This window comes from Bos indicus x Bos taurus, chromosome 7 (genome assembly GCF_003369695.1).
Source record: "Bos indicus x Bos taurus breed Angus x Brahman F1 hybrid chromosome 7, Bos_hybrid_MaternalHap_v2.0, whole genome shotgun sequence".
NCBI classification, from domain to species: domain Eukaryota; kingdom Metazoa; phylum Chordata; class Mammalia; order Artiodactyla; family Bovidae; genus Bos; species Bos indicus x Bos taurus.
This window is the reverse complement of record NC_040082.1, coordinates 13,989,321-14,050,268: the sequence shown is the minus strand read 5'-3', so window position 1 is coordinate 14,050,268 and position 60,948 is coordinate 13,989,321. Positions and strand designations below refer to the sequence as shown.

Below are 60,948 nucleotides of genomic sequence, written 5' to 3'. Positions count from 1 at the left end.
AACTCTTAGGTAGACACCTCTTCTACCAACAACAGCAGTTACAGTAATCAGGGTGTTTTTTTTTTTTTGATTCATTTAAGTGGTTGAATTTTTTTCTAAAAGGAAGCACACAATACTTGACAAATGTCCTAAACGTATTTATGAGGTATGCTCCTATTTATGAGATTAAACCAACAATGACTTGATTCCATGTTATACAGTTATAATGTCATCATTATAATATTAAGAGAAAAACCTAAGATCGTTAAATACATCAATATTAGTCTTTTGAGTATTGTTTCCCACTCCTGGTTATTATGCAACTGGGCAGCTCGAGACTATCCTGAACCTTACCAATCCCCAGCCTTATACAGTAGAGAAAGATGGTTCCAGTACTTCATAAAGCACGTCAAGGTCAAACTAAGATGGCCCCATGCTCTCTAGGGAGCCGTTCTGAGGAGGGACGAAGAACAAAGGTGGTGAACCTTAGCCCGCCCAGAGCACTCCATCTGCAGCATGAAACAGACCTACAGCTCAGGGGAATGCTCTCCCTGAGAACCTCAACTCGACCCTCTATCCTGTGGAAGCAGCTGATAAAACCTGTGAAGCAGCAGCTTTACCTCCTGCTTTACCTGGAGTTTTTAAATTAGGCAACTATGTGTTTCGTCAGGAAATTTACTGAGCACTTAACTAAGAGAATGATTATTTTGAGCTACACTAACCTTACAGTTAGTACCTTTTAAGATCTTTATGGTTCTGGAGAAAGCTCAGCCAGCTATCTGTGCGCCAAAGAGCAGACCAATGGCTACCAACACCACAAATTTAGCCCGAGTTACACAATTTGTTATTTTATAGGAAAAGCTTATTTCAAGGGAACACCAAGTAGACAACTTAAGGCTGCAAGCAAAGCATCTGTGCGCCTTGATAAAATCAGCTGAAACACCATGAAAAAAGATTCCTTTGGACTCTCCCTTTTGGTAACTTTAAGTCATTCGAGTAATACATATTTACTCAGCCCTCCATATCCTTAGAGGCAGAAACTGCTGAGAGGGAGTCCACGTGTTTGCATTTTTATGAGGGACTTGAACAAGAGAGGATTTTGATACCCACAGGTGGTCGTGGAACCAATCCCCAGAGGATACTAAAGGATGACTGTTGCTTCGTTTTGTCTTCAGAACAACCCTGACACAGGCACCATTACATGTCTTCATTTACAGATCAAAAAAGTGAGGTTAGAAAGGGTATGGGAGGTACCTGAGGGAAGTGGCAGAACCAGGATTTTTATCTCAAACTGCCAGGTTCAACAAGTGCTTTGAATCACAATACTTTCACTACATTAGTAGTAGTAGACTTAAAATTTTTCTTAGCATTCACTGAATGAATGAGTGAAGTCGCTCAGTCGTGTTTGACTCTTTGTGACCCCATGGACTGTAGCCTACCAGGCTTCTCCGTCCATCGGATTTTCCAGGCAAGGGTACTGGAGTGGGTTGCCATTTCCTTCTCCAGATCTTCCCGACCCAGGGATTGAACCCGGGTTTCCCACATTGTAGGCAGACTTTTTTACCGTCTGAGCCACCAAGGAAGATTCTATTGTTCACTATGGATGCTTTAAAATGTGAGGGTTACATCTTGTCTGATAAGGCAAAGTCTCTAAATTCTAAATAAGGGTCACTTAAAAACATCTTTTAAGAATCATTATTGTGATTGGATCCAGAATTAAATTTGTCTATTTGACTAACGGGAAATCTTAGGCTGTTAAAAATAAGAACTATGTTTATTTGCCTTCTAAGTTCCTCAAATTGTAGATTGTTAGGTAACAGGCACCCAAAAGTAGACTGATCAAATAAATAAAATGAGTAGAGTGAAGTCATATAGTTTCATTCCCAATTTGTTTTTGAAACTTTTTAATATAAGAAAATATATTCCATAATAGTCTGTGGTTCTATTACATTGTCTTCAACTTTGTTATTAAAATGCTCTAAAGTAGATAGATTATAAAAAAAATGAATACCTCCATTTAAAGACATACCTAAAATTCAAAGCTATGTAAATACTTTCAAAATCAGTATAATTATCAAGGGACTTGGATTTGACATTTTCTTGCATCTATATTATTAAAGTGATTTTATCAGAAAGGTTTACTGGGAATGGACAGTAGACCTAGTTTTGCAAAAGTTAAAGGGAATCTGCTGTATTTATCAAGCTTGGGAAATAATCTGCTGTTATATCTCCTGGCCACTGGTAACTACAGATTCAAGTAATTCAAGGTCATCCTGGCTGGTGACTGCGGGGTCACACTGCCATCTAGTGGCCATCTCCACTGCCGATGACATCTCTTCCAGGCCATGTTGATGCTGAAGGGACTGGATTTCCATTAGTTACATGTATCTAAGAACCCATTTTCACATCTCACTGGATAATAAAGTATTTAAGGGAGAAACCATGCCTTATGTATTCTTTTTCTGGGGGAAACAACCCCCAAGGCAGCGAAATATCCACCTGTAACTTTAGTCAGCCCTCCTATACCTGCAGATTCAGCCAACCTCAGACCAAACAGGACTGTAGTATTTACTGGGGGGAAAAAAAAAAAAATCCATGTATAAGTGGACCCTTGCAGCTTAAACCCGTGTTGTTCAAGGGTCAACTACATTTGTTAACTTTGATGTGAAATATGTTCTCGACTCACCCAGCTAAGGATATCAGAATTTTTCACTTCTCATCCTTTGTACTCCTCCCTACCCTTAAGTCTACTTCTGCTTAGGCTGCATAAAATCTGGAAACAGTAAAAAATCATAGTGGGACTGTCTCAAGTTTCTGGTCCCATTATCATGTTTCCAATTTAAGAAATGGAAATAGATATTGCTGGCTTATCCTTAATACTAGAGACTAAAAAAAATAGATGGCAGTGAATTCTTCCAGTGGCTAAATGAAACACAACCAAGTCATTAGCAAATTTTCAGAAATATAAACATCATTATAATTATCATTCTGATGCCCAGGTACACTTTAAAGTGCTGGGCATTGTTCCAAGTGCTTTCCATGCGTTCTCATACAGTCCTCAAAACAATACTACAAAGTGGTTATAAACCCAGTTTCAACACTACGAAAACTGAGGCAGAGGAGGAGAAAAAAAGAGGGAGAAAGAAATGAGACTCGCTTAAAAGTTCCCACGGGTAAATGGAAAAGCTGGGATATGAAACCAAGCAATGTACTGGTAAAGAACAAAGGAACAACAAGCACAGTGATATTCAGATTTCAAAAAATACTCAAATATTCCTAACAAAAATAACTCGGAAAAGTGAGTTGCTTTAGCAGAGAATTACTCTCATCTATTTTTCAGAAAACATGTATTGAATGAGCCAAGTTTATCCATGAAAGAATGTTTATTTACCTATTTATATATCTGCCTTGGTCCAAAAAATACTAAAGGTGGCTTAAAAACGGATCATAGTCACTTTTTGCAATACAGTCAAGGTCTTAAATGTATTACTCTCCCCAAAAGCTAGCTGCTTCCAAACTTGATTTAATATTTTGCATGTTTTCTCGCCGTTGCTTGGTGAATGTATTTGCTTCTCCCTTCTGTAACCGTCGTCTCACAGCTGATTTTTGTTGTTTCGTCAACTGACGTTTCACCTTCTGTTTCACCAATTCCTGGAAAGATACTATGAATTAGTATCACTGAAAACTGATCATTTTGATAAGGAGTAAATGGTCAATAAAAGAAAGATTTACATTGCTAATATTTTAAAATTCTGTTAAAAGCATGAGTTTAAAAAGTTCCAAACACTGACAGTATACCAAATTAACCAGCAATAAAACAAAACACTGAACTGCTACAAAACAGGAGGAATTAAATTCTTAACCGAAATACAGATCACAGCAAAAAGCAGGGTATAGCAGTACAGTAGTGAACAGTCACAATTTTTTGAGTAACAAATCATCATAGTGCCACCTAGTGTCACTAGGAAAACTGGGAAAAACCAAACAACCGGCCAAACAAATCCCCCAAACCCAAACCCAACAAGATGGAAAACAAAACCACCACCAACAAAAAAACCAAAAAATCCCCAAGACAAAAAAACCTGCTGATTCCTTTGCTTTCTAAGTAAAAGTAGGCATGGTTCTGCAGCAGAAAACTATGTTTGAAAGCATTTAGTACTGGTCAAATACACGCAAGAGCGTTTTCATAACTTTAGGTGTAGAAACGACTCGATGGCAGGAGTTACTCATGGAAAAGTCCTCATACAGTTTCTGGGAGAAATTTATGTTTTCACATGATGAATGATCATAAATTCAAATTATTTCTTTATCACTTAAGACACAGGCTGCCAATGCCAAATGACATGCAAGATGAATATTTTTTTCACAGCAACCTTTTTTTCCCCCTCTGGAGTATTCAGCCTGTTATTTAATCATATATAATCTTACATCATCCAACCTCTCCTAAAAAAAGAAGTTGAACGGTGAAAGGATTAAAGCAAGGGGCTCTTCTTACTATGCCTCACTCTGTTAGGCACAAAGAAGCATTTATTAAAAATCTGTCATTAAAAAGTAAAGATTAATGGATGTGAGAGGTAAAAAAGAACTAGGGAAACCAGTCTTCCTAATGCAGTGTTTCTTGGACCGAATGTGTATTAGTGTAAAAATCTGGATGAGTCGAGTTAAATGCAGACTTTGGATTATTTCACATAGTTAGACAGACGGGCTTTAACAAGTTATCCCTCTTTATTTTAGTCTGATGATTCTCAATGGGAAGAAAAGTAAAAGAAGAGAAAGGGAAACAAGAATCAGAATGTAAGTTCCTACAGAGGCTGATACCCTATGAGATACAGTCTCAGGAAAGTCACAGTTTCAGAACCACCTGGTTGGTATTGCAGAAGTTTCATGACTGAAAGTGTTAGGACTGGCTGAAAGTTTAACATCGGAGTGACTTTTCTCTATCTCAGGAAACTAGGCAACTGTCACAGTTCCTCACCCCAAGAGACCAGAAACCTGAATCAGATCAGCATCATAAGCCTGGTGTCCTAACTTATCACCAAGACAACAGAGCAACACATTCAGACTTCTGAAGTCAGTTATTTCCAAATCACAACTCTAACACTTAAATTCTCAATCAGGTGGGAGAATAGGATATAAAGACATATCTAGTAATAAAAAGTCCTCTCCCCACCCACCCAAATAACTACCTAAGATCATTCTGTCCCATAAAAATGTAAGCTCAGTATGAACAGAGATAAAACTAGGAAAGAAAGCACTCAACAGATTGGAGACTGGGAAAACTGTAGAACGTGTACCACGTTTAAACCAGAGTTCAGACAGAGGCCTCCAGGATAGCTCTAAGAAAAATCAATTTGTTTTCTAAATATTCTGCTTGAACTTCCCCTTGGTGCTTTACTTCAGCGAGACCGTAAGATAATCATATCAAACAGCTAAAGAAAATAAGGAGATAATGAACTACTATGCATGCATGTCCTAATTTAGAACAATTTACAACTCTTACAAATTTAACTTTTATGTTAAAAACAAGTGGGAAAAAAAGCCACATTAGTATATTTAAAAAAGAATGATGAAAGGGAAAATAAAATAGTTGACCCTTGAACAGTTAGGCTGTGTTAGGGGCATGGACACACTTTACAGTCAAAAATCTGAGTACAACGTGAAGAACCAGCCGCCTGCATCAGAGGCGCCTCTGCAACTGCAGAGTCAACCAACTGCAGACCGTGGGGTTCTGCGCGTGCTCAGTTGCTCAGTCGTGTCCAGCTCTGTGACCCTGTGGACTGTAGCCCACCAGGCTCCTGTCCATGGGGATTCTGCAGGCAAGAACACCAGAGTGGGTTACCACTTATGTCTCCTGCACTGATAGGCAGGTTCTTTACCACTAGCACCCCCTGGGAAGCCCACAGGAGTGACCCAGTAAGCATCCTGGAAATGTTGAATAATAGTTACCGGAGGAATCGTTGAACAGCTTAAAACACTGCCCACAGAAGTAACACTCAGGGTTCTTGTTCTGTGTCGATTAGTATCTTCCATATTTTCTTCATCTCTAATAATAAAATAAAAATTTACCTAGTTAATCCTTAATAGTTAATTATGCTTGATTAATTTATAGAATATTACTATCAATATTCTGAAATAAAGCCATTTCATTAAACTACCCCAAATCTAAAAGTTAAATTTTAGATCTTTTGCTATCTAAGCTGAGGCTGATTCACAAATATGTGAAATTTGTCCAAAAAAAAATCTTACAAGAAAAATAATGTAATGGTAATTTTAATTGTACATTAACAAATAAGTACAGAAGTTTCAAAGTACCACAGAAAATTCATTTTAAGTATGTATACTAAGAGCACACTTACTACATTTTTATTAGACTATACATTAATCAAACATACATTAGATGAATAATTATTTAAAAATACAAACAATTCATACATCTAAAACCTCATCAATTTATTATTTGAAAGTAATCATTTGAATTTTAAGGCAAAACTGCTTAAAACTGAATACATGTGGTAGCATCAAGTCAACGGTAGACAGAGTTATTTGAATTTTAATAATAAAAGTGATATTTGCTTTTATTCTGTGCATGAAAGTGAAAGTCGCTCAGCTGTATCTGACTCTTTGCGACCCCATGGACTATACAGTCCATGGGATTCTCCAGGCCAGGATACTGGAGTGAGTAGCCTTTCCCTTCTCCGGGGGATCTTCCCAACCCAGGGATCAAACCCAGGTCTCCCACATTGCGGGCAGATTTGTACCAGCTGAGCCACGCCCAAGAACACTGGAGTGGGTAGCCTATCCCTTCTCCAGCGGATCTTCTCGATCCAGGAATTGAACTGGGGTCTCCTGCATTGCAGGCGGATTCTTTACCAGCTGAGCTACCAAGGAAGCCCTAAAGGAACGTTGCACCCGAACAGGAACTTGAACCCTGCACCCTTAGATTAAAAGGATGCTCTACTGACTGAGCTATCTGCACATACCGATGCAGAATACAGCTGGCATGCCATTTGAAAAAAGTACTCATTTACCAGAATCAAAGAATAGGTCTCCAGATTAAAGTGAAAATACAATCAACAAAAACCTATACCTGAAAGGCCTGAATTCTTTGCTCAACGATGACAAGGCAATCAGATGAGGACACTCATCTTCATCCTCCTCAGGGCCCACAAGGATTCCACCTTGACCTGTCTCACCATCTTGCCTGGCGTCACGTTCACGTCTGTTCTCCCCGGAAAATTCACTTACAGAACTGTTTTCAACAACCTGCCCTTCTATTTCTTCTAAAGCTTGACTGAATTCAGTCATTTCGAATCTGTGTGCATCAGCACTGTCCTCTGACAAACTCTCTTCCTTTATTTGCTCAAGGTTTTCAAATGACCTGCAACAGCAGTCAACTGATTCAGCTGCACAGTTCCGTCCACCTTCATTTTCTGATCTACAATCCCTGGCTCTTTCTGACATCTCTTCGTCAGAAAATGGGAAGTCAGATCTCTCCTCTGTTTCTGTATGTTTATCCTCTGGACCTGCTGGGTGAAGCAGTTCGTCGTCTGCCTGCATCTCCTTCGTGTAGCCGCTGGCAGAAACCTCTATGTCAAGAGAATCCTCCCTCCTAGGAAAAAAGAATGTTACGCATTTAGGAGAGAGAAAAAAATCCACCTGACATGGGCAAGTGTATTTAGTATTCGGATGAATCATGACTCTCAAATGAGTTTAACAGTTTATAGATTTTAAAGGTTTTTCTCTGGCTAAAAGGTAATACTTAAATCACTTAAGTACACAAATATAAAAGACATATGTTACTTGTCATTTAAGAATAAAAGGACTGCGAAGAGCAACAGATATTAGAAAAATTAGAGAAATTTCAGTGCATACTGACTTAATAAATTAACTTTCAGAGGGGGCTAACAATTTTAAGTTAGGTCAATCATCCCAAATCAGAAAACAGCATCTTAATTGAGCATATAAAATGAGAAAATTTGGCTGTGAGAATTATGTTCCATGAATCAATTAAAGATAGTTTCTATAGTGAATAAAGGAAAAACACATTTCTGATAAACACTTGACTATATTCCTTAAAAATGCGTTCTTCACAGAGCATCCACTATTGAATAAGAGTTCTTGAATTTATAAGAAACTATGTTCCTCTTCCAAATTCAGTAAGGTTAATGGACCACAGGGAAGCATAGTTTTTAAGTTTCATTTGTATATTACCAGCAGTGATACTGAACAATGATTATAATGTACCACAGGTCACTATTTGAAAAACTTTTAGATTAAAGCATTAACTTCTAAGTAAATAAATCAGGTATTTTAACAGAATTCTATCATTTTATCCAATACAGTGTACAAACCTTATATCACTAAAGGTTGGGAAAAGCTCACTTTCATAGCTGAAACGTTTCATGAAGAAATCTCTAATGCATTTCACATCTCTGTCAAAATACCTGCAAAAGCAAGAATCATTTTTTTTATACAGACTTTGTTGCTCATCTTTTTCCTTATTAGCCAATGACAACATCTCTGCTATTTGTTATAACACTCTTATCCTTACATGAAAGAGAAAAGGATGTTACTCAAAAGAAAAATAAATCAGTTGTCAGTATCTGAAAAACTAAAACTAAAAGCAGAGGAACTAACAAGGACTATAAGCTGTCAAGGGCACCCAGTTTCTACGGTTAGAATAAACCCAAGGTTCCCCCATACTGTGACAGATACACATACGAAACAAGGAAAAGATACAGGCCTGCAGTTTGGGGACCAATTTCTACTTTTCAGTCTGTCTAGTTATAGTTCCCATCAGCTATGTTCACTAGAACCTCTAGTCAACTGGGAAAGTTGAAGACAAAAACAGACTAGTGACTCAGAAGAAAAAGTTTGGGGACTAATGAATGTTATGGTTATATTATCTTTATTACCCATTAGCTAATATGCAGTAAACATCTATAAGAGATTAATAATGCTATGGCTTATAAATAATAATTTGAAGACACGTTACTCTGGGAGTAGAAGGACCTCTGAGTATCAGGGTGCTTTTTAGGTAACCATAAAATAGCAGGAACAGATTAAATTCTCTAGAAGGTGTCCAGAAAGGGAGAATTGAGAGACAGGATGACATGGAATTGACAGAACAGGAGAAAAAATACTCAACCTTAATTTGATTATGCTCAATTGCATCATGGAATACAAACACACAAAGGAAAATGTTCTGTCATATTTCACAATTGGGCTTGTTTAGATGGTCAAGTAATGTGAGAAATAAGATTACCACAGTATATAAATCGATTCTGCCCTGTGTCAGGATGAGGTTTTACGTGAATTCCTTTCTCTTAACAAAATAAAAGCTAAAAATGATAGGGGGTAGTATCATTATCTGTCTGGTAACTGAGGTTTAGTATAAAGCCACAACTTTCATTAAGGCCATAAAAAATTATTAAATTATGCTGGGTGAAATCCTCTTGGAGGCAACTATGCAACAGAGACAAAGCAGAAAAAGGCAGAAAGGATGGTGTCCAGGGTCCTCCCTTGTGTGTCCCTACTGCTGAACAGGCTTTTGTTTTAAAAGTTGGGGTTTTACCCCAAAGTTTGTTTGGATAGATAGTTCCATTGCTAAGAAAGCTCGACTTTTGCAAGTCTGTCAACTCACAAGAGTAATTCAAATTCTTTTGATGATTTATAAAAGTAAACAGTTTCTTCAGACTTCTAATAAACAATATTATTTTAATGAATAAATTAATTTTAAAACTGGATCAATGTGCATCCCCACCCCCCCCCTTAAAATACTGAGGAGTAAGAAAAGTTCTTAGGTGGAAAGATCCTAGCACTTTGATATCCTTATCAGCCACTTCAAAACAGTTATTAACCCAAATGGCAGTATGACAAGGCTGAAAAGTTAAGAATAAATTAAAAATGACTGCAGCACACATAAACACAGCCACGTCCAGAGTATACCATTCAGCATTGGGATGAGAAGTTGAAACCATCTGTGGAAAATCGATCATGGTAATGTGGTCATCTTCATCCAAAATGAGATTGAATTCATTGAAATCTCCATGAATCAGTCCGTGATTTGCAAGTTTAACAATTAGTTCCATAGCTTCATCATATACTGATGCAGGATCTTCAACATGGTGTATTTGACATCTGAAAGTATGGAAATGGTTCATTTGTCATCATTCATAATTTTAATTAAAGCAAGCATGGGTGTATTTACATATAAATATTATTTCCATTTCAAGCCTCTCTAGCCTCTCTTCATTCCTATCTGTATATAGACATAATACCTCTTATTTAAAAAAAAAAAAAAAGCTACAACCCACTCCAATCTACATCTTCTTTCCACTATTATACACATTCTTTGTTCCACATTCTTTATAACCAAACTCCTCTAGTTGTGCTTTACCCAATTTTTTCCCTCCCATTCTAATGAACCCATTTCAAACAGGCTTTCATCCATCCTGCTCCAATAAAATAGCTCCTGTCAAAACTACCAATGACTTCCAAATGACTTGCCATATCCAATGGTCAGTTCTTGACTGTCATCATAATCTGGTCTATTAGCTAATCCCTTCCCGGTCTATGAAGCATATCCTTTCACTTGACCCTTGGCCTACTAACTCTTAAGGCTGTCCTCTTTCTGCACTGATCATTCCTTCTTAGTCTTTTTAGCTAGTTTTTCAGCCTTTCCCTGATTTACAAATTTGGGAGCTCCTCAAAGTCTAATCCTAAAACCTACTGTCTTAACCATTCTTGATCTCATTCACAGACTTCAATCTAGACTTTCCCTGAGCTTCTAGGCATCTCTAACTTACCATGTCCCCAAGTGAACCTCTGATTCTGCCCCACTCTCTAACTCCCAACTGTCTTCCTGCAGCCTTTCCCATTTCTATAACTGGCAACTTTATCCCTCTAAGTAATTCACTATTCAGGCCCCAGATCTTTATTTGCCACTTCCTTCTTATCAACATCTAATCTCAAACAAATCATGTAGGCCCTAACTGTAAAACTCATCCAGAATCTGACAATGTTCCCTCACCTTCACATCTACCATTCTGATCTAGACTACCATCATCTCTTTCAAGGATGGTGATAATCTCCTAACTTTTCTTCCTAATCCTGTCCTAGTCTTCCTTTAGTCTATTTTCAATACAGCAGCCAGAGTGATCCCATTACAGTATTAATCACATCATATCCCTTCTCAATTCAAAACTCCTCCAATGGCTAGAGAATTCCCTGGCAGTCAGTGGTTAGTACTGTCATTGCCACCAAAATAATCCTCCAATTGTTTCCTGTCTCAAACAAAATAGTCCCTGTAATATTGTCTCAGTGGCAGTCATGTGAGGAAACAGAAGTGTATCAAAGCAACCTTAAAGTTACTCAATGTTGGGCTTCCCTGGTAGTCCTGGTAGATGGTAAAGAATCCACCTGCAATGCAGGAGATCTGGGTTCGATCCCTGTGTCAGGCAGATCCCCTGGAGAAGGGAATGGCAGCCCACTCCAGAATTCTTGCCTGGAGAATTCCACAGACAGAGGAGCCTGGCAAGCTATAGTCCATAGGGCTGCAAAGAGTCCGACATGACTGAGCAACTAACACTTCCTTTCTTTCATATTTAAATATATCCTATCTACCACAATAATCCGCTGCCTCTCCGATCTTATCACTCACAATTTTCTCCCTGACTCACTCAGCTCCAGCCACAGTGGCTCCTCACTGTTCCCTGAACATGAAGGTATGCTCCCATCTCAGGACTTTTGCTCTTTTCTCTGCCTAGAATGTACTTAGATATCTGCATCATTTCTTCTTTCGCTTCTTTCAGGATTCTGCTGAAAAGTCCCTTTACCAATGAGAACTCTTCTGATCATCCCAGCCTTCCACATCCATCTCAGTATTTCTTGTCCCACTTACCCTTACTTTATTTTTATCCATAGCATTCACCACTCTCTGATGTATCATATAATTCCTTGTTCACCTATTTATTGCAAGTTTCCTTTCATCAGAACGTAAGCTCTGTGAGGACAGGGACTTTGTTTATTGGGGTGCCTTGAACAGTGCTTGGCACACACTAGATTGTTAATAAAAATCCACATTGTCAGAATGAAACTGAATTTTCAATTTGTCTTTAAGTCTACTGCTTTTTGTTAATTTCTAACCTCCCCAAAGTCATACTGCATTTAATGAAAAAAACTTATTTAAAAAAAACTGAACCTTACAACTATTTATTAGAACTCACGGTTTTAAGAATAATAAATACTTACAGAGGATAGCCACTTATGAGTTCCATGACCACTGCATGGCGATTATAATCAATTGGCTTTGGAACTGGAAATTTCCTTTCATACAATGCCTAAAATATAGCAAAACAGGTAAAAAGTAATGAAGAGGTCATTAATTTTTAGGGAACAATAAAGTTAAGTGTACCTGTCCAAAACCAGGGGGGAAAAAAAATCATAACCTTCACAAAATTATAGTTAACACATGATTATGTATGGCTTATTCACAGCACAGGATGAGCTGTACATAAAAATAAAATTGGAAATCAGTTTTGCAATTCATTTTTTTTTAACCAAACATTCATTTATTGAACATTTACCAAATATACATTGTGCTATGGTTACAAAAGTGAGTGTGAAAATGTCTCTGCCTTCAAGAAGTTTAGTCTCTTAGGATATGTATGTCCTCTTCTATTTTGTAAGTTTCTGTCATTTACTGGAATGTGCTTAAAGAATTCAAATGGAAATAAATTGTGTTTTAGGAAATACTGTCTTCTGGTGTATCAAGAAATGAAATATTTCAGGACACTGGACATTTTACTTTATAGAGCACTGACTTTTCTCTTCAGACCACAGTATCAATCTATCGTGTGACAAAGAGTCACTGTGGTCACAGACACCGGTAGTGTGAGTCAAATGTTACTACCTACCATTCATAAATTCATTTTTCTCCCTATGCTTCACTTTTCCTATCCTACTGCTTTCAAAGTCGTGTTGTTATTACTTCCTTCAAAATATCTTGGTTTTCTGTATTCTGCCATTTGGAATGCTGCCATTTCTAACAGGGCTTTGTCATTGTTACCCCAACCACATCAACAATGGTTCTAGCTTTGCACACCAAACCTTTCTTCAGTGTACCAGTACCAACTAAGATGCGTGTGTCAATGCTCCATTTTAAAAAAACCTACAACGCTGTAAACATTGATTTCAGTCTGAATAATTTTTCCTAGTTTTCAAAACTCTTTAATCCACTTAATCCAGTCCTAGTTCTCTTCAATACTCTGTCCAATAAACACTCTAGAGTGCGGTCATACAGCCACCTCAGTGACTGTTACCATACACCCATGGCTCATGCTCACATCCATGTCTTGGTCATTCTGGCTTCTTTGGAAAAGTATACTGTCTTGTCTTTTCCTTATAGACAAATCATATGAACTCCCATTCAAGAAACCTCCTTCTACTCTATGTATTCTACTCTACAGAAGTTTCTCTAAACTCAACATGATTTGACATTTAAACTGTTTTTTACTCTATTTTTTAATTGAAGGGTAATTGCTTTACAGAATTTTGTTTTCTCTCAAACATCAAGAATCAGCCGTAGGTACACCCCTGTCCCCTTCCCTCCCTCCAATCTCCCTCGCCATCCCACCCTTCTGGATTGTTACAGAGCTCCTGTTTGAGTTCCTTGAGACACACAGCAAATTCCCACCTGGCTATTTACTTTACATATGGTAATGTAAGTTTCCAAGTTACTCCCTCCATGCATCTCACTCCCTCCTTCCTCCCCTTTCCCTAGTCTATAAGTCTGTTCTCTATGTCTGTTTCTCCATTGCTGCCCTGCAAATAAATTCATCAGCACCATCTTTCTAGAATCCATATATATGCATTAGTATATGACATTTGTATCTCTCTTTCTGACTTACTTCACTCTGTAATAGGCTCCAGGTGTGTGTTTATGTTACCTTCCTAATTTTAAGACAGACTGTTACTCCTTTGGTATTCACTGTTCACTTCCACCCTCCTTCTCCTACGCTGCAAAATCCTCAACAGACAGGCAGGCACATAGCCAACACTCAGCGTATGCTTAACAGGGTTACTTTTATGAGGCTGTCTACTCTTTCCTATCCTCCTCAGACAGGAACTGAACTACTTCCCACTCCCCAGTGACTGTCTGCTTGGTTGTATATTTTTTATTTTTAAATCCAAATGGTTTTGGATTTGAGCCTTGGCGGCTCACAAGTATATAACAACTTTAACTAATGTCACAGTGGTTTAGCCCTGTGCCATAACCCTTAAGTTAAAGCTCAATTTTATTTTTATTTGGGAAAAGAGGGAATAAACTTACGAAACATATTTATGTACAACCAGATTCTATTCCTGTATCTTCCTATAAACATACCAAGAAAACATTTAATATAGTTTGGGGGAAATGTGTAACAATTCCTACCAAACTGCTTACTCACATTACTGATGAGTAATGGTTTGTGGTCACAGGACATAAACCATTGGTATAAGACAAAAAACAGAGTATGTATGATATTAGTAGCACTTCTTTATACTGCCTTGAGGATTCTTCCCTCATGATACAGGTCATACAACTCTTAATAATTCAAAAATTTTTTAAAGTTATAACAAATAAATCCTACTGGAGAGAATAATAAAAATGCAGTTACTTTTTAATTTACTAGTGAAGACAATTAACTTGGTTATTTTTAAAGATATTTAATAAATCTATATGAACTTATTTTGAAAGGTTAAAGGTTAAAAACTAAGATTTTTACCATTTCTAATATACATACAAATTCATAAATTAACATTTATTCCATTGTGGGGAAAAAATAGTAGTCAACTATCTGAGACACTAAGGTCTCCAAAGAAGGTAACTATCTGATGTTTTTAACTAGAGACAGACATACATATATACACTGAACAGATATACATTCACACACACACATTTATATCATTAATTATTTTAGGCTACTCTACCTTGTTAACATTGCTGCATAAAAATTGCCTTTATGCATTTATAACAGCTAAAAACACCTTTGCATAGAAGGAAACCACCAGAAAAACAAATAACAGAAATAGTCAAAACAGTTAAAAGTGACTGTAAGGACTGTGACAGGCAGTAGGGAGATACGGAGGCCACGGACTGATGCGTGTCACTACAACCTTTTAACTACACATACTGTTTGGTTAATAATTTAAAATTAATTAAAAGTACCTTCATATAAGCAAATTCTTTCATTGCAGAGAGACGAGATAAATAAAGCCAAGACATGTTATGCCTATGTTTATGGTAATCACGCTTGTTTTTCAGATTTCGAAAGGAGGTTCTTCCCAGTCTGTGAAGCTTTAATGCAAACTGCTGCCCTTCTTCATTTGCAACGATGTAAATATCTAAAATCAAAATTTTAAAAGGATAATTATTATATTTTTATTCCAGTAAGTTTAATCAATTCTAATTTTCTAACTTTGATTTTAGTTGTACCAAATTTTATCTTTCTTAATAACTCGAAATACTTATTCAGCAAAATATTTTTATTTTATTTTAGTTTAGTTACAATTCAAAGTGATGACATGTATTAATACCTACTACAAAGAAAACAGGGGAGCAAAGTTATTGCTTCCAAAGCAAAAGTTATTGCTTCCAAAGGTATTTAATGCTCAATTCAATTTAGTGGGAATACATCTAATTGTTCTTTAGTGTCCTACATGTATGAGAACGTTGACGTTCACTCTTGCCATCTTGTTTGACCACATCCAATTTGCCTTGATTCATGGACCTAACATTCCAGGTTCCTATGCAATATTGCTCTTTACAGCACCGGCCTTGCTTCTATCACCAGTCACATCCACAGCTGGGTATGGTTTTTGCTTTGGCTCCATCCCTTCATTCTTTCTGGAGTTATTTCTCCACTGATCTCCCGTAGCATATTGGGCACCTGCTGACCTGGGGAGTTCCTCTTTCAGTATACTATCATTTTGCCTTTTCATACTGCTCATGGGGTTCTCAAGGCAAGAATACTGAAGTGGTTTGCCATTCCCTTCTCCAGTGGACCACATTCTGACCATGCCATCAAGGTCAACAAGAGTTTGAAATGCAGTACTTGGATGCAATCTCAAAAATGACAGAATGATCTCTGTTCATTTCCAAGGCAAACCATTCAATATCACAGTAATCCAAGTCTATGCCCCAACCAGTAACGCTGAAGAAGCTGAAGTTGAACGGTTCTATGAAGACCTACAAGACCTTTTAGAACTAACACCCAAAAAAGATGTCCTTTTCATTATAGGGGACTGGAATGCAAAAGTAGGAAGTCAAGAAACACCTGGAGTAGCAGGCAAATTTGGCCTTGGAATACGGAATGAAGCAGGGCAAAGACTAATAGAGTTTGGCCAAGAAAATGCACTGGTCATAGCAAACGCCCTCTTCCAACAACACAAGAGAAGACTCTACACATGGACATCACCAGATGGTCAACACCGAAATCAGATTGATTATATTCTTTGCAGCCAAAGATGGAGAAGCTCTATACAGTCAACAAAAACAAGACCAGGAGCTGACTGTGGCTCAGATCATGAACTCCTTATTACCACATTCAGACTTAAATTGAAGAAAGTAGGGAAAACCACTAGACCATTCAGGTATGACCTAAATCAAATCCCTTATGATTATACAGTGGAAGTGAGAAATAGATTTAAGGGCCTAGATCTGATAGATAGAGTGCCTGATGAACTATGGACTGAGGTTCGTGACATTGTACAGGAGACAGGGATCAAGATCATCCCCATGGCAAAGAAATGCAAAAAAGCAAAATGGCTGTCTGGGGAGGCCTTACAAATAGCTGTGAAAAGAAGAGAAGTGAAAAGCAAAGGAGAAAAGGAAAGATATAAGCATGTGAATGCAGAGTTCCAAAGAATAGCAAGAAGAGATAAGAAAGCCTTTCTCAGCGATCAATGCAAACAAATAGAGGAAAAAAACAGAATGGGAAAGACTAGAGATCTCTTCAAGAAAATTAGAGATATCAAGGGAACATTTCATGCAAAGATGGGCTCGATAAAGGACAGAAATGGTATGGACCTAATAGAAGCAGAAGATATTAAGAAGAGGTGGTAAGAATATACAGAAGAACTGTATAAAAAAGATCTTCATGACCCAGATAATCACGATAGTGTGATCACTCACCTAGAGCCAGATATCCTGGAATGTGAAGTCAAGTGGACCTTAGAAAGCATGACTACAAACAAAGCTAGTGGAGGTGATGGAATTCCAGTTGAGCTATTTCAAATCCTGAAAGATGATGCTGTGAAAGCGCTGCACTCAGTATGCCAGCAAATTTGGAAAACTCAGCAGTGGCCACAGGACTGGAAAAGGTCAGTTTTCATTCCAATCCCAAAGAAAGGCAATGCCAAAGAATGCTCAAACTACTGCACAGTTGTACTCATCTCACATGCTAGTAAAGTAATGCTCAAAATTCTCCAACCAGGCTTCAGCAATACGTGAACCGTGAACTTCCAGATGTTCAAGCTGGTTTTAGAAAAGGCAGAGGAACCAGAGATCAAATTGCCAACATCCGCTGGATCATCGAAAAAGCAAGAGAGTTCCAGAAAAACATCTATTTCTGCTTTATTGACTATACTAAAGCCTTTGACTGTGTGGATCACAATAAACTGTGGAAAATTCTGAAAGAGATGGGAATACCAGACCATCTGATCTGCCTCTTGAGAAATGTGTATGCAGGTCAGGAAGCAACAGTTAGAACTGGACATGGAACAACAGACTGGTTCCAAATAGGAAAAGGAGTATGTCAAGGCTGTATATTGTCACCCTGCTTATTTAAGTTATATGCAGAGTACATCATGAGAAACGCTGGACTGGAAGAAGCACAAGCTGGAATCAAGATTGCCGGGAGAAATATCAATAACTTCAGATATTCAGATGACACCACCCTTATGGCAGAAAGTGAGGAGGAACTAAAAAGCCTGTTGATGAAAGTGAAAGAGGAGAAAAGTTGGCTTAAAGCTCAACATTCAGAAAACGAAGATCATGCCATCTGGTCCCATCACTTCATAGGAAATAGATGGGGAAACAGTGGAAACAGGGTCAGACTTTATTTTTTTTGCTCCAAAATCACTGCAGATGGTGACTGCTTCCATGAAATTAAAAGATACTTACTCCTTGGAAGAAAAGTTATGACCAACCTAGGTAGCATATTCAAAAGCAGAGACATTACTTTGCCAACAAAGGTTCGTCTAGTCAAGGCTATGGTTTTTCCTGTGATCATGTATGGATGTGAGAGTTGTTGGACTGTGAAGAAAGCTGAGTATCGAAGAATTGATGCTTTTGAACTGTGGTGTTGGAGAAGACTCTTGAGAGTCCCTTGGACTGCAAGGAGATCCAACCAGTCCACTCTGAAGGAGATCAGCCCTGGGATTTCTTTGGAAGGAATGATGCTAAGGCTGAAACTCCAGTACTTTGGCCACCTTATGCGAAGAGTTGACTCATTGGAAAAGACTCTGATGCTGGTTGGGATTGGGGGCAGGAGGAGAAGGGGACGACACAGGATGAGATGGCTGGATGGCATCACTAACTCGATGGACATGAGTCTGAGTGAACTCCGGGAGTTGGTGAGGGACAGGGAGGCCTGGCATGCTGTGATTCATGGGGTTGCAAAGAGTCGGACACGACTGAGCGACTGAACTGAACTGTATGAGAAGGGATTAATAACATCTTCCTTTACAACATGGGACTTCCCCAGTGGTCCAGTGGTTAAGACTCTACACTTTGACTGGCTGTGAGCTAGTCCTACATGCTGTGAGGTGAGGCCAAAAAAAAAAAAAAAATTAGAAAACCAAAAAACCCTTCCTTTTCAGCAATGTGAAGTTCAATTCTTAAACTGTTTCAGTGAATAAATACTGAGTGTCAGAATATAATCCTAAAGTAATCAGAATGGAGCAGATCTTGTCATAAATATTCTATTACTAACATTTAGAACATGTCCTAATTACTCATGAGACAAACAGCCTCTCTCTCATGTTGGTGAGATTATAAATTGACACAAATTGGAGGAAATTTGGTAATACCAAAATTCTTAATGTACCCAAGTTTAGCTCTAATATTTCTAAGAATGTAATACTTGACAATTATGAGGAAGACATCTATGCTGATATGAAATGTCATGGATGCACTAAATGGAAAAAAATCAAGGTGTAGAATTGTTAAGGACTGCTTGCTTTCACCTATGATTATAAAAGATACATACATCCTCAGAACATTATATACTTGTATTCATACAGAATATTTCTATGACATATAGGATATTAAATAAACAGTAATAGCTGAAACTTCAGTACTTTGGCCACCTCATGTGAAGAGTTGACTCACTGGAAAAGACTCTGATACTGGGAGGGATTGGGGGCAGGAGGAGAAGGGGACAACAGAGGAGGAGATGGCTGGATGGCATCACTGACTCGATGGACGTGAGTCTGAGTGAACTCCGGGAATTGGTGATGGACAGGGAGGCCTGGAGTGCTGCGATTCATGGGGTCGCAGAGTCGGACATGACTGAGTGACTGAACTGAACTGAAGTGAACTGAATAGCTTTGGGAAGTAATAACAGGAGATGGAGACCTGGGTTAAGAGTTAAGATTCACTTTTCATTGTACTCTCTTCTGTACTTCATCATTTTGCAAGTAATGAAGTTCTTAAAAAAAAAAAAAAAAGCCATTTTTTTGGATTGAAAAAACTGGACATAAAAAACATTTAAGAGCAAGTGTATCTCAAAAAAAGTGTTTCATTACAGCATTTTATACACATCTACATACCTTCTCACATTTAGGAATCTAGTATTAACTTGATTGTGTGTGTGCTCAGTCACCTCTGACTCTTTGTAACCCAATGGACTGCAGCCCACCAGGCTCCTCTTTCCACAGAATTTTCCAGGTAAAAATACTGGAGTGGGTTGCCATTTCCTATGAGAGGGTATCTTCCTGGCCCAGGAATTGAACCTGAATCTCTTGCATTGACAGGCAGATTCTTTACTGCTGAGCCACCAGGGAAGTTCATACCACCTGGGAAGCCTTATTAAATATAAATACTTTGGATAATAATATACTAGACATGCAAACCACATGAAGTAACCAAAACAACCTCCTTTGAATTAGGTTTTCTAATAGTTCTTTTGCTTCTAATTTTTTTGCTGTCTCAGTTTAAATTAGGTAACTATACAGGATAAACTATGTAGGACAAAAAGCAGTGTATAAGAGAGCATGTCATAAAGAAAACCATCCTCTGTTCTTTATTTTTATCATACATAAAAAACCAATACATAAGTATTTCTTTAATGCTATTTCAGAATTTTTTTCTGTGTTCTACACATACTTAACTTTGCCTTGTTGACCATACTGCTGTTATGAAAAAATGTGGTTTTTAGAACTTCCTTGTAGTATTTTTAAAAGTTATTACCAATGTCCAGTTTTTCAGATATTAAAGTAAGAACAGATAAAGTTTTTGCCAAAGATTTCAGTTAGTATAGGAAAACTAATTCTTGGTGTAACTGAACTTTCAGTGATAGACTTAGGGAAAAACAATTTACCGAACTAAGGGTAATTTCAAAATCCATATTGCTTCCAAACAACTTTTCGATTTACTGTTTAGTTAGAAAAATAGAAAATTAAAAAGATGAATCCTTTTCAAAGGGAAATATAAACTAAAGCAAATAATGCACTCAGTAGTACTATGAGCACTTACCAGATTCTTTGCCGACACCCATCTGGTTTCCAACAGACTCAACCACCTGTCTAGAAGACAGTGTTTTCAAAGCTAGGTAATCGTAGCCTGCGTTTGTCAACCGATAGCCCTGGACAGCTAGACAAAATCAAATGAGAAAGATCATATTTTAGTTATATCGTACCATCAAGTCACCTCATGTCAAGAGAAGAATTTAAACCTGGGAAGTCTTAGCTGGAAAAAGACTGGTTACCTAGTCTTATGAGTTTTGGCATTTCTTCTAATTTTTATTTCTTCTCTAGAGCAGTGTTACTCAAATGGTAATCTACAGACTGACACCAGTCTATAAATGCTTGTTACTAGTCTGTGACAAGTTATACACACTGAAATTAAGTGGTTAAGTTAAAAAAATTTTGTATCAGTTTGTCTCAGTTGTGTCTAACTTTTTGCGACCCCTTGGACTATACAGTCTATGGAATTCTCCAGGCCAGAATACTGGAGCGGGTAGCCTTCCCCTTCTCCAGGGCATCTTCCCCACCCAGGGATCAAACCCAGGTCTCCCACATTGCAGGCAGATTTTGTACCAGCTGAGCCACCAGGGAAGCCCAAGAATACCAGAGTGGGTAGCCTATCCCTTCTCCAGCACATCTTCCCAACCCATGAATTGAACTGGGGTCTCCTGCATTGCAGACAGATACTTTACCTAAACTGAGCTACCAGGGAAGCCCTATACAAACTGAAATTAAGTGTTTCAGTTAAAATATTTTTGTATCAATATTATAAAATTATTTTGTCTTTAAGTGTAACAAGAAGGAATATGCACCTGTATTCTGATCTTTCTAGTACTTATATTATTTTATAAAGCTATGGATCCTTTATAAAGGTAGAAAGGAGAACTCATCCCTCACCATGATGGTTTGAGAGGTAATGCTCTAGAGTCCTTTGGCAGACTGTACTTTCCCAAGACAGTAGCAACAGTATCTCTATCCTACTTGCTCTTCTGCACCTGGAACTTCCTGATCCCTTATCAGGAAGTAGAAGTTATTTCTCTAACTTCTTTGATCTGCGTGGGCCTGGTGATTGCTCTGAGCAGAACATGGTAAAAGTCTGCTGTGTCAGTTCTAGGTCTAGTGCTTTCTTATTTCTTAGCCTGACAACTTCTATCTGCCTTTTGGAATACCTGCTCTGGGGGAAGCCAATTACATGGAAAATCACAAATGGTGCCTCAAATACTTACTTTTGGTTCGCTCCCAAGCTATGAGTTTATGTTTTACTAGTTCTCTTAAGACTTTATTACAACCACCATGTTTAAGGCTAGCTATAGAAGCAACCAAACTGCAGGGAACAATTTCATGGTTCTTCATGCCCATTTCAACCTGAAATTGAAGAAATCAAAATGTAATCATAACCAATATAGAGTTGTTGTCTATCAAAACCTTGTTAAAAACTTAACTTTTTCAAACTTCTCTGACCACGCAGTTCCGGAACCAATTGTGAGACACAATTATTACCTTCCCTAGTCATATTTTATAATAATGAAAGCAGAAAACTCATGAAGATGTTTAGTCAAGGGAAATTCATGAAAAGTGTTGCTTTAAGGACATTAATTTAGCAGGAATATGCAAAGCAGTTTAGGGAAGGCAAAAACTAGAGGTGGTATACTGGAGAACAAAGACAACGGTCTAAGTCAGAGAAGACAGAAGCCAGAATAGGGAAGAGGTGATGGTAGTGAAGGGAAAGAATTAAAGAAATTAGTATGGGAGAGACTGGCACTTGATAGGGAATGGTAAAGTCAATGAAGAGTGAAAGTAAAAGAAGAGGAAGGACAAGTTTCAAGACATTAATAATCATTATTTTAATGAAGTTTGGGAAAGGAGTGAGGAGGTAGATAAAGCTACTTAATTCTATTTGAGCACACTGAGCTTGAGGTGTTGGAAGGTCCTTCATAGAAGATACTTCACATGAAGATGTTTTAAGGAAAACTGGAAAGGGTGACCTGCACTCGGGAATGAAGTAATAACTACAGGAAAAAAACTGTTTAATTATTTGATGAAGAGATACAGTCATGAAAGGGTGTGATCATTAAACAAGAATATAATGGGAGAAAAAGGAGGGATTAGGGACAGAACTTGGGTGGGAATTCACACCAAAAGGTTAAGGACAGCCAGTCAAAGTATGATTACTGACATAGGAGGTACCAGAGAAATAAAAGGAAGAAGGTCAAGGAAAGGTGGTCACCTATATCAAGACTGTAAGTCTCAAGTGAGACTGAAATATTTTAACAAGTAGGCCACTCCTTGCTGAGCTTCAAAAAGAACTTAAGAATTGCAAAAATTAATTTTTGGAAGAGAAATCTGGCATCGTTCTGATGTCCCAACCAAAACTCACACTTTAAACTTAATTCACCTTCCATGTTTTGTACTGTTTCTCTAAAATTCTCTTGACTCCCCTACTTCTGACAGAGGCATTAAGGGATGAGTTAACGCGCTGAGCAAGTAGAGAACAAAGGTATCTTTTGACAGTAGGTATTTAGAGAAGTCTAGCTGAATTTCAGAATCTATGGGAGGGCAGAAAATTGTCTTCCAAATTTTACAATGAATTTGCATTTCACAGTTTAGTCCTTAAGCAATGCCTATTTAAGCAAAAGATAACAGCTCCTAAATTAAAGTGTTTTATTCTGCAAATGCCTAATCTATGTGTTGATCTTTGTGCTGTAAGACTAAGACTATAAAATTCAGGGGCTCCCCTATACTTAGAATTTATTCCAAATTCTTTACCAAGCCTGTGTGGCTCTATATCTATAGCATATTATCTGGCTCCCACCTTCTCCACCTCTTCAGCTTCTTACTTACTATACTACAGCCACCCTGGCCTTTCTATTCCTCAAAAATTGTTCCTGCTTCCGGGTCTTCGCACTTAACCACTGCAGTTTCCTCTCCCTTCAATTCTTTGCAAGGACTTTACTCTGCCGGCTCCTTTCTATTGAGCTATTATGCCCGCCCCCCATTCTTTCTTTCACTTAGCAAATACTTATTCAGTACCTACCAAGTGCCAGAAACTTTTAAAAACCAGACAAGATTCTTGCACTCAGGCAGTCTTGTCTGACTGAACAGTTTAAAAACAGTATTCAGCCCCCTTGTCCCCATTATGCTGAGTTTCTATTTTATTATCCTCTTATCATCTTCATAGCACTTTTTACCTGATATCCCTCTTATTTATTCGTTTACTGGATGACTTGTCTCCTTCTTATCTGTCCTGTACCCTCTGCAATTCCCTAAAACCTTACTAAAAATCCGTTAAGTATGTGTTGATTGAATGAAACTGAAGGAATGTTATGTGACTGAGTTTGTGAGTAGGAAATGCAATTCAGTTCAGTCGCTCAGTCCTGTCCAAATCTTTGCGATCCCGTGCACTGCAGCATGCCAGGCCTCCCTGTCCATCACCAACTCCCGGAGTTTACTCAAACTCATGTCCATAGAGTCGGTGACGCTATCCAACCATCTCAACCTCTGTCCTCCCCTTCTCCTCCTGCCTTCAATCTTTCCCAGCATCAGGGTCTTTTCAAATGAGTCAGTTCTTCACATCAGATGGCCAAAGTACCGGAGCTTCAGCATCAGTCCTTCCAATGAACACCCAGGATTGATCTCCTTTAGAATGGACTGGTTGGATCTCCTTGCAGTTCAAGGGACTCTCAAGAGCCTTCTCCAACACACAGTTCAAAAGCATCAATCTTTCCGCGTTCAGCTTTCTTTATAGTCCAACTTTCACATCCATACGTGACTACTGGAAAAACCGTAGCTTTGACTAGTCGGACCTTTATTGGCAAAGTAATGTCTCTGCCTTTTAATATGCTGTCTCGGTTGGTCATAACTTTTCTTCAGCTACCAATTAATCCTCTTCAAGAGTCTTAAACCCTTCTCTGCCGGAAAAAGAAGCCCGGGGTCAGAGAAACTTCCCAGGCCACAGAGACTGGAATGTGATTCTGGAGAGGGGGAGCAGAAAAGAAGGACAAGAGAGGGCCTTTGCTTCAAGTAGGGGAAAATAAAAGATTATGGACAAAGGCTTTTGAAAAACCCGACTCTCCGATCTTCTTTTCTTCAGTCCCAGTGTCGGCTGCGTTCTGGGGGGGCCTAGGGCCCTGCTCAGCTCCTAGCAAACTTGGAGCAAGAGGAAGGGCACGCGCGGCGGAAAAGGGCAGAGAAGGGGGGAAAAACGGGGTACTTCTTACCGCTGTCAAGACCCTGAAGTCATCCCGGCTCATGTAACGCAACTTGGCCACATTCACCTTCCCCATGGCGGACCGGAACTCAGGCAAACCGGGGAGACCAGGAGCGCAGTTAACGCAGGTCTCACGCTCCTCACAGCGGCCGGGCGGCTCGCGCACGCGCAGTTTATCCTACAGGTCCTTGTCACTAAATGGATGTTCCGTTCTCACTGCCTTGGGGCAATGAAACATCTTCTGAGCCTGATGAAGTACACAGTATGGAACAAAGCAGAGTACTTTTTGTAAATTGATTTTGTTATGCAGCTGAATTGGCTGACTCTTTAAGTGTTCTCGAGATCATAGGACTTTTTTTTTTTTTTTTCGTATCTGTCAGGACCGGCTGTCGAAAGGCCCGTGACCTGCCTCTTAAGAGCAGAGTGGTAATTTAATGAGAAGACCAAGTTTTATCTCCAAACAGCAACTCCTTCTTTAGATGAAGTGAGTTACGTCAAGAAAGGGACAAAAAGAACTTGAGCTGGATTCAGGAAAACCAAGGCTGTTCAGTAAGAGTAATCGCAGGATCGGGTCCGTGTTTACCTGCGCATGCTCAGGACGGGCCGCCAAGGTGGAAGAGAACTCGGGCGTCACTTGGCGTACTTGGTCGAAGTTGCTCCCTGGACTCCCCAGCGCGCCTGCGCTGCCTGGGAGTGGGGTCTGGAGTGACAGGGGAGGACGGGTTTGCAGTCGGCGTCCCTCCCGCGCTTTTCCAGAGAAAGGGCGCACATGGACGGTTCCCTGTGGAGCTATCGAGGTTCCGAGGCTAGCTCCTAATGGCTTTCGGAGAACTGCGGATACAAGCCCAGGGACTTCTCCCTAGGAAAACAAAAATGTAACCTGAGCCGGATCGTTAACAGCTTGCACCCCGACAAAAAGGGTGCCTACTCAGTACTTTGGCCACCTCATGCGAAGAGTTGACTCATTGGAAAAGACTCTGATGCTGGGAGGGATTGGGGGCAGGAGGAGAAGGGGACGACAGAGGATGAGATGGCTGGATGGCATCACCGACTCGATGGACATGAGTTTGGGTAAACTCTGGGAGTTGGTGATGGACAGTGTGGTCTGGCGTGCTGCAGTTCATGGGGTTGCAAAGAATCGGACACGACTGAGCGACTGAACTGACTGACTGAACTGTTTTTTACAAGGATGACAAAACTTGTACGATAATGTTTGCATTTTTGTCTCATCTCAAGAACTATACTTTAAGCCTTTCAGTTCAGTTCAGCTGCTCAGTCGTGTGCATGGACTGCAGCACGCCAGGCTTCTCTGCCCATCACCAACTCCCAGAGCCTATTCAGACTCATGTCCATGGAGTTGGTGATGCCATCCAACCATCTCGTCCTCTGTCGCCCCCTTCTACTCTCACCTTCAATCTTGCCCAGCATTAGCATTTTTTCCAGTGAGTCAGTTCTTTCCATCAGGTGGCCACAGTATTGGGAGTTTCAGCTCCACCATCAGTCTCTCCAATGAATATTCAGGACTGATTTCCTTTAGGATCGACTGGTTTGATCCCCTTGCAGTCCAAGGGACTCTCAAGAGCATCAATTCTTCAGCACTCAGCTTTCGTCATAGTCCAACTCTCACATCCACACGTGACTACTGGAAAAACCCTAGCTTTGACTGGACGGACCTTTGTTAGCAAAGTAATTAATGTCTCTGCTTTTTAATATGTTGTCTAGGTTGGTCATAGCTTTTCTTCCAAGTAGCAAGTGTCTTTTAATTTCATGGCTGCAGTCACCATTTGCAGTGATTTTTGGAGCCCAAGAAAATGAAGTCTGTCACTGTTTCCATTGTTTCCCCATCTGTTTGCCATGAAGTGATGGAACCGGGTGCCATGATCTCAGTTTTTTGAATGTTTAGCTTTAAGCCAACTTTTTTACTCTCCTCTTTCAGTTTCATCAAGAGGCTCTTCAGTTCCTCTTCACTTTCTGCCATAAGGGTGGTGTCATCTGTGTATCTGAGATTATTGATTGATATTTCTCCCAGCAATCATGATTCCAGTTTGTGCTCCATCCAGCCCGGCATTTCACATAATGTACTCTGCAAAAAAGTTAAATAAGCAGGGTGACAATATACAGCCTTGAGGTACTTCTTTCCTAATTTGCAACCAGTCTGTTCCATATCTGGTTCTAACTTGCTTCTTGACCTGCATATAGATTTCTTAGGAGGCGGGTAAGGTGGTTTGGTATTCCCATCTCTTGAAGAATTTTCCACAGTTTGTCATGATCTACACAATCAAAGGCTTTGGTGTAATCAATAAAGCAGAAGTAGATATTTTAAACCTTTAAAAGTCAGTTATTTTGGTTCACCCCTCACGGGAGGTGAGGGCACTGCATGTGTTTGAGGAGAATTGTGGGCCATTCCTAGCTTGGCCACATTTCAAATCACTGCTGTTCAGCCTCTCCCTGGGTCCAGGCTCAAAACTTACAGTGTAAACTTTGGAACTCAGTATTTGCAGGTATTCTCACCTGCATCCCCGCCCCGCCCCCTCCAGTTTTCATTGACCCAAGTGTTGATTTTCCTCTTCTCCAAGGCGATCTGAGTTTGTTGCTGTGTTGAAACACAGAACTAGCCCTTTCGTAGAACATGCACTGGAATTCTAAGGCACATAGTCAAATCATCTGTATCTTTACAGCCAGAATAGTTAATATCCTGAAATCAGAAAATAAAGAAAGCAGAACAAGCCTCTATCCCTTTGACACACCTTTGCCTTCTTTTTCATTGCTGAGGGCAGGCTTTCCCTAGTTGCAGCCAGGGCTTCTCATCATAGTGACTTCTCTTGCTTAGATCTCTTCCAGATCTAAGGTGCAAGGCCTTCAGTAATCTCATTGTTTGGGCCCAGTAGTTGCAGCTCTGGGGCTCTAGAGCACTGGCTCAGTAGTTGTGCCACACAGGCTTAGTGGCTCCTTAGCATGTGAGATCGTCCCAGATTAGGGATAGAGACTGTGGTGTCCCCTGCATTGCAAGGTGGACTCAACCACTAAACCATCAGAGAAGCCCTGAATGCAGTAAATCTTTGATTAACTAAGCTCAACTAATGGAAACCTTTATTGAAATGGAATTTTTCTTTCTGTAATTCACAAAAGACATAAAATGAAAAGTTTTTAAAGAAACCAAATTACTAATTTATGGAGTAAGAATGGGATGGGAAACACGTCTTTTGAGTGTCTACTCCTAATCCAACACTTTAGCAGACATTGTTAATTTGTTGTGGCAAAAACCTTAGTTTACTTCTTAACTCTGCTCCAGACAGTAGCCATTAATTGATTGGATTTGGCTAGGTTTGCTGTGCTGATTCTGGAGTATTCCCTGGGGTTAATCAGGGAATACTTTCCAAATATCTTAAACTTTCAACATTAATATATATTTTTATAAAATTATCTTACTCAAACTCTTGAAAAGTAAAAGTGATTCAAGTACTGTTCAGTATTCTGCTCTATTCTACCATACCTTGCTTAGTAATGACTAAAATAAAAAAAATGCACGTCTTCTTCATTTAACTCATTTCAGTTCAGTTCAGTTCAGTTCAGTCGCTCAGTCGTGTCTGACTTTTTGCAACCCCATGAATCACAGCACACCTGGCATCCCTGGCATCCCAGCATCACCAACTCCCGGAGTTCACCCAGACTCATGTCCATTGAGTTGGTGATGCCATCCAGCCATCTAATCCTCTGTCATCCCCTTTTCCTCCTGCCCCCAATCCCTCCCAGCATCAGAGTCTTTTCCAATGAGTCAACTCTTCACATGAGGTGGCCAAAGTATTGGAGTTTCAGCTTTAGCATCATTCCTCCCAAAGAACACCCAGGGCTGATCTTCAGAATGGACTGGTTGGATCTCCTTGCAGTCCAAGGGACTCTCAAGAGTCTTCTCCAACGCCACAGTTCAAAAGCATCAATTCTTCGGTGCTCAGCCTTCTTCACAGTCCAACTCTCACATCCATACATGACCACTGGAAAAACCATAGCATTGACTAGACGGACCTTTGTTGACAAAGTAATGTCTCAGCTTTTGAATATGGTATCTAGGTTGGTCATAACTTTTCTTCCAAGGAGTAAGCGTCTTTTAATTTCATGGCTGCAGTCACCATCAACTCATTTACCCTTCATCAAACATATGTGTCACAATTTTTCTCAATCTTGGGGAAACTCAGTCCCAACAGTTAAGCCTTGTGGTGGAAGGATATGAGTACAAAGTTAGAGAATAGTATAATAAAGGTATGCAAAGGATTTATCACATCGCTATTTCTTCCTCCCAGACTATCTCCTATTCTTTTCCCCACCACACACAGAGCTTGTCCTCACAAGCTGTAGAGGATCTTGACTGTCCAGAAATTAAAGTTCAGACTTCTTAGACTGAAGTTCAAACTTCTTAGGCTGCCATTTAAGATCTTCAGGAATCTGTGTCATAAATTCTGAGTAGCATGTTCTCTTAGCTAATTGAATTACTTTGTTTTTTACATTGCACAGCTCCCTTGGATTTCTGTCTCACTGCTTTTTCCCTCTGTTTCTAATTCTCACCTTTCCTTCCCTTTTTGTTTTTTTCTTTATACTCATTGTGTATGTAGACCTTACCTGCCGTTCTTAAAATGTGGTGTATTCCATAAAGCTTTTGTTTAATATCCTTATGTTGGTTTCCTAGTGCTCCTTAACAAAGTACCACAAACTTGGTGAGTTAAAACAATCAAAATTCATTATTTTATGGTTCTGGACCATGCTCCATCTGCAGTCTCTAAGGGAGAATCTGTTTCTTGTCTCTTCCAGTTTCTGCCAGGGTTTGGTGACTATTTCTTTCCTTGTGGTTTCATCACAAGGACTTGTGTTTATATCACTCCAGTCTCTCTGCTTCTGTATAATGTTGACTTCCCCACTTCTGTGTGTGTCTCTCTGTCTGTATCTTATAAAAAATATACGCTATTGCATTTAGAGCCCTCTAAGATTCTTAACCACATCTGAAAAGTCTTGTTTTGTTTTGTTTTTTTTTGCCATAGATGGTAAATTCATAGGTTCCTTTATATTGTGAAAGGGTTGGACTTGGTGTTTCTAAACCTTTGGTTAATGTAAGTCCTAATAATTGGCCTCATAATCTCCATTCTGCTCTGGTTGAGAATCACTCTCTTCTGTGTATGCCTGGGAACCAAGAATATTTGATTAAGATTAATTTTATGGAAATACTATATATATTTTTCATATTGATGACTTGGATAGCACCGTTCTCCTTTGGAACTACTGGAGAGGTGGTCAGTCAGGCCACGTTCAGTCAGAGGAGAGAAACTGTATTCATTATTTAAGAAGAAAATTTAATATTAAGAATAATGAACTTGGCGTAAAACTAAATGGAAAACTGTAAGGGAAAAAAAGAACAGGAAGACACCACGACTACCAGGAGGATAAGATAAGGATTGGTTTAGCAGGTGTGGCAGAAACCGCAAACTAGATTCACATGTTGCTATGAAAGGGTGTTGCTGCTGGACTGAGGTATTGGGACAATGCCAACAAGAATGATGTACCTAAAAAGCCTGAAGGAAGCAAATGAGATGCACAAAGTTGATTTTTTATCCTTCTAGGATTGGTTTTCAGCAGAATCCAACGTGGAGACAGCTGGAAAAACAGAAATGTGGTTCACAGGATCTCAGCTCTACCATCAGAAAGTGTAATGTAGAAGTCTGGGTTTGGAGCTAAAAAACAATAGGTTAATAACTGACACAATCTCTGAGATGTTTTTGAGATTTAATATGCCATTTATCTGTCTCTTAGACCTGCACAGGGTAATACCTGAGTAGGAATCTTATGGTTTGTTTTTGTTTTCTAATGTACTTTGATTCAGAGAGTAAATAACTTGTTTCATATTCTTGATCTACTTCATTGCCTTATTTGACTTAATGAGTGTCCTTGCTTTGTTCCTGTTCTTTTGTTCTTGTTGTGTTTTTTTTGTCTATAAGAGTTAAAGATAATCCCATTATTCTAATAGAGATTTTTATTAAGTAAGGGCTTTTGGTTTACCTAAAATAGTGTAATTATCTTGATTCCAAATTAGAACACTTAATGTATTATTCCAAGTTACTCTTTCAAATGGTGGAATTTTAAATGTTTCCACACGTTAAATTTTACATAGTTTTATTACTTTTTCTTTGAATAATGAATCTTAGTTTTAAAAATATTCTTCAGACTATGGGGTATTTAATTGGCCCTCTGTTAGAACAGCTTTATTTTTAGTCTAAGCTACTGCCGAACTTCCAAGCTTGGTTAAACATTCTTATCATTCCTTTTTTAATATGGCTTAATATGCTAGTCTTTAACATGAAAACATTATTTGCTCACGAGGAGTTCTCATGAAAGTAGACTTTATATAAATTGTGATATTAAACTTTCAGTAGGAAATGGTCAAGTAGAGAGTATTAACAATGAAGTGTTCAAAAGAGCAATGGTGGTTTAATTACCTGAAAAGTACTTAAAAATGTCTGTTGACATAAAGTAACATGAAAATGTAATTATTTAGTCACTTGTGTTTATCAATTAAAACTTTATTATAAAGAATAATCTATGAAAAATTGTTGTTTTTACATTTTGTCTTTAAGTTGTTATATATCTAAAATTTTTATTTTGTTTAAAATTTGATGGTCCAAAAATGTACATTCTCTAAGATCCCAGTTGTGAAAATGGGTTCAAGTTAAGCTAATGAAAGGCAGTAACCATGCCAGACCTCCAAATGCTGCAAATTCTTTTCCATAGGTAGATTTATAAATACCTCAATATGCTTTCTCAAAGTCTAGCCTTAACAGGGCAGTTTATACACTGGATTCTTTCATCCTAGCTTTGGGAAAACCACTCTTCTTGAGACACGTTCAAATCATTCTACTTTTATTATTAAAGGTGTCCCTTTTCAAACAGGTTTCCCAAGGATAAGATTGTTTAGTTATCTTGGAATTCTCAACTATCTATAGTCAGAGGACATCTGGAAGCTTTGGAATTAGGTTTTTAAAAAGTGACTTGGGTTACCATAGTCACTAATACTCTGATAGTCCAAACTCATTTATTGACATATGAGGGATTTCCTGTCAAGGAAGTCAGAAGTTGGCTTTAATTGATCTGTGGTTGCCGCCTGAATATTAGTTCATGTTGAACAGATTTGTTTTTCTGAACACATCTTAACATATGTTAAGCCTGCATGGAATAAAGCTGACACAGTATAGTTTAGCCAAAAATAACCTGTTAGCTGGTAGTTTTTAGGACTTTCACTATTTCTATAAATATTAGAGGTGGTGCCTTGTAGTACTTAATACACGGTCTCTTTATAGTCACTGGAGGGATTGATTATTTAGTTTGTGAATGAACAGTACCCTTTTCTTGAGTTTTTCCTCATAGCTCCCACTCTAGGCATTTTCCTACCTGTTTAAGTAAGGGTAGGTAGATTGAAAAAATGAGGTGAAGTGAAAACTATGCTGTTTTTATTGTTTTAATTTTATTGGCTCTGGTAAAATGGTTCAGAGTTTGAAAACGTTGCACTAAAGGTCCTGGCTCATCTGAGGATCTTTTTTGTTGTTTTCAGGTGTAGATCTCAACATTATTTTCTTAAATATCAAGGTAGATTATAATTTATGCAGGTTTAAGATATTTTAGAACCAAATTTTTAAAGAAAACTTTTTAGTTCTAAAAGTATATTCTGAATGTAACATTTCATGTTAAAATTTTTCAGTAATTTCATTTTAGTATTATTTGAATTTTGAACTTATTTATAAGTGATCATTAGCAAAATCTGCTAATTATCCCAAATGTCTTTCCTGTCTAGCAATAGAATCTTCTCACTTCCAGCTGGGCACATGGCCCCCGCGCCAGAGATTACATGTCCAAGCCTTGTTAGAGCTAGATGTGATTACATGTCTAAGTTTTTCCTATGCCATGTGAGTGCAAATTATAAACATGCTGAGTCTTGCCTTTAAAATATTGGATACGCAGGTCCCCGTGTTTAATTCAGTTCTTCTGAAGGCTGTACTTTGACCATTACAATAGTGAGCCAACTTCAACTATGCAGGTGTGGGCAGTTCTCTGAGGGGATGTCTGAAAAAAAGAGGTGGAAGGGTCCTGGTCCTAGGTGACATCATGGAGCAAGCTCTTCTGCCATGAAGTAGAAGTCTATTCTTCCATAAGGTAGAAGTTTATTGCTCTCTTAACAAGAGAGAGCAGTAAAACTCAACCTTATTTGAGTTGCTGCATTTTGGGGTCTTTTGTTATAGAAGATTAATTTATACCCTAGCTAATACAGATAGGATTTTAAGTGAAAACTTTTCCTTATGACTTTAGGTTTCAGAGGAGGCTCTAGGGATCAAGGCTTATAAATGCTACAGATAAAAAGGCTGAGGAATATTGAAGATTGAAAGATGGAGGCCTGTATTGAATATTTCTTGAGAGAGAAATGTCAACGTTTAATGATAGTTCCTCTCTCATCTTTTCCACGGAGAGGGAAGTGGTACTGGCCTGTACCTCAAGTCAAGTGATGGGGCCTTGAAGAGACCCATTTAGAGAACTTCACATTTGGCACTGAAGATTTAGAGTATATAGGGCCTGGTGACTGTCTCACTTCTAAGAGTCTTAAGTCAAAAGATTGGTGGGAGAGGTCTTCATGAAAAACAAGAGAGGGTTCTTTTGAGGCCATTCTGTGCGCCAGCATTTAGTTGGGCATTACTCAAAGGGTTTACAGAATGTTGCCCATTTACAGCTGTATCATGCCAGGTGGGTCTCTTTGTGGTCACCACTTGCTGAACATGAACTTGGGGATAATGTCATATTCTGTAATGCCATGTTCATGGGCTATGCATCAGGTTTTACTGAAGACAGTGAAACTTATGAATCAGTCAGAATCTAGTCAGGAAGCAGGAAAAATGAAACCAATTATTTTTACAGGAGAATTTTATGTAAATAATTATTAACCAAGTATTAGAGAACAGATAACCTCTTTAAGTCAGGGGGTACAAAAGGGAAGAGGTTGGTATCTTAAAGTCTGAGAGAAGGGAACTTGAGCTGGGAGTCAGACTTCGGAGGTGGGGTCACTGTGGAACTTTAGGGATGTGGAGGTTGGACCAACACTTCCGGTGAGGGGCACTGGCCATCTGGTACTGACCTATCTGAGGGTACAAGGAAGGTGGTTTTGAGAGTGAAACTGCCACCCACTACTGCTTTAAGATCAACTGTTTCTGCTGAGAGTCAAGTGTCATCGCTGGAAGATTCTGACAGAAATAGGGCACACACAGGAAGAGGCCAATTTGCTTCCTCTCCTCCTTTCCTCTAGTTTTCGTCAGGTGATCCTATGGACAGAGTGCAATAGGGGGCCAAGTGTTGCTTTTGGATAGGATCTTGGTTTGAGTGATTCCAAGGCAACATCAGTTCAGTTCAGTTGCTCAGTCGTGTCCAACTCTTTGAGACCCCGTGAACCGCAGCAGGCCAGGCCTCCCTGTCCATCACCAACTCCCAGAGTCTACCCAAACTCATGTCCATCGAGTGGTGATGCCATCCAGCCATCTCATCCTCTGTCGTCCCCTTCTCCTCCTGCCCCCAATCCCTCCCAGCATCAGTGTCTTTTCCAGTGAGTCAACTCTTCGCATGAGGTGGCCAAAGTATTGGAGTTTCAGTTTTAACATCAGTCCTTCCAATGAGCACCCAGGACTGATCTCCTTCAGAATGGACTGGTTGGATCTCCTTGCAGTCCAAGGGACTCTCAAGAGTCTTCTCCAACACCACAGTTCAAAAGCATCCATTTTTCAGCGCTCAGCTTTCTTTATAATCCAACTCTTACACCTACTATGAATTCCGTATTTTGTTTTTAGGATGCACACATTTTGGTCATTCATTGGAGGGGAGTGCAGTTACTTCCCAGATGCAGCCCTGTCTATTCTGCTATCATAATCTGCTTTAGTTTTCTCAGGAACAAGTCATTCAATAGATTACTTTGTCCCCCGACTTCAGGGAATACCTGAGAAATTTCCAGTTTTTCTTTTTTTTTTTTTTCAAATCTCTCTGTCTAGGCTTGGGGTAAAGTGAGGATACACTCACATCTTCTCCAGAATGGGTCAGAATGACAACTTTCTTAGTGGAAATCCTCTTTTCAAATACTTCCATAATCCTCATCAACAAAATTCTTTATAAAGGTGAGTTGTCTATCCATTTCTCAGCTACCTATTCTGAAATCTTGTGGTAATAGTGAAGAAGCAGTTGTTGAACGTACATGTGAAGAGTTTGAATAAGGTTGTTTCATCAAACTCTAGGTGGAACAAAGCAATATCTCTAGATTACTATGTAATCTTATGTGTAATTTAATATATAACTAAATGAACTAATTTGATATTGTTAATAGATATATGGGGATTCCACCCACTTACATAAAAGTTTATGTATTTATTTTGGAAAAAATCTTTTTAATTGGATTTGCCATTGAAAAAATAGGAGATCACTTATCCTGACATATATGATGGCACATAAGTGTATCATAAATCACAATTTAATTAAGCAAGGAGCCATACATTAGTATTTCATTCTCCACTTGATATTTAAATATACCAAATAATACAGCATTGGTGTCTCTACCACCATTTTCATACCTCTGATGAGGAATGTATAACACAAATATATAGTTAACATTTCAACAGTTCTTACCCATTGCATTGCTTCCTACTGGTGAATTTCTAGTAGTTATTATGTATAGCATAACTATATCTGGTAGTTATGCTAGCCAGCATTTAAAATTTAATTTTGATAGGGTATTTTTTATTTTTGGATATTATATTTCTGATATTAGTTTGTTAGCTTTTAAAATGACCTTTGCATAATGACATTTATAATTTAATTTGCACTTAGACATTAGCATACTCATTTAAATCTGTCACTTTTGACTTTGATTTAATCTTTAAGAATTTTAACAATAATTTAAAAATATATTACAGTGTTTAATATTACAGCTATCTTACTGACTTAAATAACTCTGTGTATCTATATTTCTAGAACTTTTGGTTGAGTCTTTTTAAGAATAGTTTCCATTTCCCCACAGAACTTCCCCATCTGTTCACTTATTGTGTGTGTGTCTCTCTCTTTTTTTTAAAGTATTTGAGTATATTTATAAAGTATTTTCTGCTACTCTCAATATCTGGATATTTTCTGTTGATTCTTTTCTCTCTTGATATGGGCCAGATTTTCTTGCCTTTTTCAAATATAGTGTCTTTTTATTTGATAGTGGACATTGTCAATGGTAGGGTATAAGGATTCTGTATTATGTTTTTGTATTACATTATTATCCTTTGGGTGTCAAATTTGTTTTTCCTGATGCATTAAATTTGCTAGTTAAATTGCTATAAGATTACAAATAATAAAAACTGTAGAGGGTGTGGAGAAAAGGAACCCTCCTACACTGTTGGTGGGAATGTAAACTGGTATAGCTGCTATGCAGAATAGTATGAAAGTGAAAGTGAAGTCTCTAAGTCGTGTCCGACTCTTTGTGACCCCATGGGTTGTAGCCTACCAGGCTTCTCTTCCATGGGATTTTCCAGGCAAGAGTACTGGGGTGGGTTGCCATTTCCTTCTCCAGGAGATCTTCCTGACCCAGGGGTCGAACCCAGGTCTCCTGTATTGCAGGCAGACACTTTACCCTTTGAGCCACCAGGAAAGGAGAACAGTATAGAGGCACCTTAAAAAGAATTAAAAATAGAGCTGCCATATGATCCTACAAGGCCATTCCCAGACATATATTTGAAGAAAACCATAATTTGAAAAGACACATACACCCTAATGTTCATTTAAGCACTGTTTACAATATTTAAGACATGGAAGCAACCTAAATGTCTACTGACAGATGAATGGATAAAGAAGATGTGTGGTACATATATACAATGGACTATTACTGAGTCATTAAAAAGAACAAAATAATGCCATTTGCAGTAACATGGATGGACCTAGAGATAGTCCTACTGAGTGAAGTAAGTCAGACAGAGTATGACATCACTTATATGTGGAATCTGAAAATATGGCTACAAATTAACTTTATACATAACATAAATAGATGTAGAAAATATGATTACAGATATAGAAAATATGATTATGGATGTAGTAAATATGATTACCAACGGTAAGGGGGAGAGGAAAATTAGGAGTTTGGGGTTAACATAGACATACAACTATATGTAAAGTAAGTAAACAGCAAGGACCTACTGTATAGCACAGGGAACTCTACTCCGTGCTCTGTGATGTCCTATATGGGAAAAGAATCTAAAACAAGAGTGGGTATATGTATATGCATACAAGATTCACTTTGCTGTATACCCATAACACGACATTGTAAATCGACTGTATCCCAATAAAAAAAATAATAATAAAAGATGTGGTATACTTTTACAATGGAATATTACTTGGCCATGAAAAAGAACAAAATAATGCCATTCATAGCAATATGGATAGACTTAGAGACTGAGTGAAGTAAGTCAGACAGAGAAAGACAGATGTCATATGATATCACTTATAGGTGGAATCTAAAAAAGAAGGCTGCAGACGAACTTATCTACAAAATAGAAATAGACCCATACACATAGCAAACAAGCCTAAGGTTACCAAAGCCAAAGGAAGGGGTGGGAGGGTGGGGGCAGAAACTTAGGAGTTTGGAATTAACATATAGAAATACAACTACATATAAAATATAAAAAAATATATATATATAATAGATAAACAACAAGGATCTACTGTATAACACATGGAACTATACTCAATATTCTGTAATAACCTATAAGGCAAAGGAATCTGAAAAAAATAGATACATATGTATGCATAACTGAATCACTTTACTGTATACTGAAACTAACACAGCATTATAAATTATACTTCACCTAAAAAAAGAAAAAAAATGTTTTTCCCATTAAACAAATTGTTGGAAGATCCATTTGATCTGTCAGAATTAGAATAATGGTTTGTTAGTGTAGGTCCAATTTAGATATGTCTGTAGTCCTAAGGTTTGTCTCTTCTTTTGGGTTTTGAGTCTTACTGTTAGGGCAGATCCTGTTGGGAATTGCAACCGAGTACCTGAGAAACTTTACAAGATCTTTCCATTCCCTTTGCCCTAAACGTTTTCTAACTTTGTGTGACTTCTCTTTTTCCATTCGACTCTTGATAGCTACTGTCGGCTAGTTCTCAGGGAGTCTTAGCTTGAAATACACAGTTCTGGCTGTGGCCAGAGCCCTGAAGGACACCATGGTGCATGCTTCTCTGTTACCTCCTCACCACAGCTCCCCTCTCTGTGACTCCTGCTCCATAAATTCCAGTTGCTGCAATAAACACCCCAATCTCCAGTCTTCGCCATGTCAGCTCAGTGAGAATGATACTTTCTACTTGAGCTCCTCCTCACTGTGCCATGGTGCAGAAAGAGCCCCAGAGGCTCACCTGACTTATTTCTTTTTGTGCTACAGGCTGTCCATTTTACAAAAGAAGTAGTCATATATTTTGCCCAGTTTTATAATGGATATGTCCAATACTAGTTACTGTACAATGACCCAAAGCAGAAGTCTGTGCTCCTGCAAATCCTTTCTATAATTATCTTTTTATCTTTTTTCACTCAAAATCTGAATTCTTAATGAGTACATAAAATCTTACAAATCTTTTTTTTATTACTCTGCTCTTATAAAAACTAGAAAAGGAGGAAAAACTTCTCAAATCATTCTGTGAAATCAGTATTATTCTGATACCAAAACCAGATGAAGACATTACAAGAAAAGACAACTACTGACCAATATCTCTGTGAATGTAGAGCCCTGGATTTCACAACAAAATATTAAAAAACAGAAGCAAGAAAATTTTTGAAAAGGATTATATACTGTGATCAAGTGGGGTTTATCCTAAGAATGCAAAGTTGATTCAATATACAAAACCCAATCAATAAAATGTTGTTGTTCAGTCACTCAGTCGTGTCTGACTCTTTGCGACCCCATGGACTGCAGCACATCAGGCTTCCCTGTTCTTTACCATCTCCTGCAGCTTGCTCAAACTCCTGTCCATTGAGTCGGTGATGCCATCCAACCATCTCATCCTCTGTCGTCCCCTTCTCCTCCTGCCTTCAATCTTTCCCAGCATCAGGGTCTTTTCTAATGAGTCAGTTCTTCGCATCAGGTGGCCAAATTGTTGGAGCTTCAGCTTTAGCATCAGTCCTTCCAATGAGTATTCAGGACTGATTTCCTTGACGATTGACTGGTTGGATCTCTTTGCAGTCCAAGGGACTCTCAAGAGTCTTCTCCAACACCACAGTTCAAAAGTATCCATTCTTCAGGACTCAGCCTTCTTTATGGTCCAGCTCTCACATCCATCCATGATTACTGGAGAAACAATAGCTTTGACTAGATGGACCTTTGTTGTCAAAGTAATGTCTCTGCTTTTTAATATGCTTTCTAGGTTTGTCGTAGCTTTTCTTCCAAGGAGCATGAGTCTTCTAATTTCTTGGCTACAGTCACTATCTGCAGTGATTTTGGAGCCCAAGAAAATAGTCTGCTACCATTTCCATGGTTTTCCCATCTATTTGCCATGAAGTGATGGGACCAAATGGCATGATCTTAGTTTTTTGAATGTTGAATTTTAAGCCAGCTTTTTCACTCTCCTCTTTCACCTTCATCAAGACCCTCTTTAGTTCCTCTTCACTTTCTGCCATAAGAGTGGTGTCATCTGCATATCTGAGGTTATTGATATTTCTCTTGGCAATCTTGTTTCCAGCTTGTGCTTCAGCCAGCCTGGCATTTCACATGATGTACTCTGCATGTAAGTTAATAAGCAGAGTGACGATATACATTCTTGATGCACTCCTTTCCCAATTTGGAACCAGTCTGTTGTTCCTTGTCTGGTTCTAACTGTTGCTTCTTGACCTTCATACAGGTTTTTCAGGAAGCAGGTAAGGTGGTCTGGTATTCCCATCTCTCATGGAACCAATAAAATAGATTGTAACAATAGAATGGGCTTTGCCGGGTGGCTTGATGGTTAAGAATCTACTCACAATGCAGAAGACCTGAGTTTGATCCCCGGGTTGGGAAGATCTCCTGGAAAAGGGCCTGGCCACTCACTACAGTATTCTTGCATGGAGAATTCCATGGACAGAGGAGCCTGCACAATAGAATAAAATCCCATGGTCATCTCAAAACAGAAAAAACATTTGAAAAAAATCCATATATTTTTATGATAAAAGCATTCAGTGTATTAGGAATACAAGGAAGTTCCTAAACCTGATAAAGAGCATCTATAAAAAATTCAATGTTAACATCTCACTTAATGGTTAAAGACTGATAGCTTTACCCCAAATTAGGAACAAGTTGAAGATGTGTCCTCTAATCACATCTATTCAACATTATATTGAAGGATCAAGCTAGGGCAATTAGACAAGCAAAAGAAATATAAGGCATCCTCAAGTCCTATTTTTGGTGCAGTAAATTTTCAATTCTTAAAGAAATTATACTTTAAATTTTTAACAATTGGATGGCTGTTACATTGTACAACAACACCTCATTTAGCCATATCATAGGATAACTTAGGACTTTTAAAATAACTGAAGCTTAAATTTCAAAGCTTTTACTTTACTTATTTATAATGAAAGTATTTGCACAATGCTTGACTTCCTTGACTTAAATGGTATTTGAATCTCAAAAATTAAACCGTGATGCACTGACATGTTGTTGAATATGTTGTTTTATTATTCATTAAAACTGAATGCCCATAGGACTTCCCTGGTGCATAGTGGCAAGGATTCTGGGTTTTTACTGCAGTGGCTGTGGTTCCCTTCCTGGTCTGGGAAGATCCAGCAAGCTGTGTGATGTGGCCTCACAAAAAAAGGGGGAAAAAAATAACAACCAAAGTGAACACCTTTACATTGTATAGAAGAACCCCAAAAAAGACAAGATCTGGTCTATTCTTTCTAGGTTGTCTACTTGCTTTTACTTCTCACTGGCTATTATATCCATGTATCATTTATCATGATATGGTTTACTCCGTTGGTGTCTGCAATGTGTTAATAACTTTGCTTGTCCTGTGCTATAAAAGTTCCTGGGTCTCACAATAGGCCTTCCAGCTGTTTTTGTTTTTTTTTTTCTTTAAACCAACTTATATAGGAGGCTATAGATTGTCAGAGTTGTGACCTAAGTGGAGACATTATTGTATTTTTATATTTAAAATAATTTTTTTAAAATGTGACCAAACACTTGTGATCTAAAAATAAATTTCTTATATTTTTGGCAAGTCTCTTTTGCAGAAGGCTTTAGTTGAAGTATGTGCTGTGCTGTGCTTAATCGCTTAGGTGTGTCCGACTCTTTGTGACCCCATGGACTGTAGCCCACCAGGCTCCTCTGCAGAGGGGATTCTCCAGGCAAGGATATTAGAGTGGGTTGCCATGCCCTCCTCCAGGGGATCTTCCCAACCCAGGGATAGAACCCAGGTCTCCCACACTGCAGATGGATTCTTTACTGTCTGAGCCACCAGGGAAGCTCAAGAATACTGGAGTGGGTAGCCTATCCCTTCTCCAGGGGATTTTCCTGACCCAGGAATCGAACTGGCATCTCCTGCATTGCAGGTGGATTCTTTAACAGCTAAGCTACGAGAAGCACTTGTTGAGGTGTAGTACCTTTTATTAAGCACTGTACTTGGCTCTTCCATGGCAAGGCACTTACTCTCTTGTGCAGATGATAACTACGCCTATCCCACAAGGTTTTGAGGGGATTAAATGAAATGTGTATGTAAAATGCTTAACGCAGTGCCAGGGGCATTACAGGTGTACAATGTTTTTTTATCTGAGAGAGGAAGAGGAACTGAAAGAAGGTTAGTATGGATGGAGAAAGGTAGAATGCTGTACCACTGGAGGAGGAAAATTAGGCAAGGGCCAGGTTAGGATGTGTTAGGATTTTGGACTTTATTCTAGGGTAAGGTGAAATCACTGAAAGATTTTAAGCAAGTTGTGACATAAACAGATTTGTGTTTTGAAAAGAACTTAGAGGCCACTGTTTGGAGACTGGAAACTAGAGAAGCCAGGGTAGGTGTTCTTTCCTTTGGACAGTATGTTTGTAAGTTGAGTATCTTTAATTTAAATCTGTGGTTTTAAATCCTTCCCATAAGTATATAGCAGGAATCTTGGCTTCTTTTATTTTGACATAGTCGTGGTTCGCTTGCATGTCACGAAGCTCTTATGTTGTTGGTATTTTATGAACAAGCTTGTCTGTATAGGGCCACCCACATTTGGCAGAGAATAGGCAGAATGCCAAGGAGCCCGCCAGCTTTTCATTTGACTACAGGATAATGTATGCTACTTTTGACTTTCTTTTGGTCTCCTGGAGTCTCAGGTAATGCCTGCCATTTACATGGAAGCTAAGTTTCCTTTCCAGGTTTTATTACTTTGGCAACTCTGTGGCATAGGTGCTACCATTTCCCTATTCCTCACTGATCTTGGATTTTTTTTCCCCATCTTTTGATTGCCAAAATCTTTATAAGATCACTCCAGATAGCTATCAAATGATTAGAACTGGCAAGAACATTAGGACTTATCAACATTTCTGATACAGACCCTTGGCAACTATGTGACATCATCTCACTGCTGCCTTACTCTGCATGCAGGTCTAACTATTTTATCTATGTCTGGCGGCATCCACCATAAGTGCCTTTGTTTTTTCACTATCTTTTGGTGTGCAGCCCTTGGCTCACTTCTTATAGCCATGGAAGACTTGCCCTATCTTATCTGGATCTGGAATGTCTGTTCTGGTCCTTCCCATTAATTCCTTACTTTATTTAACTTATCTGATTATATTGTTGCCCATTTCCCAGATTGATCGTATCTGGTTCATCCTGAATATCTTTCTTCAGGGGTTAATTACATAGGAAGAAAGTGAAATATTAATTGGTCAAGCAATATGTTGTCTCAGATTTTCTTTTAAATATCCATGCAAAACTACTAAGCAGGAATGGTAGAACCAAAAATGAAAATGACAAAATTGAAATATGAAAGTCTGTTGACATTTGTTAAAGCTGGGTGATGATTATATTATTCTATTCAATTTTGTGTATGTATGGATTTTCCATAATAAAAAATGAAAAAGGAAGACACATGGAGAATTCAAACATATTAACTGTCAGCCAAATAGAGGTCCTGGACAGGTGGGACAGAGGCGTGAGGAACGACTGAGTGATGGCCACAAAGAAAGTACCCTGTGTTTTCTCAGCAAACTGGACAGGCCAATCATGTTGTCTTCTAATACATGGACCTTTTCTGAGGGATTCTTTCTAGGGATCACTATTCATTGTTCTGTTCGACTTTGCTCTTCGGCAGAGCTGACTGACCCAGGGAAGGGGTCTTAAACAAAGTCATTTATCTATATAGCAGAGTGTCTCAGTATGTGCATTATTGATATTTTCAGTTCAGTTCAGTCGCTCAGTCGTGTCCGACTCTTTGCGACCCCATGGACTGCAGCATGCCAGGCTTCCCTCTCCGTCACCAGCTCCTGGAGCTTGCTCAAACTCATGTCCATCAAGTCAGTGATACCATCCTACTATCTCATCCTCTGTCGTCCCCTTCTCCTGTTTTCAATCTTTCCCAGCATCAGGGTCTTTTCTAATGAGTCAGCTGTTCATATCAAGTGGCCAAAGTATTGGAGCTTCAGCTTCAACGTCAATCCTTCCAATGAATATTAATAGCTTAGACTGGGTAGTTTTTTGTATAGAGTTCTGTCCTGTACCTTGAAGATGTTCAGCAGCATTCCTGACTACCCACTAATACCAGTAGTGCCACCTTCCCTCCTTCTCTGTTGTAATAACCAAAAAATGTTCTAAGACATTGCCACAAGTCCCTGGGGGGCAAAACTGCCCCTAGTTGTGAACCACTGAAATATGTGAATAATGTGAATTTTTAGTTAGGCTCTGTCCTTGTGGGTGCTGGCTGACTTGATTTGGGTTTTTAGGTGTTAATAATTTTTCCATGCTGTATTAAAAGGCTGATTGTAAGTAGTATAAATAAATAATAATTTAAAATAGAAAATTTCAGGCTCTCCCAACATGTTTGTCTCCCTGTAATAATATAAACTTGTTTTAATCCCGAGCCCCCCTGGTTTTTCATCTTAACATATGCAGTCTTGATTTTTTTGCATAAAATGTTCTTAGGATCGATCATTATTTCCCCAATCTCTGTGTACGATACTTTGTTTTACAAAATCATTTGTACATTATTTTTCATCATTTACAGAATATTATTTTTCTTCTTTTATGATTTTTAGATATAATCATGTAATGCTAATTCTTACTTTTAAAAATATGAATCTTACAGTGTCTTTGGAAATGTAGCCTTTACTTGGATGGAAGAGTCTGAAAATTTATTTGATAAATTTTGTGGTTCTGGGCACAGTGTAAATGAAACATTTTCAGGTGCTACAGTATATAAATATATGAATGTTTTTCCTGGCTCAGTTTTGTACCATACCTAGCCAACAACTCTTGTATTAACTTCTTCAACTGAATGGAAATGTACTAGTACATACTTTTGATTTAATAAAATCCTCAAAATAGGTTTTTGTGCTAATATATTTATAACATGCAGGTGTTTGACACAAGGACATAAATTACATGTATATAAAATTGGTTCAGGGAAATACTGAAATGTGCTGGGAGGATATTAAAATATATACTTGAACATTTATTTTGTAATTTAGCTTGAACATTTTTCAGAACAGTTAGGGAGTTCATAGCTCAATTATATGGTTCATTTTTTTTTTCTGTTAAACATTTCTAATCTTGTATGTTTTTTAGCATTTCTCTGTTTTCTTAAGTGATTTTATTTCATTAGTCTGATTATATAATTTCTTCTTTTTTGGAGCATACACAGAGATATGAGAGCTAAAAAATTCATGTAGTTATTTCCAAGAATCTTATTTCTCAACTCTTTTTATTATGCTTTCCTGTAGAAATTTGCATAGTTTATAGTTATCTTGCTTCTCAAGAAACACAAATCTGCTGGTCTACTTAGAATGGCAGTCATATTTTTATGTTGTGCTAAAAAATATTGGTCACCTACTTGAGAATTTAGAGAAACAATGCATTTAATAAAATGAATTATTTTAAAAAGATATTTAAGGATCATCTCTGAAATTTAAAAGTGGTAATTTAATTTAATTTGCCTCTTAAATTGTATTTATTAAAAATATGTTTATGTATGCTCACTAAATGACAGTGTTCTTTTTGATCAGCAGAATTTTTTGAGTAAGAAGAAATAAGAAAAATTTGATAATGATTAACAAGAGAATTACAGAGAATTAGAATTGAGAATCAGTAATTGACAACTTAAGAAAATTATTGATTACGCATCCATTTTTAGAATGATATTCACATAGCCAAGTTTCCACTCTACTTCAAATCCTGCCCTAAATATTCTCTTTCCAATGGGACCTACTCTGACCAACCTATTTGAAATTATAATCGTATCCCCACCAACTCTGTACTCGCAATCTTCCCATAGTCTGCTCTCTCTGTCTCTTTTTTAATATTTGTAATTTGCTCACAGTTTATAAAGCACTTCTCTTTGGCTGTGCCAGGTCTTAGTCGTGATACACTGGATCTTTGATCTTCTTTGCAGCATGCAGGATTTTTAGTTGCAGCATGTGAACTCTTAGTTGCAACATGTGGAATTTAGTTCCCTGACCAGGGATCAAACCCAAGTCCCTTGAATTGGAGGTGTGGAGTCTTAGCTACTGGACCACCAGGGAAGTCCCTGCGGGCAGGCTACAGTCCATAGGGTCTCAAAGAGTCAGGTGGGACTGAAGCGACTTAACACATACACACTAATGCAGGAGGGTTAGAGCAGTTACAGGTCCCATTCAGCCATTGGTCAGCACCGTGGTGGGCCCCGCCCCCAGCAAAACAGCGGCCGTTAGTGGTCCTTCTTAGCCATTGGTCAGCTCTGCTCCCGGTGGGTTCCTCCCACCAGCGACCAAGGGTCAAGGAACAACCGTTAGAGGTCCCATTCAGGTCCCAGTCAGTGGAGTGGCGGTCGTCAGGCGGAGAGTGAGGAAAGAGGTGGATCCCAGCCTTCTCCCCAGGGGCTTCCAACTCATGCAGCCTCAGGCCCAGCGGGTGAGCTGGGGGAGCCCAAGGAGCAGACTGGGGGCTGTGTCCTGCAGGGCTCCAGAGCCCTCACCAATGCCGCCTACTGGCTGAGCCCCGGCCTTGAAGCGAGGGGGTTAAACTTCTCCCCCATCCCGTCTCTACGACCTAATGGTAGTGGCAGTCTGCATGGGATGCAGTCTGAGGGAATTGGCTCCCACAGTTTGGGTGGCCTGAGGAACCTGAAGACCAGTTGGGTGCTGGGTGCCTGGTTCCTTCAGAGATGACAGTTGGAAAGAGTCTAGGGCCCTGGCCCCAAGGAACTGCGAACTAGAGACCTGCCTCCTCCTCAGGCAGGATCTGGATCTCAGAGGGTGAAAGTCATGTGGTGGAGCCTTGCTCTTGTCATAACAGAGAATCACATTTGTTTGGGGGAGATTTATAGAAACTTGGTTAGGAAACCATGAACTGACCTTAAGAACAAAGGCTCTGACACCAAGAAGTTGGCAATAATCAACTCCGCTACTCCCTCACCTTTCCTAGAAAAGGGTTTTGCTGAAAGTTTTCAGAGAATTTGAGGGTTTTAAGGCATGAGCCACCCATCTCCTGGCATGGCCGTCAATAAACCTTGCTCTGTTCTAAATGTCTTGGCATTGTTTGGCTTCACTATGTGTCAGACACAGGGACTTCCATTTTGGTAACAGTATGATCTGAATGAACAAAAAACACCTAAAACTTTGGTGTGGATTTTATAGTTTCATTTTTTAAAAATTATTATTTCTTTAAGGGGGGCAAGCAGACAATAACTATCACTTTTGATCAAATGATATTCTATGTACCTCACATGTGTTTTCTGCTAGCCCTCTTGCCCTCTTTAATGAGGTGGATAGACAGTGTTACTGCCATTTTATCAATGAGGAAAACTGAAACTCAGAAAGGTTAGGTAATTCTAAATGGTTATGGTTTTTCCAGTGGTCATGTATGGATGTGACAGTTGGACTGTGAAGAAAGCTGAGTGCTGAAGAATTGATGCTTTTGAACTGTGGTGTTGGAAAAGACTCTTGGGAGTCCTTGGACTGCAAGGAGATTCAACCAGCCCATTCTAAAGGAGATCAGTCCTGGCTGTTCTTTGGAAGGAATGATGCTAAAGCTGAAACTCCAGTACTTTGGCCACCTCATGCGAAGAGTTGACTCATTGGAAAAGACTCTGATGCTGGGAGGGATTGGGGGCAGGAGGAAGAGGGGACGACAGAGGATGAGATGGCTGGATGGCATCACCGACTCCACGCATGAGAGTTTGAGTGAACTCCAGGCGATGGTAATGGATAGGGAGGCCTGGCGTGCTGCGATTCATGGGTTCGCAAAGAGTCGGACACAACTGAGTGACTGAACTGAACTGAACTGATCTAGAAATTAAACTCATAAGCTTGATTTCAAAGTCTGTGTGTGTGTGTTTAAAACTGTTTCTAACTTAAAGGGTACTTTTCTATTAACAGAATTAATCAGAAGTCTCATTCCATTACCATACTGAATAAAATATTTAGCTAAATTTATAGTATAATTGGAGGAGATGGGAACCCACTCCAGTATTCTTGCCCAGAGAATTCCATGGATAGAGGAGCCAGGGGGGTTACTGTCCTTGGAGTTGCAAAAGAGTTGGACACAACTAAGCGACTAATTCGTATAATTATTGGCTAGCACACAATATGCTTACTTATTTCACTTACGTATTAAAGTAGTTGTGTACTGCCGTGTGCTAGGTGCTGGGTATGTCACAATGAATAAAATGGACATGGATCCTGCTAATTTGTTTATGGCTGCGTTGGTCTTTGTTGCTGACCCAGCTTTTGTCTAGTTGCAGAGGTCTGGGGCTACTCTCTAGTTGCAGTGTGTGCGCTTCTAATTGCAGTGGCTTCTCGTGTTGCAGAGCATAGGCTCTAGAGCTTGGGGGCTTCAGTAGTTGCAGCTTCCGGGCTCTGGGGCACAGGCTTGGTAGTTGTGGCACATGGGCTTAGTTGTTCCGCAGCATGTGGGATCTTCCCGGATCAGGGATGGAACCCGTGTTTTCCTGCATTGTTAAGTGGACTCTTTACCACTGAACCACCAGGAAAGCCTGGCTCCTGCTCTTAAAGAACTCGTGGTCTTCTGAGTAAGCTAGAGTTATCGCCAGAGATTCAGAACTACAGTCCACCCCCCATCCCCGAGCCCGGCTGCCATCATTGCCTCCTTATCACTGGGAGTAGAAAATACTCTAATTGCATTCAGATTTTATTCTATCTTACCAGCATACATTTATATGTATTATAAATTATACAGCTTATTTAACTTATATGCAGAGTACATCATGAGAAACGCTGGGCTGGAGGAAGCACAAGCTGGAATCAAGATTGCCAGGAGAAATATCAGTAACCTCAGATATGCAGATGACACCACCCTAATGGCAGAAAGTGAAGAACTAAAGAGCCTCTTGATGAAAGTGAAAGAGGAGAGTGAAAAAGTTGGCTTAAAGCTCAACTTTCAGAAAACTAAGATCATGGCATCCGGTCCTATCACTTCATGGCAAATAGATGGGGAAACAGTGGAAACAGAGGCTGACTTTATTTTTCTGGGCTCCATAATCATTGCAGATGGTGACTGCAGCCATGAAATTAAAAGACGCTTACTCCTTGGAAGGAAAGTTATGACCAACCTAGATAGCATATTAAAAAGTAGAGACATTACTTTGCCAACAAAGGTCCGTCTAGTCAAGGCTATGGTTTTCCCAGTAATCATGGGTGGATGTGAGAGTTGGACTATAAAGAAAGCTGAGTGCTGAAGAATTGATGCTTTTGAACTGTGGTGTTGGAGAAGACTCTTGAGAGTCCCTTGGACTGCAAGGAGATCCAACCAGTCCATCCTAAAGGAAATCAGTCCTGTGTGTTCACTGGTAGGACTGATGTTGAAGATGAAACTCCAATACTTTGGCCACCTCATCCAAAGAGCTGACTTCTTTGAAAAGACCCTGATGCTGGAAAAGATTGAGGGCAGAAAGAGAAGGGGATGACAGAGGATGAGATGGCTGGATGGCATCACCAATTCAATGGACATGGGTTTGGGTGGACTCTGGGAGTTGGTGATGGAAAGGGAGGCCTGGCGTGCTGTGGTTCATGGGGTTGCAAAGAGTCAGATAAGACTTGAGAGACTGAACTAAACTGAAGCAGCATACATGGGTAAATTTTTGTTTTATCAAGAGATATCATCAGGGTCATATGTTTTCATGACCCTGAAACTTCTTACTTTCTTGAGTCTTCCCCTACCCTACATCTGTAAAGAAAAATCCAAGCAGCAGCAGTGGTAGTTTGTTTTTAATGCTTTAATTTATTCTGTTATGATGATAGAAAAGTTGGTTATATTGTCATAGTTTGTTTCTGAAAATATTTCAGTTCTGAAATACCAGATTAAGCATAAAATAAGATAGTGATCATTTTTAGGTCATTCACATATTGGTCTGTTCAAACTGTGATAAATTAATGTCTTAATAATTCATTTTGAATATGTTTAATTATCTCCTATTTAATTTACCTTCATTGAACTTTTTAAGGTCAGTATTTTCATTCTTACTGGATTGTGACCAACTCATATATGCAGATGAATTCTGAGTAATAAGGAATGTTAATCATGAAATGCAGGATTTAATAAAGATTTCTTGATTTTTCATCCAAATGTAGTATCCTAAGTTTCAGTGTACAGAATGATATCCTTCATTTTAGTATGACTTGATTTTTTTTTATTTCATAAATATCCCATCTGTTTATTTTTCTTATGCATGAAAGAGAAACAGCAGAAGGAAAAACTAAGGCACTCATTATTAGCTCTTAAACAACTGATAACTTTGGCTGTTTTTCTCTTTGTGTTTGCATTATAATTCTCTCAATATTCAGTTGAGATTATCAATTTTAAAAGGACTTTTAACTAATCTTATGAATAGAAAGTAGATTTTAAAGTAGAGCATTTTGACCATTTGGCCTTTGACATCATTCAAGTATAAATTCTGGTTGGATGTTCTAATAGGGTGTTTATATCTAATAGGGTGTTTATATCTTTACTCTTTTAGTATAGTTTAAGATTGGAAACACTTCTAGATTAATATTCCTTAAGAAACACATGACATAATAGGGGAAAACCTATATACGGGGCCATGAAATGTATCAAGGTTCCATGTATCAAGATTCTCCAACCTGGGAAAGTCAAGAGTTAAGAAAAAATACAGTTAAAAACATTTCAATGGTTTTGAGAAGTTGTATTAATGTGAATACTTGGATCCTCAGTTCCTAAATTTCTTGTGCAGGGCTCAGAGAGAAATAAAAAGTGGAGATTTAAAATAGCTGGTTTTTGTGCTGAATCTGGCCTACAGATGTATTTTGTTTGGCCTGCATGGTGTTTTTTAAAAGTGTGAATTAATGGCAAGTACTTTACAGTTCAGAAATTTTGCACAAAAATGCAAGTTTCCAACCTCTGGAAAATTAGAATATCTGACTATGGTGAACCTGCTCCCCATAAGCATTCACTGGCTGAGTTGAGTGGCTGGATCTTCTGGGCCATGCTCCAGTTTGCCATAGTTCCCATCACTGCCTCTTCTCCCTGCATGCTGACTTGTCGCCATCGTGCATGCACTGCTGCTTTTTCTTATATTTGGTCTGGAGTCGTAAGTTTGCATCCCTTACCACAACTGTTCTTCCTAGAGAGACTCTCCCTGGAACCCTTTTTGCAATCGTTAGTGTTAGGCCCTCTCTTCCCAGTGCCTGTGTAACTCCTAGTCCATACTTCCCTTTAATATTTACCATTTTTTATTGTTAAGTGTTCATTTGATAACTTTTCTTGCTAGACATGAACTTTCTAAAATAAAGGTTTTGTGTTGTATTCTCAAGGGATTCAGACACTTAAATAGTACTGAATTTTTGCTTGTTTTTTGATAAATGAGGTAAATTTTAAATATTTCCTGGAAAATATAAAGTCTAGGATACAAGTGAATTTTTAGGAATCTTTAGTTTCTTATGAGGTTCTAATGTATGTCAGTAAATTTTTTTTTGCTTCTTTTGAATACTTTATTTGTTTTTTAATTGGTGGAAAATTGCTTTACAATTTTGTGTTGGGTTCTGTCATACAATAATGCGAATCAGTCATATATATTTATACCTTTCCTCTTCCTCTCCTTTCCCTCCCCTCACCCTACCGCACTAGGGCGTTACAGAGTGCCAGACTGGGCTCCCCGTGTTCTTTAGCAACCTTCCACTAACCATCTGTTTTACACATGTTAGTGTATTCATGTCAATGCTGCTTTGTCAATTTGTCTTACCCTCACCTTTCCCTGCTGTGTCCACAAGTTCATTCTCTACTGTTTATCAGTAACCATTTTTTTTTTTTTTTTAAGTTTACTACTTTTTTGTTTTTGGCTGTGCTGGGTCTTTGTTGCTGTGCACAGGCTTTCTCTAGTTGCAGGAAGTGGGAGCTACTGTCTACTTGCAGAGCATGGGCTCTAGGGCACACAGGCTTAGTTACCTGGTGGCGTGTGGAATCCTCCTGGACCAGGGATTGAACCCGTGTCTTTTGCATTGGCAGGTGGATTCTCAACTCACTTAACCAGGGAGGTCCCTATCAGGACCATTTTTCTAGATTCCATATATATATGTGTTAATATATAATACTTGTTTTTCTGACTTACTTCACTCTGTATAACAGGCTCTAGGTTCATCCAACTCAACTACAGCTGACTCAAATTCGTTATTTTTTTAGAGTTGAAAAATATTCCATTGTAGAAATGTACCACAACTTCTTTATCCATTCATCTGCCTAGGTTGCCTCCATGTCCTGCTATTGTAAATACTGCTGCAGTGAACATTGGGGTACATGTTTCTTGTAGAATTGTGGTTTTCTTACGGTATATGCCCAGTAGTGGGATTGCTGGGTCATGTGGTAGTTTCCTAGTTTTTAAAGGAATCACCATACTGTTTTCCATAATGGCTGTGTCAGTTTACAGTTCCACCAACAATGTGAGAGGGTTCCCTTGTCCCCACATCCTCTCCAGCATTTACTGTTTGTAGATTTTTTTGATGATGGCCATTCTGGCTGATGTGAGGTGATACCTCATTGTAATTTTGATTTGCCTTTCTCTAATCGTGAGCGATGTTGAGCATCTTTCTATGTGCTTATTGGCCAATTGTATGTCTTTTTGGAGAAATGTCTGTTTAGGTCTTCTGCCCATTTTTTTTTTTTTTTTTCTTGGATTGGGTTGTTTGTTTTTCTGATATTGAGTTGTAGGAGCTTCTTATATATTTTGGAGATTAACCTTTTGTCAGTTACTTCATTCACAGTTGTCTTTTCATCTTGTTTATACTTTCCTTTGCTGTGCAAAACCTTTTAAGTTTTATTAGGTTTCATTTATTTGTTTTTATTTCTATCAATCTAGGAGGTGGGTCAGAGAGAATCTTGCTGTGGTTTATGTCAAAGTGTACACAGCTTATGTTTTCGTCTAACAGCTTTATAGTTTCAGGCCTTAAATTTAAGTCTTTAATCCATTTTGAGTTTATTTTTGTGTATGGTGTTAGAAAGTGTTATAATTTCTTTTTCTTTTTTTTACACATAACTCCCTAGTTTTCCCAGCACCAGTTATTGAAGTGGCTGTCTTTTCTCCATTGTATATTTTTGCCTCCTTTGTCAAAGATAAGGTGACCGTAGGTGTGTGAGTTTATCTCTGGGCTTCTTATCTTTTTCCATTGGTCCATAATTCTATTTTTGTGCCGATACCATGCTGTCTTAATGGCTGTAGCTTTGTATATAATTTGAAGTCATGGAGGTTGATTCCTCATGCTCCATTATTCTTTTTCAAGATTGCTTTGGCTATTTGAGGTCTTTTGTGTTTCCATACAAATTGTGAAAATTTTAAATTTTAGTTCTGTGAAAAATGCCATTGGTAATTTGATAGAGATTAAACTGAATCTGTAGATTGCTTTGAGTAGTACAGTGATTTTGACAATATTCTTCCAATCCAAGAACATGGTATATCTCTCCATCTGCTTGTGTCATCTTTGATTTCTTTCATCAGTATCTTATAGTTTTATGCATGCACGTCTTTTGTCTGTTTAGATAGGTTTGTTCCTAGGTATTTCGTTTTTTTTTATTGCAATGGTGAATGGGATTGTTTCCTTCATTTCTCTTTCTGATTTTTCAGTTTTAATGTATAAGAATGCAAGGGATTTCTGTGTATTAATTTTATATCCTGTGGCTATTAAATTCATTGATTAGCTCTAGTAGGTTTTTTTTTGGTGGTGTTTTTATGGTTTTCTATGTATAGTATCATGTCATTTGCAAACAGAGTTTTACTTCTTTTCCAATCTGGATTCCTTTTATTTCTTTTTCTTCTCTGTTTGTCATGACTAGGACTTCCAAAACTATATTGAATAATAGTGGGGAGAGTGGACACCCTTGTCTTGTTTCCAATCTTAGAGGAAGTGCTTCCAGTTTTTGCTGTTGAGGATAATGATTGCTCTGAGTTTGTTGTATACAGCTTTTATTATGTTGAGGTAGGTACTTTCTATGCTGATTTTCTGGAGAGTTTTTTTTTTTTTTATCAAATACATGTTTAATTTTGTCAAAATTTTTGTCTGTATCTATTGAGATGGTCATATTATTTTTATCTTTCAATTCATTAATATGGTGTATCACATTGATTGATTTGCATTTATTGAAGAATCTTTACATCCTTGGGGTAAAGCCCTCTTAATCATGCTGCTATGATTTGTGTTGTTGGATTCTGTTTGCTAGAACTTTGTTAAGGATTTTTGCATCTGTGTTCATAAGTGATATTGGCCTGTAATTTTCATTTTTTGTGTGTGATATTTTTGTCTGGTTTTGGTATCAGGGTAATGGGTTTGGTATCAGGGTAAGGCTCATAGAATGGGTTTTGAAGTTTTCCTCCCTCTGCAATTTTTGGGAACAGTTTGAGCGGGATAAGTGTTAGTTCTCTGAAATTTTGATAGAATCTGCCTGTGAAACCATCTGGTCCTGTGCTTTTGTTTGTTGGGAAGTTTTTTGATTACAGTTTCACTTTCAGTGCTTGTAATTGGTCTGTTCATATTTTATATTTCTTTCTGGTTCAGTCTTGGAAGGCTGTGCTTTTTAAAGAATTTGTCTATTTCTTCCAGGTTGCCCATTTTATTGGAATACAGTTGCTTGTAGTAGAGTAAAACTCTTTAAGAGGGGGTTCTCTGATGGTTGCTGTAGAACAAGGCCAGGTCTAAGGAGAGGCAAGAGAGGATCCTAGGTGAAAATTTAAGGAACCAGTCCCTTTCAGGGTCAGGTAAGTGCCTCCTTAAATTTTATTACAGAGGAACTTCTCTTCTCTTGACTCAAAGTATTCCTAGCACTGCTTCTGAATTTTATATATATGTAATTTATGTTATACATATCTATATAATCTATAGTTACATAGATTTTATGTATTTATATGTATATATCATATTCTAGCTTAAAAAATAAAATATTGATCCTAACTGGAAAAGTTACAGAAAGAGTATAGATTGGTTTTAAAAAAAAATGACCACAGGAAAACATACTATTGTTAAAAAGTTATACTTGTGGCTGCTTTAAATATGTTCTCTTTGACATCAGTTTTAAGTAACTTGGTTTTGATGTGCTTGTGTATAATTTCTTCGAGTTTGTCTGCTTGGGGTTTGTTGAATTTCTTAGATCTATGAGTTTATAGTTTTCATCAAATTTGGAAACATTTCAGCCTTTATTTCTTAAAGTATTTTTCTATCTTCCTTTCCCTTCTTTTTTAGCAACTCTAATTACACACATATTGGCTATTTGAAGTTGCCTCATAGCTTACTGATACCCTATGTACTTTTTTTCAGTCTTTTTTTCTCTTTGTGTTGCATTTTGAATAGTTTCTATTGTATGTCTCCAGACTTTTACTTTGCTATTTCCTTCTGCAGTTTCCAATCTGGTATTAGTCCTATTCAGTGTATTTTTTCTTGAGATATTTGTAGTTTTCACATCTAGAAGTTTGATTTGGGATTGGTATTATGTCTTTTACATTTAAACATAACATGCTCAATTTTCCTCTATTTTCTTTATGAACAGAATATAGTGATGGTAACTATTGAAATGTCCTTGCCTCTTAAATCTACCATTTGTGTCATTTTTGGGTTGGTTTTGATGATTAATTTTTCTCTCATAAATACAAGCTTTATGGCTTGTACTTTTCTGCTTACTTTTCTGCTTGGTAATTTTTCATCAACTGCCAGACATTGTGATTTTAGTTTGTTGGATGCTTTTTATTTCTGTACCTAAAATAGTTTTGAGCTTTATTCTGGGATTCAAAAAGATGAGATACCTTCATCTTTTCTGGGTGACATGAACATTTAAGGTGGTAAATGGAAGTGAAAGAAGCATCAGGGAAAACATCAATGGGAAGAGAATCTTAGAAGTTCACATATTATCCAGAGGAGGTTGGTTGGTAATTGCCAACTACGAACCTTTATTTAATTGGGTATAATTTTAGGGGCTGGAAGAATAGATATTTTCTGCTTTAGCTTTCAAACTACAGAGGAAAATCCTAAATAAATTTCTCATTGTTACTGATTTGGCATTACAGTGTGCACAGTTTCTAGTTCTGGTCCAAAATAGAAGCCTTAGTTCCTTTCTAAATAACACACTGTTATAGCTATATTAGCATCAGCCTTCAATGTTAGCAGTAAAATAGAGCTTCTTGACTGCCAGAGAAGACCAAAGCATTCCTTTATATTAATAGCTTTTCTCATTACAAAATAAAACAAAGTTAAAAAAATAGATATAATAGAAGTAATACAAGTGGAATTTCAAAAATTTTAGGGGAATTCATCAGATGGTACTTCCTTTTACAGAAATGGTAAAAATTTGATCATGGTCTTCAGCATAGTATAAGCACATAATGGGTCCTTTATTGAGAACTTTTTTAGTGATGAATACTTTGTGAAATTAAATCTAAGGATATGGATTCAGTGGAGGTAGAAATAGTCCTGAAAGCATCATTAACAAGTTTGGCATCTCTCTCTCTTCTATTACTTCCTAGCTGTGTGACCTTAAGTAAGTTGCTTAAATTCTCTAATCTTCATTTTCCTTACTTGTGAAGTGAAAGTGTTAGTTGCTCATGTCTGACTCTTCACGACTACTTGGACCGTAGCCTTTCAGGCTCCTCTGTCCATGGAATTCACCAAGCAAAAATATTGGAGTGGGTAGCCATTCTCTTCTCCAAGGGATCTTCCCAACCCAGGGATCAAACCCGGGTCCCCTTCATATCAGGCAGATTCTCTACCATCTGAGCCACCAGGAAAGCCCATCTTTACTTGTAAACTATGGTAAACTTTGACCTCCCAACCTCATATACTGTTCATAATAAACAAATGAGAGCTAATGATAAACAAAGTATGATATATCATAAAGTATTAGATGTTTTCATGGCATTTCGAGCATTAAGTATCACTCTTCATCATAGGAACTCATTGAATTCTTAATTATTTTATTAACTTCTTTTTATCTTAATAGCATTTAGTCATTGATTTTCTCCTCTAAAAGTATAGGACAGGGTTATTTTAATTATTTTAAGATAACAGTTCTACTTGAAGAAACCAAAGGCACTGCAGGATTGTTCTGGTATGTGGATATTATTGAGCACATTATGGGGACAAATTTGAGGCTGTGGACACTTTCTTCAGATCCTTGTGATCAGCCACTTACAAACAGAGTGATAAATCCTTTACTGTATATGCTGGTTTTCTTTTTCTTTTTATTAAAAGACTTATTTATTTATTTGGCTGTGCTGGGTGTTAGTTGCAGCATGCTAGACCTTTAGTTGTGGCATTTGAGCTCTTAGTTGCAGCACGTGGGGTTTAGTTCCTTAACCAAGGATGAAATCTGGGCCCCCTGCATTGGGAGTGCAGTCAGCCCCTGGACCACGAGGGAAGTCCCTGAATACACCACCGAGAGTGAAAAAGGTTAATGTTAGTGGAAAAGAAATATTGGTCATAATTTCTTTGTGCCTTGTGGACATTTGGGAAAAAAAGGAGAAATAAGGAGGAAAGGAGTGGTGATATTAGAGTGGTTTTCTTGCAAATACTTTGTTCTCGTGCTACATTTTATAACAGAGGATATTTACTTTGCTAATTTTCTCTTTTATGATTGGTGCTTTCCAAAGCCCATTCATTTCTAGTGCTTTGCAAAGTTGCAAAGAGTATTTATCCTACTCAAATTGCAAATAATAAATTCATGTGTTATAAGAAATTGAGGACTTAATGTTACAGGAAAACTGCAGGGTCATAGAATTTTATAAGGATTTGTTTAGACTAGAAAACAACACATTGGGATCACATTTATAGAGTAGACTTTATGTGTACTGATTTATAGTAAGTAAAAAAAAGATATTATAGATAGTATGGGGGAAAAATCTATGATGTTTACCAAGAAATCTGTTATTCTGTTGATCTGGCAGCAAAGTGTGACTCATTTGATTTTTTATATGATAAGGGCAAAAATATCAGGAAAGATTTTACAAGTCTCTATCATGGTACCATGGAAGACAGGAATAGCAGAATTTCACAAATCAGATGAAATGGACATCTAATGTCAATATTTGTGTACTGATGATGTGAGTTGCGAAACTTGGCTCCAATTACCAGGTGCTTTAGAGCTCTGCAAATTACATTAGTGAAAACTAATGAGCACAAAATTTCTAGTAAAAAAAACAAAACAAAACAAAACAGTCCTACCCAACTTGTACACTTTTTGATAAAAATAACTTTAGATAGTTTTGGCAGCTGCTGATTAAATATTTGAATCTGGTTTTGTGCACACAGAGCACATTTTATTCATTACATTAACCACATGGTAAATAAAGGAATACCACAGTCGTTTACTTTGCTTAGTATAACTAAAAAGTTAAGTATTGAGTGTGTAATAAATATGTAGAAATGAAAAAGTAATGAGGAGTACTATGTACAAAACACAACATTCTTGTATCTGACCATTACATTTTTCTTGTAATTAAAACTGGGTAATCTTAATTTTATTTCTTGTATAATTATTTAAAATGTTTTGGTTTCAAATAGAATTTTGATTCATTCCTTCATTTTCTTAAACTGTTTATTTAATATTCCTTTAATTTCTAAGTTAACACTTGTGCTTAATTGTCCTTGTTGATAAAATTTTTAGATATTGAGAGAAATTATAATTGTCTGTCAGTGACTTCAGATGTCTTTCCTTCTGACATAAAACTCTTCTAGGTATTATTACAAGTGTGAAGGTAAACAGCTAAAGTCACAATTTTAATTTTTACACAGAAATAATGTATTACCTGAACTTTAATCAAGTGGCACTTATCTCAGAGTTGTTTTCCTTTTCTAAAAATGTTTTTTACATATTTTTGGTGACTACATATTAGAAGGAATGAGAAATGTACCTTTAATAGACATCTGGGCATGGATGGGTATTTTAGTCTTCCATTAAAACTGAAAAATTAGAATTTTAAATGACATTTTCAGTGATAATTAAATTTCATATTTTTTGCCTTAATTAAATATATGTATAATTTTCACTTAAAATTAAAAACAAAGAGGTGAGTTATTTGAAAGGAATGTTGGTAGCTATTGTTACTGAATAAAAATAAAATTATATAAAATTTAATAATATAAACATAAAATAAATCTAAAATTATACTGATGATAACAATGTATTCAAGACCTCTGAAGAAATTTGTGTGTAATATTTTATTCTGTGTAAGAACTACAGTTGATGAACTTACCTTTAAGCTCATTGCATAACTAAGATATTTCAGGAAATTGATGTTTAGAGAAAAATTAAACTTAGACACATTTCCTTACCTATTTCCATTGGTACCATTATTGGAATATAACACAATATATAAAAAGTGCCTTTTCTGCAGTAATTATAAAGATTTGTGATTCAGAGGCTTTTTTGTTTGAAAGATCTATCATACTTTTAAGAAAAGGAGAAGTAAAAAGCTCCACATTTGCTTTTCCTTTCAGGATGAGAATTGGAAAATTTAGCATGTTATGACATCAATGATCAGAATATATTATGCTTTAAAGGTTCCCATGGAATGGAAATGGAAATAATTTAGTGTGAAAAACTTGAATCTGGAATTGAATTCTTAAGGCAAGAAGAAGTTTGTTTGAAGGACTTGAAGGGAATATCTTAGTTAAAAACCACAATCATAGTAAGAAGCTATGTGTAGTCATTATTATATTTCAATAAAATGTATATATATTTCAAAGCCATTTGACAACTTATGTCCAAAATAGGGGTGAATTTATGGTTTAAATAATGAAGTTTAAACTTTAAGGATCCTCACTTGAGGGGGCTTTTTAAAAGACTGACATGCTGAAATAAAATACCAAATTAGATTTCCTGTCTTCATAGGAAATGATGTTTCAAATGATTGATATTTTAGTGGTTAGAGGGTATACAGCAAAAAAACATATGAAAAAAAGTATCATGGCAATAGATAGATAATAAAAATATATTGTCTTCATTGTTTTGAAATTTTTGTTGTATTTTTCAGCTTTTAAAAATTTATAATTTGTTGTAATTTCCAATTTTAAAGAATTTTACATTTGTTACTCTTTTTATTAAACAGGGGCCTCATATTGTAAAATTCCAGGCCTCTTAAAACCCTCAGGTCAAAGAAAACTCTTTACTGTTGGTAGATTTAAGAGTAATGCAATTTCCAAAGTCAAATTCTTATAAAGGATGAGTTATATTTATATTTTTAAATAGTTTATGTGGATTTTAATTGTCCAATGTAGTACCAGATGGGCCATTTTCAAATCAATCTCTTTGACAGTGTCATGAAACACATACCTTTTTTTAAGAAAAGTAAACAAGAGTTATGCCACATGGCAGCTTCAGATTTTATACTATTTTTCCTATATAGATATGTCATATGTTTTTCCAAAAATTAAGATCTTTGTTGCTTTGATTCCAAGTTAAGTTCCTTCACATTCTTTTGCTCCTTATTTTGCTTTTACAATGAATTTTTAGAAATTTTCAGGAATGGAAAAACTTACCCTTAGGAATGTAAAAGGTTTCCACAGAATGCAGAGGAACTTAGAGTCATCTTGAAAAGACAGAGTTCTTCAAGTTCCAAGTGTAAGAATCCTTTCTCTGTTTTGAAATTTTTAAGAATATTCGTAGACAGCCTATCAATTTCAAATATTTCTTCTTTTATATTGAGAGAATTTCTGTTTCATTTCACTAGGGTCTCTCTTCATTTATTTAAAATATTTATTGTCATTCTAAAGAATATTATTATGGTGCTGTATGATTTTTAGACTAGCTTGCCAAGATGGGGAAATCTGTGCAGTATGTTTAGGATCTAAGCACACAGTCTTAAAGATTTTTGGAGACTTCTCAGAGACTTTTCAAGGTAGTTGGGGCCCACAGTCAGAGCTTTTGTTGTTGTTTAGTCACTGAATGAGTTTAAATCCTGGCTTTGCCACTGGTGAATTTAAGTAAATCATTAACCTGTCTGTGTTTCTCTTCTTTGTCTTTAAACTGCTCATAATAATCATCCCTTTAAGATTGGTTAATATATACAAAGCAGTGCTTTTATAGTGCTTACTTGGGCTGCAAGGAGATCCAACCAGTCCATCCTAAAGGAGATCAGTCCTGGGTGTTCATTAGAAGGACTGATGCTGAAGCTGAAACTCCAATACTTTGGCTACCTGATGCAAAAAGATGACTCATTGGAAAAGACCCTGATTCTGGGAGGGATTGGGGGCAGGAGGAGAAGGGGACTACAGAGGATGAGATGGCTGGATAGTATCACCGACTCGATGGACGTGAGTTTGGGTAAACTCCGGGAGTTGGTGATGGACAGGGAGGCCTGGCGG

The 60,948-nt window shown here is 37.9% G+C and overlaps 1 protein-coding gene across 1 annotated transcript; it reads right to left on the bottom strand.

Moving 5' to 3' along the window:
* Positions 1-2,932: 2,932 nt before the first annotated feature.
* Positions 2,933-25,086, bottom strand: RIOK2 (RIO kinase 2). Its single transcript, XM_027545538.1, has 10 exons — positions 24,927-25,086; positions 21,936-22,074; positions 20,720-20,836; positions 15,191-15,366; positions 12,232-12,320; positions 9,928-10,119; positions 8,331-8,423; positions 7,067-7,588; positions 5,926-6,022; positions 2,933-3,630 (listed from the first exon to the last, which is right to left on the bottom strand). Exons 1-10 carry the CDS (start codon positions 24,990-24,992, stop codon positions 3,466-3,468), a joined length of 1,656 nt encoding a protein of 551 aa, XP_027401339.1. The 5' UTR covers positions 24,993-25,086; the 3' UTR covers positions 2,933-3,465.
* Positions 25,087-60,948: the final 35,862 nt, after the last annotated feature.

Bases quoted from the DNA above. Each gene is read 5' to 3' on its own strand.
- RIOK2 (XM_027545538.1), bottom strand. From the start codon at position 24,992: ATGGGGAAGGTGAATGTGGCCAAGTTGCGTTACATGAGCCGGGATGAC. The intron at 15,367-20,719 runs GTAAGTGCTCAT...TTTTGATTTTAG, and splicing joins GGGTGTCGGCAAAGAATCTG to ATATTTACATCGTTGCAAAT. The intron at 3,631-5,925 runs GTAACTATTATT...GTATCTTTCCAG, and splicing joins GCTGTTCAACGATTCCTCCG to GAATTGGTGAAACAGAAGGT.